The 70166-nt window shown below is 48.6% G+C and overlaps 2 protein-coding genes across 2 annotated transcripts; both read left to right on the top strand.

Annotated features, from left to right (window-relative positions):
- The first annotated feature begins 11515 nt into the window (after positions 1-11515).
- NFATC4 (nuclear factor of activated T cells 4) lies at positions 11516-20622 on the top strand. Its single transcript, XM_090270194.1, has 10 exons — positions 11516-11741; positions 12811-13906; positions 15314-15476; positions 16051-16250; positions 16564-16736; positions 17221-17361; positions 18252-18307; positions 18584-18710; positions 18903-19484; positions 20202-20622. The coding sequence occupies exons 1-10, from the start codon at positions 11642-11644 to the stop codon at positions 20267-20269; spliced, it is 2706 nt and encodes a 901-aa protein (XP_090126320.1). The 5' UTR covers positions 11516-11641; the 3' UTR covers positions 20270-20622.
- A 20695-nt stretch (positions 20623-41317) lies between these two features.
- On the top strand, positions 41318-66134 carry NYNRIN (NYN domain and retroviral integrase containing). The gene is made up of 8 exons (XM_090270225.1): positions 41318-41532; positions 52583-53229; positions 53348-54886; positions 55779-55909; positions 56038-56134; positions 57673-57774; positions 57989-58090; positions 61443-66134. Exons 1-8 carry the CDS (start codon positions 41335-41337, stop codon positions 64384-64386), a joined length of 5760 nt encoding a protein of 1919 aa, XP_090126351.1. The 5' UTR covers positions 41318-41334; the 3' UTR covers positions 64387-66134.
- Positions 66135-70166: the final 4032 nt, after the last annotated feature.

Raw genomic sequence — 70166 nt, 5'->3', positions numbered from 1 at the left:
AGGGGTCTTATGTTTCACTTTGAGTGAGTTAATGAGTGTGTACGATCTGTGGAAATAGAAGCCGAGAGCAGAAATTATGATTGAGAAGTTTGGTAGTGAAGGGAGGGAAAGAGGAATGGATTTTAGATTAAGCAAGATGAAGGATTAAGGAATTATTTTCTTCTCTTTTCCCTCTCCTCCCCTTCCCTTCTCCCCTGCCTTTCCCTTCCCTTCCCTAAGATGGATGACAGGAGGCTGTGTAGATGAGGGAGTGGCAGTATAAAGGGAAAGGTCACAGACCTAAAACAGGAAGTTAGGAGCATAGTGGATAAAGATGGAGTCAGGGGCACAGGTAGAAGGATAAATCTTGCTCAGAGTTAAGAATGTCTTTTTATGAAAAGAAAATGAGAAATAAGAGTCCTGCCCCAGTGGCTCAGTCAGCTGGAGCATCAGCCTGAGCACCAAAAGATTGTTGGTTCAATTCCTGGTCAGGGCATATACCTAGCCTGTTTGGGAGGCAACTGATTGATATATCGATGTTTTTCTTTCTCTTCTTTTTTTTCTCTCTTAAAAAAAACAACAACAATAAAAACATGCTTGGTTTAGGGTTTACAAAGAAAGAAAGAAAGGAAGGAAGGAAGGAAGGAAGGAAGGAAGAAAACAGGAAATAGGCGAGGATACTGAATTACACTGAAGAGAGAGGAAGGGAAGTAGTTTTAATCTGCTCAAACAAGTAGGAAGGGGAGAAGTAATGTGTAAGAATGCAAATTTACAATCAGTTTGATAGACCTGAGCTGAAATTTCAGCTTCACCATTTCAGTTGTTTGTTTTGGGGGAAAATTCCTTAATTTCTGGTCAATTTTCATATGTATAAAATGGAGGAACTAATATCTACTTAACAAGGTCAGTGGGTGGACACTTAAAGATAGTAACAATTATTAAGTAAAGCAATTTTTCATGTGGGAAAGGTTAAGTGGGACTTGGGCATAGATCAACTCCTATGAAAAATGGGAAATAGGGATAATTATATTACCTATAGGATTTTTTTTCAGTTCTACATTTTACATTTAATTATTTTTATAGATTTTATTTTTCTGTTGAAATTCTCCATCTTATCATCTATTTTCTCAAACTTATTTATTGCAGTTATTTCAAAGTCCATCTCTTGTAAGTCCAATATCTGGATCAGCTGTGGGCCTGTTATTATTGAGTGTTTTTTTCTCTTGGTTTTCAGCCTGGTAATTTCTGACTGAATGACAGTTATTCTGTATGAAAAATTGTAGAGATAGTTTGTGTCTCTGGAAAATATTAGGCTTCTTCAGAGATCATTTACTATTATTTCTGGCAGGCAATTAGAATAGGGGGAAAATCACTTTAATCCAATGTGGGGTTGAGTCGATCTGAAGCTGAGTTTCAGTCTTAGTGTAGGCTGACCTACTTCCAGAATTGTCCTTTGTGCCAATTATCAATTAACCCTCAGCTCCAGACCCACCCTTCACTTCCTGCTTTACAATATCAGTGGAATTGGATTCTGTAAATATTTTTCGTTTGCCAGCTGGCACAATGTTAAGCATTGTCAGTAGAGGGTGCTGGAGAAACACTGGAGGAGGACGATGTCTCTCTCTACTTGTGATGTTCCTTTGGCCAGGCTCCAGAGGCACGTACTTCAGTGCAGGCGCCTTCAGTGCATGGCAGTCAGCAGTACGCAGCAGCCAACAGCTTCACTTGTCACCTCCTTGGGTAGCTTCTCAGTGAATTGCGAATGATGAGGCACCTCCCCATGAATGACTTCCCCTGGCACCTCCTTGGGCAACTTTGCAGGGAATTCTGAGGTACAGCATCTCAGCAACCCCTCTACCAGCTAGTGAGCCACAGCTAGGTCCTCTTAAACCAGGTCTGGATCTCAGCCCTGGGAGGGAGTTTGGGTAGGATTGGTAGTCTTTCTTGGATATTCAATTTCAGCCCTAGGAGGGGTGGCTCTTTTTCATATCTGCTTTTCCTATATTCTTTGGAATTGTCCTTTCTTCTCACTAACCAATTTCTCAGTAATTCAATACCCTACTATAGTTAATATTTCTTTATGTTAAACTTTCCTGGTTCAAATTCCTGTGTGATATCTGTCTCTTGATTAAACCCTGAACTGATACAGCTGCCATCATAGGATATAATTCTCCAGGGGTCCTGGGGGTATTTATCAGGGCCCTCCTTCTTGTCAGGTCTTTAACTCCAATTTTTGTTTTCTCAGTACCACAGGACTGCTGAAAGTTCTTTGCAGACTCTTACCTAATAATTGGGGACCATTATTCTGCCTACTACATCTTGTTTCTCAGAACCATGGATTCTGGTATTAGATAAACAATACCATTTATTAGTCACTAGGTCAAAGTATAAAGAGCGTATAACCTCGATATGTCTCTCTCTGGTGGTGAATTACATGATCATTCAATAAGCCATTACAGTAATCTATAAGTAGGATTGTTTGCAGCAAAACCTTATAGAATATGTGGGGCATGTGGAATTGGATATGGAGTAAAGATCATGCAAAAGAAAATGAGACTCCTTCCATAGTCTAGCAAGGCAAACTAGATGAAGTCTTGAGGAACCAGAAAGCTTCCAATGCCATTGGATAGTTGAGGATGGGAGAACAAAGAACTTGGAACACAGAATATCCACTTAAAAACCAAAGAAAATACAGCATGTTTCACATATCTTTCTCTCTGTAGATGTCAGATATAAACTAAATGCTTAAACTGATCTTGGACATTGTTGAACTGCAGATAAGTTTACAACTTCACCAGGATTCTGCAGTGAAAGTAAGAATAATGATCTGGGAAAATATCAGGGACTTGACAATCCAAATATGGATGTAAGAAAAGAACTAGAAGTCTTGGAGAAATCCAATCTCATAGTCCCCTTGGAAGCATTTCACTGTGTTCTCCTTCCAGAGGGGAGAATGAGACTCTGCTACACCCCACCCCCTCTGCCTCAACTTACACTCATATTCTGACCACGCCGGACCAGAAGGTGAGAAGCAATAACTTGTCAAAGTAAATAGGAATGATACCCAGAAGGAGCTGCGGGAATTTTCTCAGTCAAAATTTAGAGATTCTATGTGATTATGAAATTGAATGTATGTGGTGATGAATTTGACTGGATCAAGAATTCATCAAAAAATATAACATAATGCCTTGTACCAAATTAATTGCAATAAGGGTCTGCAACATAATTGCAAATGCTTAGCCTATGAAAAAACTCAGTATCTGCCATCTCTATGATTTTGTTCTTTACCTGATGATTCAGGAGAAGTATAGTTGTTGAGAGATGAGAAAAGTGTCCCTGGTTACAGTGACATCCTGGACAGCATCCTTAGAATAGGATAACCATAAGTCCCATAAAGCTATTTCTTTTTAACTATGAAAAGAACTTGATTTGTACTCTGTATCAGTGAGAATAATTACATGGTAAGTCAAGAGTATTCTATATTAGAAAAAAGAGACAATATGAGTAATTGAATTTATGGATAATCCCCAGATCTCATTTCTCTAGTTGGCAGAGGCTGCTTATTGACCCCAACAGTCTTTCTCCCCATCTTCCTTAGTAATAAAACCTGACATTTGTAGCTTTACATATGTGTACTTGGAATAAATACATCCCCCAGCCTCTCTTACAGCTAGATTTGGCCATATTACTAAATTCTGGCCACTTGGAAGTAAATATAAATGGTGTGGGGAGGGAGACAGTATGTGCTCTTCTGCTCTTGTTTTTCTGTTGCTGTTGGTTTAAATATGAATGTGATGGCTGGACCTTGAGCAGCCACTTTCCACTAAGTGGAATGCAAAGGATGGTGGGTCAGCACGATAGAAGAAGTTTGGGAGTCTGTGGTTGTGGAGCTGCTATGCCAGACCTTGAGCACCTACCTATAGAGTCTTTACATGAGAGAGGAGTAAACTTGTATTTCACTTAAACTATAGGGTTAAGGTTTTTAAATTTCTTTTTCTTTTTTTGCCAAGTGGGGATGGGGCTGTGAGCTGGGAGGTATGGCCACAGCCACTTCCTTCCTGGAATTCGGTCCCCACTTGGCTGACCAAGGTTCTCATGTACTAAGAGCTGAATTGTGTCCCCCCAAATTTCTATGCTGAAGCTGTGATCCCCACGGCCTCAGAGTGTGACTGGATTTGGAGACAGGGCTTATAAAGAGGGAATCAGTGCAAAATGAAGTCATTAGGGTGGAGCACTAATCCACGATGACCAGGGTCCCCCTGAAAACAGGAGATTGGGACACAGACACACACAGGGGGGCCGTGTGGAGACACAGGGAGAAGATGGCTGATGCTGCCCAGGAGAGAGGCCGCAGGAGGAGCCACCCTGCCCATACCTGATCTCAGTCCTCCAGTCTCCAGAACTGGGAGGGAATAAATGTCTGTGGTTAAGCCTGTGCACTTGGTCAGGGTGGCCCCGAGGAGATGGACACCGCAAGCGGGAGGCTTCCGGCTGGTCACCCTAGAGCAAGCCTGGCTAAAGAGGCACCCCCAAATCTTCCTCAGGTCCCGCCAGAGTTTTCTGAAGGAGAGACCAGCGCCATGGCATCTGAGAATCGAGGATAAGTGAGTTAGAGGACTATGAGGGGACGTGGACCCCTGCATGTCAGTCCCTAAGCCACCTCTGCCTGTGATGAGTTGTTTGAACCATATGCTTGCTGATATTTACCAATTTCTTCTTTAAGCTGCAGGTTTCATAGGTAACTATGAACAAACAGGCTTTGTGTTCACCAGCACAGACAAGTCATCAGGAATTTAGCTCAGTCTTCTGATTTTTCATTCCTTATTCTAGCAGTGAAGACACCAGCCACTTGTCCTTGCTAAGATGGAAGGGGATAAAAAATAGGGTTAAGATTTTTATGTCATACATAAGCCAAGCCTAATTCTAATGGATGCACCTAGTTATTTAAACACCATCTTGTATCAACAGTTCAATTGGTCAACAACTATCTTTTGTCAATCTTTGTATCCCAGAGCTTAGCATGGTGTATAGCACATAATAGACTTTTGGATAAATGTGAGAAATTGAATAGACAATGAACAATGGCCAGACCTATAGAACACTAGAACTCTGACCCATAATTGTAGCAACTAGCCTGGAAAACCAACCCATTATCCATAGTAACCAGCCCAGGAAGCCAGTCTACAGTCTGTAAGTCAGTCTTGTAGGAAGTCAGACCACTGTCTTCATCAACCAGCTAGGAAGCCATGCAGTAGGCTCTGTAACAACCATCCTAAAACAGCAGGTCTTGATTAATAAGTGACAGCCTCCCTAATTTTTGTGCCTGCTTTCAACTTAGGAGCAACCAGAGAAAGCCAAACAATGCACCCTTAACCAATCACATAGGACACCCTGCTTCTAGTTAACCCACCTACAGCTTCCCTATCCAATAAACATACCTAAAGCTTTCTTTTTTTCCACTATAAAGCTTTCTCATTCTTTGACCTGACTTCGTGTTTCTGCCAAAATGCAAATGATGGTGATTAACTCCCTTGCTGTAACAAGCTGTGAATAAAGAGCTTTTGCCTGTTCTCATTTGCATTGTCTTCATTTATTTCCATAAATGTTTGTAAAATATATAAAACTTAAGAAGTTAGAGACTAGTAGATAAAGAGGACAAAATTCTCCTCTGAGAATTGTATACTCCAGTGAGGTACACATGTTAAACAAATACGTACACAATTATATTACAATTGGGATGTGTTGTGAATGCTATGAAAATGCTATAAGATTGTAGCTGAGATCTGGAGATGAGTTAATCAGGCAAAGAGGGCTGGCTGTGTGTAAAGAGAGATCCAGGTAGAAGGAACAGCATCTGCAAAGCCCTGGAGATGGAAAGGACTTGGTACATATTGGGAACTGAACACATCCAGAACCATGAAGAGGCTGTGCCTCAGGTCTCAAGGGCAGGTTCCCCATAACTCCTCTGTTTCGTCCTTCCTAAAGCCTGAGTCTCCTTTTCTGTTAGTTCTGTGATCTCGCCTTTCAATATATCCCTCTTTTGCTTAAATTATATGGAGTCAATTTCTGTTGCTTCCAACCAAACATTTCTTTTTTTTATTGTTGTTCTATTACAGTTGTCCCAGTTTCACTCCATTACTCTTCCCTGCCCCCCACCCCGCCCAGTTAATCCCTGCCTTGTTGTTCTTGTCCACGGGTCTTTTGTACTTGTTCCTTGACGAATCCCTTTCCTTTCTTTCCACCCTTCTCCCCCTCCTCCCTCCCCTTTGGTCACTGTCAGTCTGTCCCTTGTTTTCATGCCTCTGATTCTGTTTTGCTCATTTGTTTGTTTTGTTCATTAGGTTCCTGTATTAGGTGAGATTATATGGTATTTGTCTTTTGCTGCCTGGCTTATTTCACTTAGCATAATACTCTCCAGTTCCATCCATGGTCTTGCAAAAAGTAGGAGTTCCTTCTTTCTTTCTGCTGTGCAGTATTTCATTGTGTAAACGTACCACAGTTGTTTGATAAACATCTCTTATTGATAGAATTGTTTTGTTACATGTCCACAATTATTGGGGTTTGTTAAACTCTTTTATTAGTATATAACCTTTCATATGTTTACGTCTTATCCCCCAATCAGATAATATGCACCTAAAAGGAGCCACTAACTTTGGGGGTGATTTGTTACAGAACATTTACTCAGGCTTGGGGTCCAGGATCTAGGTGATAAGATCTGCTCCCTGTGCCTCAGCTTGCTGTCATGATGATCCTGAGACTTGAGAATCTATGGGGAAAGGATAAGTGTGGGAGGTACATGAATTGCTGTGACCAGTGGGCAGAATGTGACCATCTAAAAATGGCCACATGTATATGTTTATCTCATTCTACATACTCTTCTTGCAGTGTAACTGACACTCCCTCCCTCTAGAGGTGAGGTCTATATTCTCACCCCTTGATTCTGGCTGGGGGTATGTGACTGCCTTCACCAAGGGCATATGATGACTTTCAAGGGTATGTCATTTAAAAAAAAGTAACTCCTGCCTGGAGGTCTCTCACCCTCAATGCTTGCTATGTTGTAAGGAAGCACAAGCTGTGTGGAGCAGTCACATGTAGGTGGTACAGCCAATTGCTGTAGCTAAAATCTCAGCCAACAGACAACATCAATTGCTAGACATATGATGATTCTAGCTCCCAGCCTCAAGTCCCCCACCAGTCATCGTGGGAGCAAATAAGAACCTTCCTTTCTGTACCCTGTCTGAATTTCTTACTCATAGAAACCATGAAGGACAATAAGTGATCACTGTGATTTGAAGCCACAAAGTTTTGGGAGTGAAACTAATACATTATGTAAAAAACTTGAAGTGTTTATTTGTGTTAAAAAATATTCTTTCAACAAAAGAGACATTTGAAAGCTATTAGCTGCAATCCTGGAGAAACAAAGACATATTGCAATATTTGGAATTTATTGTGAAATGGGATTTTTATGAATCTTGCCAATTTTATCCCTAGGTTTAAGAAATTTATCTAACTATTTATATACCTGTTTTGAGTATGAAGAAAAATTTCAAAATTAAAATTGATATTTAGCTAAGAAAGGAATGATACATACCACAAGGATGATGATTGAAAATATTATGCTAAGCGAAAAAGGCTAGACACAAAAGGTGACATATGTGATCTTATTTATATTGAATATATATATATATTTTTTACCAGTGTGATTTTATATATATGAGGATATGAGTTCAATAAAAAGTTTTATTCTTTGCATTTCTTTTCTGGCTATCATTACGTTTCATATCATTATTAATAATGAAAATAAATTTTTGTTATAGAGGAGAAGGACTTTAAAATGATATGTTTCAGTCATCAAACATGTAGGGTATGTCATTGGCATTAGATACTGTTACTGAGAGTCTAAATCAGAAAAAAATCAAGGCCTACACTGGAATGGCAATGAAAGGAATAGAAAGGAAGGATAGATGTGTAGATAGATAATGCATAAATAGCACAGATAACACTGTTGGTTCTCTGCAGTTATGGGGGCAAGGAATAAATGCCAAGTATGAAATATGTTTTCAGCCTGATAATAACTGGAAATTCTTGGGGACTTGGTTTATAGGTACAGGTACCCAATGCCTAGAACTGCCTCTGAACGAATTCCTTAATGCATATTTTTGTTTGAATAAATGAATGATTTATCTAGGACACATTTACTTGTTTCACATACTCTCCATCCATCTTTTTATTCCAGCTATTGCTGTGAAACCAACAGCTTCCAGGTGTCACCTGACAGTATCTGCTTCTATCTTTTGCCTTTCGCCAGGGGGCTTCCTTGCTGCAGCCTTGTGGGACATCTGCTATTTTCTGATACTTGTGTAAACCTGGAAGAGTAAGGGCACTAACACGTAAGGGGCAACTTCTGACCACTGGGAGTGGGAGCAAGTGGGCAAATATTCCCCTCTCTCTCTCTTGAATCACATTATATATGGCTCCACAAGGGTCCCCAGGGGTACGATGTTCCAGTCTCTGAGTGGCTCAATACCACACCCTTGGCCAGGATTTCTGTCTTTCCCTGTTTCACTCTTCTTGGTCTGTCACTTTTGTCCCTTGGGATTGCTTTCCACAATACACTATGTACATCTAGTTCTTGTCTCAGGCTCTGCTTTCTTGGGGGAGCCCAGACTAAGGTAGATTCCTATGTAAAATGGAATTAGCACTGGATAAAGACCCAGGAAGCCTGGGTTCCAGACGGAGCTCTGTCACTAACCTCAAATAGTGATGGGCACTTTCATCATCATTTTCTGAGGCACATGTGTTGACAGGTAAAGATCTCCATGCCATTTATTAACTGAACAATAACAACAACAACAACAAAAGCAAGGCAAGAAAAATGCTTGTAGTGTGGTCTCATATGCATAAAGAGAGCTTATGTGTATGCATATGTTGGTAAATGTATACAAAATGGACTATCACGGTTTACTATGTTTTTGTACAAGGAGACTGTATCTCGTGTAGTAGTAGTAATAGTAATAATAATAATAATAATAATAATAATAATAATAATAATAATAATAATAATAATAATAATAATAATTTAAAAAAGCGACCACCTCCAAGGCCATTGAATTATAGTGAAAGTGCAGAGCCCGAGGCTGAAGCGCTTCACGGACGCCGGGTGAAAGAGCCAAGCTGTGCTCAGGTGTGCGCGCCAGGGGGCAGCGGAGCCAAGACCAAGGCCATTGGGGCGAGAAACCTGGAACTGTCAGAGGGATGGCCGCTGGGTCATCCTTCGACTGGAAGTAGAAGTATAGGGTAACCTAAATTTACAACTACCTGCTGTTCTCCTGGCTGGACCTGGCCGAGGTCATAAATTCCATCCCTCTGCTGCAGCCCAGACAGACTGGAGGGTTTTCAGAGTGGAGGGTCCTCCCTCCATTTCTCGGAGAGAAACGTGGACCCTGGAACAATCTTCAGGCTCATTTGCACCACGTTCGCACTTCACGACTCTCCTCAGCTCCCCATCCTTCCCCAACCACCGCAGAGGGGAAATTGAGTCACTGAGAGGCGAGGCCAGAGTCGCCTGGGGAATGTGCGCCGACGCCAGCCCTCAGGGCCTTCCAGATGCTAGGAGGAGGGGGAGGTTCTCCAGGAAAATATACAAAGGGGGTGAGAGAGGGAGGCTGCTGGCTGTGCAGGAGCTGAGCCAGACACATGGAGAAACGCTGCCCAGGATCAAAGGAAATATGACATTTGAAAAGAATGTGCGCGTCTGCCCGTGGTGCGGAGGGGGGCCCGAGGGTGGCGTTGGGAGTGCGGGGGCCGCGTGGTGAAGGGCTGCAGGGGCTGGGTCCGGGTCGGGGTCTTTACCCTGCCCTCCTCGCCTCCGCCCCGCACCCCCCACCCACGCCCCTTAGGTGGTCGCCTGTCGCAGGTCTCAGGGTGTTGCCCGCTCTCCCTCCTGCCTTTATTTCCGAGTTGACGCTGGAAGGGAAATGTAACCTGAGAAGACCAACCAAAGGGGGGAAAAATCAAACCAGGCCGCCTCCCTGCTCGGCCTCAGAACATTCTTCTCTCCCCGCCGGTCCAGCCTCTTCTCCCCGCCCCACAAGCGTCGCGGCCCTGGGCTCGGAGCCGGGGCAGCTCCGCACGTCACTGGGGTCCCCGGGGGCTGGGGGGTCCCCAGGGCGGGCCAGAGGGAGGATGGGAGGAAAGGGATGGGAGCCGCCTCGACCGCAGCGGAGCTCGGGCCCGCCCTCCCCTCTTTCCCCGCCCGGCCGAGCCTGTTTCTCATTAGAGTAACGGGCGCGGTCCCCGCCCGGCTCCCGAGTGTTTGTAAATGTCTGACCTGAGGGCTGTCGCTTAACCCTTTAGATGCGGGGCTGGACGCCACGAAGGGGGCGGGGCGCAGCCCTGAGCAGGAAAGATTTAGGTTACTGTGTGCTAGAAAGGTCTGAAGTACACGACTGCGTGGGGGGAAATGGTAACAGCCTACCCCGTCCGCCCTCCGCGCTCGAATCTCGCATCTAAATATCTCACACAACATGGCCCTTTTTTGCCTGCCCTTCCTAGAAAATCCAGTCCGATTTTTCCTTCCTCCTCTCGCCCAGGTGACAGGTGTCCCCAAGACGGGGCCCACCGAGTCGCTGGGCTCCGGGCCCCTAGTAAACCTGGCCAGGATTTTCGGAAGAGTCGGAGCGCGATGCCAAAGGGTCAGGAGACTCCTTCCAGACTTCAGTTCTAGGGAGGAGGGAGCCGACATCCCTTGGAGGCTAATTAATGGCCTCTCCGGGTGCCGGGGACAAGGGCATCGGTAAAGCCCGGCCTGGATCATCGCCCATTTGGGGCCGTGGACCTATGAACTGCTCTCCAGGACCGCTAAATACTCATCTTTGGGGAGGGGGATGGGGTGGGGAGAGAGACGGCCGAAGGAAGGGCTGATTTGGGAGAGCAAAGGCTTCGCCAAGGCCCAGGCAGGTCGGCCTCAGGCGAGGGACTTCGAAGGAATAGTCTTTTTGCTGTTCAAGAGCAGCCTGGAGCCACACTGCACCGGAGTGCTCTCTTGGCCTGGTTGATGACTGCAGAACTCCTTCAGAACTCAAGAAAGAGTTTTCCGTGGACCCTCTGTACTGTAGGCCCCAAATGTGGCTGCTTTAAGGCGCTCGGACCCGGAGCCCCTGAACTTAAGCTAGGTTTGGGGGGGGGTGTAGTGGTGGTGGTGCTCCTCGCGGGAAATGATTGTCACAAGTGAGGGCCAATCGGCATCATTATAGTCTTACCACGCTTGAGGGACCGTTTTCCAATTCAGTTTTGTTCTCTCCCTCTTTTTCTTTCTTTCTTTCTTTTTTTTTTGAGGGGGAGGGACTGGAGAGAGGACAGAAGGAGAAAGAGAGGGTGGGGAAGGACGAGGGGCGCGTGGTTTTCCCATCTCATCCCTGGAGGAGGGGCTGGAGCATCCCGGGCAGCCAATCAGGGACAGGCTGGGGGGGGCCCCGCTTTGAAGAAGTTTGGGGAAAAAAGTTTGGAAAAGTTTCTATAATAACTAGGGGGCGGCCGGAGGGAGGCGGCAGCGGCGGAGGAGGGGGCGTCCTAAAGAAGGGGAGGGAGGGAGCCAAGGGTGAAGCCTCCTGAGCTCCCTCCTCCCACCCTGACCGGGACCTGGGGGTCTCCGGCCGGATCCATGGGGGCAGCAAGCTGCGAGGATGAGGAGCTGGAATTTAAGCTGGTGTTCGGGGAGGAAAAGGAGGCCCCCCCACTAAGCGCGGGGGGGCCGGGGGAAGGTTAGTGCTGGGCTGGGAAGGGGTCTTGGGGTCAATGAGGGAAGAGCCCGGGGATCCTGAGTCTGGGGACTTTAGGGCAGCGAGCCTTGGGTGGTGGTTGAAGGGGCCAGAAGTTGGGGGGAGTAGCGAGGCTTGGGGGTCTGCTGATGTCTGCCGGGGGCCGGGCACCACTTTCTCCTTTTTAGGTCGTGACTGGGGTGGGGATGGGGGTGCCGCCTCTAGGTCGGGCCGACTGTCACTGGCATGGGGGGCGAGTGGGAACAGCGGTCCTGAGCGCCCCTGGAGCGGCCGGGGGACGGGAAGGTGGGGCTCTGGTGCTAGCCCCTTGCGGACCGAGCCCTGAGCCCGCGGACCCGAAGCCCGGGGCCGAGGGCGCTCTCGGGCCTGGGAGGACACCCCTCCCCCTCCCCCGTCTGGCCGCAACAAGAGGCAGATGGCTGGGACTGAGCCGGGGGTGGCGGCCGCCGCTCGCACGGAATCCGTGTAGCGTGCGTCCCCCTTCCCCCACCGGGCCGGGCCTGGCTGGGCAAGCAGCACCCCCGCCCCCGAATTGGGGGGAGCGAGGGAGGAGCCACCTCCCCTCGTCACCACTGCCCTGGCGCCCCCCTCCCCTGGCCACTGTTGCGATAGCAACTGGAGCTCCTGCCAGCGCAGTTTGGGGGTTTGGGAACTGCTGCTAATTGGGTTCATGTGTGAGTCGCCCCCAGCCCAGCCCAGCGCCTCTTTAAACGCGCCTCCAGGCCCGGCTCCAGCCCCTCTCGACCTGCTGCCCTCACTTAAGACTTAACCAGTCTGGTACCCGAGGTCCGAGCGTCGGGGGCTCAGAGTGTGAGCTTTCCGTGCGGGGAAAAGGCTTGGCACTTCTGAATCTCTCTTCCACCCTCCAACTTTGCTCCTGTCTTTGTGACTCTGAAGCGCACTGTACAGAACCCTCTTTGCCGAGGAGGGGGTGGCTTACAGGGTTTAGGGGGCTGGCTACTCAAGGAACCTCGACATCTCATCTGCTTCTCTCTGTTTCCGTCTCCTGTGGCATCCCTCCCTCTGTTCCCCTCCCTTCCCATTTTGACAGAACTGGACTCTGAGGACACTCCGCCATGCTGCCGTCTGGCCCTGGGGGAGCCCCCTCCCTATGGCGCCGCCCCTATTGGCATTCCCCGGCCACCACCCCCTCGGCCTGGCATGCACTCGCCACCTCCCCGTCCAGCCCCCTCACCAGGCACGTGGGAGAGCCAGCCGGCCCGGTCGGTGAGGCTGGGGGGTGCGGGCGGGAGCTCCGGTGGGGCTGGGGGAGGCCGAGTCCTTGAGTGCCCAAGCATCCGCATCACTTCCATCTCTCCCACGCCTGATCCGCCAGCCACTCTGGAGGACAACCCTGATGCCTGGGGGGATGGCTCCCCCAGGGACTACCCCCCACCAGAAGGCTTTGGAGGCTACCGAGAGGCAGGGGGCCAGGGCGGGGGCCCCTTCTTCAGCCCGAGCCCTGGCAGCAGCAGCCTGTCCTCTTGGAGCTTCTTCTCGGATGCCTCTGACGAGGCAGCCTTGTATGCAGCCTGCGACGAGGTGGAGTCTGAGCTAAATGAAGCGGCCTCCCGCTTCGGCCTAGGCTCCCCGCTGCCCTCACCCCGGGCATCCCCTAGGCCATGGACCCCCGATGATCCCTGGAGTCTTTATGGTCCAAGCCCCGGAGGCCGGGGACCTGAAGATAGCTGGCTACTCCTCAGCGCTCCTGGGCCCACCCCAGCCTCCCCACGGCCTGCGTCTCCATGCGGCAAACGGCGCTATTCCAGCTCTGGAACCCCATCTTCAGCCTCTCCAGCTCTGTCCCGCCGGGGCAGCCTGGGAGAGGAGGGCCCTGAGCCACCTCCACCATCCCCATTGCCTCTGGCCCGGGATCCTGGCTCCCCTGGCCCCTTTGACTATGTGGGGGCTCCACCAGCCGAAAGCATCCCCCAGAAAACCCGGAGGACTTCCAGTGAGCAGGCAGTTGCCTTGCCTCGGTCTGAGGAGCATGCCTCATGCAATGGGAAGCTGCCTTCAGGAGCAGAGGAGGCTGCAGCTCCTCCAGGTGGTCCTCGGAAGGAGGTGGCTGGCATGGACTACCTGGCAGTGCCCTCCCCTCTGGCATGGTCCAAGGCCCGGATTGGGGGACACAGCCCCGTCTTCAGGTGAGGGTTGTGCCTGGCACCACTGCTATCTTCAGCAATTCCACTTCAGAGCAGGAGGTCAGGGATGGGTTTGAAGAAAGGTCCTAGTTTCTGTGCCCTTGGCATTTCAAATGAATCTGCAACCAGCTTGGTTGCTGTCATTTATCCAGTTTTAGGGAGAATTAAAACAACAACGGCATACATTCTACAAACCGATGATTTGCAAAAGATAATCGTTCCCTGTGGACAAATTAGAAAAAGCCCCCCACCCCCACCCCACTGCTTAGGCAAAGGGAGAGTTCCTCTAGGGTTCCGCCACCCCTAGCTCTGGTCTGGCACTATCTGGACATGGGCGGTGGACTGGATTTCAGACCTACAATGGGTGGCAAGAAGTCCCGTTCTCTAACTTTCAATTTTTAAGGCCTGACTTGCAGAAAGTATACCTGCTCTTTTGAATTACAATAGTATATATTTACAAGACAAAATTTCATATTAAAACAAGCTGTCCTTGCATTCTTCTACCCCTTTTACTCTCAAAAAATCCTGTCCATTTCAATATTAAATCTTGGCTCCATCCAGGAAAGTTTCCTGGGCAAAGAAACCATAACACCTGCTCCCCTGGGTTCCTATACAGCAGCGTTTCTCACCCTCAGCCCTATTGATATTTTAAGCAGGATAATCCTCTGTGGTGGGGGCTGTGCTGGGCATTGTAGGATGGTTCAGCAGCATCCCTGGCCTCTAGCCACAAGATGCTAGTAGCATCCGCTCCCCTAGTGTGACAACCAAAAAATGTCTCTAAGCATTGCCAAATATCGCCTGGGGGCAATTACCAGTTGAGGTCCCCTGGCCTAGGGTATCTAGGAGCTCAAAACAGGAAAGTTGCACATCTGTAACTCCCAGCTTCTGGATTGGGCCTGTCCAGCCCCAACTAGTGGAATGGGTGCTGACCTGGGAACAGGATCTGTACTCGGTCCTGGCTTCTGTCAGTCACTAGCTTGCTTGACCCACTGTGTTCTATCATCTGGGTCTCATTTTTTTTTTTTAATTTGAAAAACAAAGGGGTTTACCTCTGAGGCCTTTAAGGTCTGAAATGGTGTTTCTTTACTTGACTCTTCCTGTTCAGATCTAAGGATTCGGATGGGCTTTGGGTTCCTTTGTGTCAAGTGAACCCTTGCCACCTCAGACCCTGTGCTCAGATCTGGAAAGGAGTCTCAGGCCTGGTGCCATCTCCCACAACCTTATCCTGAGAGGCTCTGAGGGGCCTGTCCCCTATCACCTTGCTTCTGGGCTTTTGGACTGTTTTATTTCTGTTGTGATTTTTCCTATGCCAAATCCCCTCCTCCCTCACATCCCAGGGAGCTGAGACCCTGTGCTGCCCTGACCAGGGTCTGAGGCTGCAGATGACCAGTGCTCTTCTCTTCTGCCCAGGACCTCTGCCCTACCCCCACTGGACTGGCCTCTGCCCAGTCAGTATGAGCAGCTGGAGCTGAGGATTGAAGTGCAGCCTAGAGCCCACCACCGGGCCCACTATGAGACAGAGGGCAGCCGAGGTGCTGTCAAAGCTGCCCCTGGTGGTCACCCCGTAGTCAAGGTAAGGGCAGAGGCCAGGCCTGATAGCCTTTCTCCTCCCCAGCCCCACATCCCTGCAGATGGGATCCAGCTGTGCAGACCCATGGCACTGCCCTTTCCCACACTCCCTCTCAGCAGTGACCCTGCAGGCCGAATGGAGTTGGGGGAGGAAGAGTGCCCTTCAAGGACCCGGATATACTTTCTATTCCTCTATCCCTCCACCCCCACTTCCCTCATCCCATGGGACACCAGCCTTATGTCTACTCTGGAAAATGATGGCCTGCCAGATGTGGGGGAGGGCTTAGGCTGAGGCCAAAGTTCACTGGGAGTTAGGTTGTCTCCATTGAGTTGAACCAGTCTCTCTTGGGAGAGTTTCTCCTTTGCCCAGCTCAATTTGGGCCTTATTCCAAGAATAACACTGTGAACTCCAGGCCATGTTTTCTCCACAACTGGTGCCCAGTTCCCCCTGGGAATCCCTTCCTGGATATCCTTTGTCTTTCACCAACCCCAACCCCTGGTGGACTGAAAACTCTGGGATGGATGAAGGATGAGACAGTGAAGATATCAGCTGGGTTACCTGTATCTTCCTCTGCTAGCTCCTAGGCTATAGTGAGAAGCCACTGACTCTACAGATGTTCATCGGCACTGCAGATGAAAGGAACCTGCGGCCTCATGCCTTCTATCAGGTGCACCGTATCACTGGCAAGATGGTGGCCACAGCCAGCTATGAAGCTGTAGTCAGTGGTACCAAGGTGTTGGAGATGACTCTGCTTCCTGAGAACAACATGGCAGCCAAGTAGGTCCCCACTCAACTTCCCCTCAGTCTTCAGGCCTCGGGACCAGTCTTTTCCATGGGTCCTAAACTAGGCCTACTCTTCCTCTTCCCAGAAGAGATAGACATCATCCAGAGGAGCAGTTTTAGGCCTTCTTATCATCTAGAAGAGGACTTGGGGGCTGAGGAGCACTCAGGGTTAAAATAGTCCTCCTAGGCCCCCAGAGAAAGTCTTCAGGGCTTTGCATACATGGTGGGGGCTTCCCTTTTGGGTGGATGGGGGACATTACCATTCTGGCTTCAGCTTGGAAGGCTTGCCATCCATTATTTTCTTCAGCATTGACTGTGCTGGAATCCTGAAGCTTCGGAATTCAGACATTGAGCTGCGGAAGGGTGAGACGGACATCGGGCGCAAGAACACACGAGTGCGGCTGGTATTCCGGGTACACGTGCCCCAGGGCAGTGGGAAGGTCGTCTCTGTGCAGACAGCATCGGTGCCCATTGAGTGCTGTGAGCAAAGAGGCTCTATGCTATCTTTCTGTCTCTTGTAACCCACTTGTCTGTGTGTCTGTTTCTTCACCTCATCTCCTGGGCATAGTATCCTGTGTCCCGTCTGTCCTGGGTAGCCCTGTAAAGGAGTTAGTCCTTATTTCTATACTGAGGGTGGGTGGGGTGGGTAGCAGGAGGGTCCTAATCTGCCCCTGCTCCAGACTTTCTCTGGGTTGGACTAGAGTGTCCCTGTCCTTCCTCTGCCCTGGGTGATCCTGTACACTTGTTTGGATAACTCTGGCCCTCCCTGTTGGCTTTACTCTCTGCCTGGGTGGCTCCTTACATGGTGGTTGCCACTCCAGGGACTCCATGGGTTTACTTGTGTGTCTGCCACTGAGGAGGGCTCCTCCAGGGCCCTATGGCAGTTGTTCTAAGGAGGTGGGGGCAGAGGAGGCTGTCCTCTCCATACTCAGCCCAGCCAGGCCTTCCCTGCACTACTCTGCAGCCCAGCGCTCAGCCCAGGAGCTGCCCCAGGTGGAGGCCTACAGCCCCAGTGCCTGCTCAGTGAGAGGAGGAGAGGAGATAGTGCTGACTGGCTCCAACTTCCTGCCAGACTCCAAGGTGGTGTTCATCGAGAGAGGCCCCGGTGAGTACCCACTGGGAAGTGAAGAGCAGGCAGAAGAGTTGGAACAGGCAGGTGGAAGAACTGGCACTGTCTTTAAACCAGTTAGTTGAGCCCGAGTTTCCTTCTCTGTAAAATGGGGCAGATAGACTGTCCCTCCTCTTGGGCCTGAAAGCAATCTAAAATGCTCAGGATGGTGAAGAAGTGTAAGAAATAAACATTCTAGTTTTGAAAGAGAAGTTGGCTTTGAGATAATTGACCTCATGTGGGTAGGATCCATGAGAAGATGGGAGGAGGTAGCTTACATCCTTATAGCCGCACGCTGAGCCCCTCTTGAGTTATGAGCCCGGCAGCACAGTTATGAGTACGAGAGCCTATGACATACCGCAAGGCAGGGCTTCAGGGCTGGAGAAGACAAGACTGAGGGGGTCAGGTGCAAACACCAGCCTGAGGTCTTTGTCCTCCCCCAACCCTGACCACCAGGAGCCCTCACCCCTACACTCAAATATAGCAGATTTTGAGGTGCTAGATTATAAGACTTGAGGTCTCATTGCCTTCCTTCAAGCTAGCACCCTTTCCTACCCTCAGACTTCCTCCCACCACTGTCATGGGAGGAGAGGCTTGGAGCTGGGTGGGAGGGTTTAGGAGTTGATTGTGTCACCCACTCCCGCTGGTTCTGAGGCTGGCCTTGCTGTCTCTGTTGGTCTCAGTTTACTGCTCTAGATCTTGTTGACAGTTTTAAGCCCTGCCTTTTCTATTCAATTGAGTAAACATGCAGTGGGCTCTTCTGTAAGCCAGACCTTGTAGGGGCCTTCTGAGTCTGGCTATGGCTCTAGTAGGAGGGGAAATGGCAGGGGACTGGGCATGGGTAGGGGCCCTGGAGCTGAGCCGGAGCAATCTGTTCCCCTGCACAGATGGAAAGTTGCAATGGGAGGAGGAGGCCACTGTGAATCGGTTGCAGAGCAATGAGGTACCAGTGTCACTAGGGTGCCCACCCTGGGGTCAGGGCAGGGGAGAAGCCGGGAATTCCCAGCTGTGTCCTTGGCCATGGGAATGGACTCTGAAGCAACCTGTTCTTTTCTAGAGGAGGCATTCTGGCCACTCTGGAAGCAGGTTCTTCTCTAGGGAATGAACTTAGCTCCTGAGCAAATGGAAAAATCCAGGAGGTGGAGTTCGGGTCCCTGGAAGGGCTGGGCTGAAACTATGTCCCTGAGAGCTCCCTGCCTCATCCTCTGCTCCTTCCCAGGTGACACTGACCCTGACAGTCCCTGAGTACAGCAACAAGCGTGTGTCCCGTCCCGTCCAGGTCTACTTTTATGTCTCCAACGGGCGCAGGAAGCGCAGCCCTACCCAGAGTTTCAAGTTCCTGCCTGGTGCGCTCCAGGACAGCTCATGGTGGGGTGTGGGGATGTGGGGTGCTGCGGCAGGGCAGAGGGTTGCCATGCCCCCATTGTGAGGGGGCAGGGGATGGAGAAAACCTGGAAATGGGGAGGTGGGTGGAGAGTGTGCAGTGGGGAGTTTGCCAGCCTTCTCACAGTGTGTCCTCCTTCTTCCCATCTACCCAGTGATCTTCAAGGAGGAGCCCCTACCTGACTCATCTCTCCGGGGCTTCCCTTCAGCCTCAGCCCCCCCCTTTGGCACTGACATGGACTTCTCACCACCCAGGCCCCGCTACCCCTCCTATCCCCATGAAGACCCTGCTTATGAACCTCCTTACCTGTCAGAAGGCTTCAGCTATGGCACGCCCCCTCTGTACCCCCAAACAGGGCCCCCACCATCATATAGACCTGGCCTTCGAATGTTCCCTGAGACCGGGAGTACCACAGGTTGTGCTCGCCCACCTCCAGTCTCCTTCCTTCCCCGGCCCTTCCCTAGTGACCCCTATGGAGGACGAGGCTCCCCTTTTCCCCTGGGGTTGCCATTCCCTCCTCCAGCCCCTTTCCGGCCTCCACTGCCTTCCTCCCCACCTCTGGAAGGCCCCTTCTCTCCCCAGAGTGGTGTTCATCCCCCATCTGCTGAGGGGTACAATGAGGTAGGGCCAAGCTACGGCCCTGGGGAGGGGACTCCGGAGCAGGAGAAATCCAGGGGTGGCTACAGCAGCGGCTTCCGAGACAGTGTGCCTATCCAGGGTATCACGCTGGAGGAAGGTGGGTGTGGAACTGGGAGCTGCAAGTTTGGGTGTGCGTGAGAGATTGCTCTGCGTGTTTGCTGAGGGCGAGGGCTTGGCTTCCCAGAAACTGGGTATCCTTGATCCCTGGGGGCCAGTCAGAGGGTCTCAGGAGGCCGATTCTTGGTGCATGTAGCCACGTGAAGCCATTTAACTTAATTCTGAAGGGTGCATGGAGTTTCTGCCCCAACCCTTCTCCATGATCACAGAATCTCAGGCTAGATGTACTTTCAAGATCCTTCAATCTGGCTCCCCAGTTTGCAGATTCAGACACTGAATTTCAGAGAGGAGTGGTGGCTTGCTGAGGTCCCAGTCAAGCACTTTTCCCTTGCTTCAGCTTCCCCCTAAACGTGGCGCCTGTCATCAGGATTGCTGATGAAGAACCTTTATATTTTGCATCCTTTTCCTCCCACTGACTACACCCGTCGCTGGCCCTGCTGACAGCAATCGTCCTGATATTGCAGGCTGCTGAGCCAGCAGGAAAGGGCTGGGATGGGGGCCTGGGCACCCACATGCATAGAGTTGAGCAAGATTAGATTGGGAGCAGGTGTCAAGACACATTGGGGAAACTTGAGGCTCAGTGGAGGAGGAGCCTAGAGGCATTCTAGACTGAGGTCTGCCTTGTATAGATTGAGGGTCTCTGGGAAAAGAGGGGACCTGCCCCTAGCCCAGTCTCTCAACTGTCCCTCCTTTACAGTAAGTGAGATCATTGGTCGAGACCTGAGTGGCTTCCCTGCGCCTCCTGGAGAAGATCCTCCTGCTTGAACCGCTGCCTGGCAACCAGAGCCTCCGTGGCCCCTCCAGCCCTGCCCACCTTCCTTTCACTCTGGGGTGTTTGTTCCAGAAGCTTGGAGCCAATCTGGTTTTTCTTTCCCCAGCTTTTGCCTTCCCCTCCCGCTGCCCTCCCTCCCCTCCCCTAGCTGAGATGTGGCCCCCTGGGCCTGGTGCTGCCAGGGAGGGCTTGGGAGGGTGAGCATGGAGGATGGGGATGGGTGGAAGCAGAGGCTGGGTTCGAGGACTGACTGGAGTGAAGGCTGTGTCTAGACTATGTATGGGCCCTGGTGCTGGGAGGCTGGGGACAGTCGATGAGTAATAAACCGCTCGCTGATGAGTGCTGATTCAGGCTCCAGAACTCTTTGCAGAGAGAGAGGAGGTGCAGCTTGCCTTGGCCTGAGGTGGCTTAGAGGTTGGAAAGAGACGGGATGTGGCTGGGACACTGTGTCCTAAGGAGCTTCTCAGAGTAGGGGCCTAGGGAGGACTTGAAGGGGCCTCACAGGCTCCCTAACTGGGTCGAGGCTGGGGGCCAGAGATTCAGTAGGCCTCTTTTCCCTGGGATTCCAACCAATGTCTGCAGGGTCTTTGGGACAGGGCCCAGGAATGTGTATTTTCAATTTTCTTTCTTTTGCTACCACCCAGATGATTCTGATTCACAGCCAAGGTCAGGAGACACTAGTCTAGTTTTTCTCTCTCATTTACAAAGGAGGAATCTGAGACTGCAAGAGGGAAGGGGTTTGCCCGCGGTCACACGGCTAGTCAGGAACAGGTTGAATGCTGTACACCTGGGTTCTTGCTCCCAGCTCACCCTCAGACACCCTGACTCATCAGGCTCAAGGCCCTGAAGCTTATCTCCCCACAGTAGGGTTGGGAGTGAGGGAGTGCTGACATGGGTTTACCCACAGTCTGGATTCTTGGAGACTGTGAAAACATTCTGGAAAGATCTGTGCTTTGGAGGTAGACTGCAGGAAGCCAAGCAGCCTCTGTAGCAGCTCTGAGTGCCACCTGCCCTGAGGTCCAGCACATTGTATGAGCTCCTATCCTATTCTGTATGGATGCACACATATCACCACTGACAGGCCAGTGCTGAAAACCTGCTTTGTTCCCCATCTTGACAGCCTATGCAGCCAAGCCCCCAGTGGATTGGGGAAAGGCGGGCCTCGTTAGTCCTGCTCCATGGAGCCTGGCACCTAGTAGGCACTGAGTACCACTAGCCTGAGTTGGCTAGGCCTGGCTGCTGGGGGCCATCCCCAAAATGCATGCAAGGAGTTGGTACTTAGGAAACTGGCCTCAGCTCCATGCTGGTGGGGCCTCTCTATGTCTAATGGGTCCATACAGGTCTAGCAAGAACCCATGTGTGAGAGAAGCTGGCTCTGGAACGGAGAACAAGAGAACCAGGACAATCCTCAGTAAGAAGGAACTTCCTTTCTCTCCCTGAATACAAACTGCTGTGAACCAAACTGACATCCAGTGATCAGCTCATTGGGCCTTGGCTGCTTTTCAAATATACTCTCCGATAGGGGCCAGAGTCATTACCCTATAATTTCCACATCAGGAGAGACCCTGGGAAATGTGTTATATCCAGCATCCTTCACCTCCCCCCACTCCCACTCCCTACGCCAAGATCTCTAACAAGGGGTAGGTAGGTCAGTTTCTGTGAATGAAAAGCTGTAGTGAAGGGGACTGACTGCCTTCCAAGGTAGATGATTTCATTTTCTGCTGGGGTACTGCCATTCATTCATTGCCAGATATTGATCAAGTGGCTACTAAGTGCCAACTGATGGGTCCTGGAGGGCCTCTTAGCCTCATGAGACAACAGTAAGTCAATATCTCATTATAACTCAAGAGTTCAAGTCAGTATATGTTTCTTCTCAAATGTCAGATCTTGGGGGGCAGAGGCAATGAACAAATTTACTGGGTGCAGAAGGAGCTGAGAGCAGGGTACTCCATCCAGCTATGGAGGCTAGAAGGAACTTCAGAGGTGACTTCTACATTGAGACCTGAACCATAGCAGAATTGACCAGCCCAAGAACAGGGAAAGGCAGGCCAGGCAGAGCCACCAAAAGGGGCCAGGTCCTGGATGAGAGAGGGGCAAACAAGGAAGGTTGACTGGTGGAGAGCTTGCTGCGCTTGAAGGACCAAGAGAGGTTCTGCGTGATGGGGGTGGAAAAGGTTAAGTTCTGGAAGTGGGGGCCCTGAGGAGGGACTGGAGAGGAAAGCATGGGCTGGATTTTGAGGGGTCCTGTAGCCATGCCAGGGAACTTCAAGTTATCCAAGGAGGATGGGAGCTTTCTCACTAGACGGTAGGCCTTAAGCTGGGAGTGATACAATAGATTTGCCCTGAAGTTCCTGCTAGGCTGAGTGAACACCTGCTTCCCCGTGACTGCTCTTCAAGGTACTTGTGCTGCCCTCCCTTTACAGGCCTAACCCCTCTCCCCATTAGAATCCTAATGTGGGTTAGCCTCCCAGGATCCCTACAGACATCTAGCTCACTGAGGCAGGAGATGGGTTTTGGTCTGTGCTTGGAGAGGGTTCTGTGGTGCCTTGGAGTCTGCCACCAAACCTAAATTGCCATAAGCTGCAGAGAAGCAGTATCTTTCACACTTCCTGGAAATCCCAGATGTGGGAAGTGCATAGGAGTTTGGCTGCCTTTTAGGAGCTGGCTTTAGTAGCCTCAGTGTCTGATTGCTCAATTGGCCAACTATCCACAGAGTCCTCCAGGGCCCCTGGTCTGTACCAAACCCTGTGCTAGGTGTGAAGGACATGGGCATCATACTGGGGCCTTGCCCCGAGGAATAGACAACCCACTCACTAGTGGGAGAGACCTTCCTGCCTGGACATGGTGGTGGCGGTGGTGGTGGTGGTGGTGGTGGTGTGTGTGTGTGAGGGGGGCAAGGGCTGAGCTGCCGGAGAGGCAGAAATGATATGTTGCTATGGAAACCCTGGGACTGAGCCCAAGGGGGAGGGTCAAAGAATACTTTACAAAGGTGGGTGATTTTGAACTGGTTTTTTGAGGAGGAGAGGGCGTTTTCTGGGTAAACAAGATAGGGATGAGAGAGGGGGTCATGAAGTGTATGAGGTCAAGACCAAACAGTTGGGAAGGAATCAGAGTTGAGATGCTAAGCAGTGAGTAACAGGGAGTCATTCACTCAGTTGGTCAAAAGGTCTACAGGTGTGTTTGTGTGTGTGCATGCATGTGTGCATGTGTGATTTAAGCTTTAGAAGCTGTGTGGAGAGAAGTGACAGGGAGAACATAAAAAAAGGTTTTGCAGAAGTTCAGGCAAGAGAAGTCTGGGCTCAACCTACTACTTAGCTCAGCTAAGCAGGATGAGCTATTCCTAACAGGGAACAGGAAAGGTCCTGGGCTGGAGTCCTGGCTCAGCCAACCATCTTCGTGATCTCTGGCACATCCAACACACAACTGGGCCCTAGCTGCCGACTGTAAATGCTTATACTGAGCTCCTACTATGTGCCAGCCTTTGTGCTAGCTACAGGGCATACAACAGTGAATGAGACAAACAGGGTTTGTTCCCTCATGGAACTCAAGAATTAACAGGCAATTACAGACCAGTGTAATCGAGGGAAATGTTGGGGGCTTAGAGATCTCACAGAAAGGTCACTGAACTTGTTCTCTCCTGCTGCCTGTGTATTTCTTGTAGCAATGGCAGAAGACTATATTTTGAGAAAGTCTGTTGGATCCACCCCTTTGTGTGTGTGTGGGGGGGGGCGGGGGGCGGGGACAAGACATTCTCTGAAAGGAAGGGATTATTACCAATGTCCATGTATATTATCCTAGATGAAGAGCATCCAAGGTCAGGAAATGTGGATTTGTCACTGAGGTCTTGAATAGAGTTAGAAGGAGCATCTCCTATGCTTTTTTCTCTTGGGCCTGAACCCTGAGGAATCTAGTTAGGCCTGAGTATATATACAAGGGGCCTCCAGGGCAGTGAGGCAGGGTCCTGTAGGGCAGGAAGCCAGGGGCCCAGGTGGGGGAAGGGGGCAGCTCCATGACTAGGTGGCACTGCACTTTAATGTTCCTCTAATTCCTTTTAGCCCTTTTCCAATGTCTTAGTTTCCTAGGGCTGTCATAACAAAGCACCACAAACTAGGGGGCTTAAAATAATAGAAACCTATTTTCTCCTAGTTCGAGAGGCCAGAAGTCTGAAATCAAGTTGTTGGCAGAGTTGCTTCCTTCTGGAGGTTCAGAGGGAGACTGTTCCAGTGCCCTCTCCTAGCTTCGGATGGTTGCTAGCAATCTGTGGTGTTCCTTGGCTTGTAGAAGCATCACTTCAATCTCTGCCTCTGTCATTACATGGAATTCTTCCCTGTGTCTCCTCTGTGTCTCTGTGTCCAAATTTCCCTTATTAAGACACTAGTGATTGGATTTACGGCCCACTGTAAATCCTTAAGAAGAGAGGCCCCTTTCTTTCCAGTGGGACCTGGCTGAGCTTCAAGAGTTGCTTGGCTGTGCCCTGGGGTAGGTGGCGGCCCCTCCCCCCAGACTGCCGTGGAGTGAGCAGTGCCAAGGTTATCACCCAGGAGTGCTAGGAAGGTGATTGACACTAGGGGGCAGCAGTAACAAGGTGGAGGGCGGGGTGGAAAGGCGGGAGAAGAAAGGGTTGAAAAGCAATGCTCCTGCCCCTGTTCCTGTGTGAAATTCACATCCAGATCCGCTTCTGCATTTTCTCAGACCACCTCTGGAAGACTGGTCCTCCTTCTCAGAATCATCAGTCATTCGGCCCTTAGTAATCCTAGATTTGTCTTGCTAACTGTATTTTTAGGGAGATTTCCCTGTCTCCGCTACTAGATTGTAAGGTACTAAAAAGCAGAGACAATGTTTTTATTTCTAACTCCTTGCAGATACAGCGTTATAATGAAGAATAAAAGATGCCATTTTTTTGTGATGCATAAAAGGAGAGTGCTTTACGTGTTTTCACTCCAAGTTTGCTGCAACCCCAAACCAAAGTTCAGAGATATTTTTTAAGAACCACAGCAATGGAGGTAGGTAACACTCACCTCCTGGCGCTTCATGCCTTTTACATAGCTCACCTCATTTAAGCCTCTCCCAACAATCTTGAGAAGTTGCTCCTGTTACTGTCCCCATTTTATAGCTAAGAAAACTGAGGCACAGAGGGCTTAACTAATGACTAGAGTCACACAGCTTTCTGAGGACAGAGCTGAGATTTGAAGGCTGTCTCCTAACACCAGGTCCAGCAACCTTTTCCACTATGCTGCAGTCAATTCCTTATCACATGGGTAAAATCAGATTAAAAGTAAACATCAAGTAAAATACAGCATAGGGAATATAGCCAATAATATAGTAACTATGTTTGTTGTTAGATGGGTACTAGACTTATCTAGGTGATCACTTAGTAAGGTATACAAATGTCTCATTGCTATGTACACTTTAATATAATATTGTATGTTAACTCTGACTGAAAAAATAAATTTAAAAAAAGGGAAAAAGTAAACATCCAGGGCTGCCTTCAAATGAGGCAGCCGGACAACCTAGAGACCGAACTTCAGAGTTTTTTTTAATCCTCACCTGAGAACATTTTTTTTTTTTTTCATTGCTTTTTTAGAGAAAGAGGAAGGGAGAGAGGAAGGGAAAGAGAACAACATCTATGCACCAGGACTGGAGATAGTACATGTCCAGACCAGGGGTCGAACCTACAACCTAGGTATGTGCCCTGACTGGGAATTGAACCTGCAACCTCTTGGTTATGGGACAATGCTCCAACCAACTGAGCTACCCAACCAGGGCTGGATTTCAGACTTTTAATCAAAGGCCCTGGGATTCATGCTCCCATTTGGAAATTGCTTACTCCTTAAATAGTAAAGTGCGTGGGTTGGACTGGTCCAAACAGGGCCTGAGATCCTTTCCAGGTCTAACAACTCCAGGAGTTTATGTCACAAATAGCAGTGTGCAGAGGAGCCTGTAGAAGGTGACTCAGGGTTGCTAGATAAAATACAGGATGGTCAAGTCCCACTTCCCCAGTCCCTGGCTGAAAAGGTAGAGTGGAAAGGGGGTATATGGGCTGGGTGTATGTACATGTGGGGAGCAGAACTGAGCCCCTTTCTTCTCCATTCTTTAGGTTCTTTAAGGAGGTTGCCCAGCCTCAGAGAGAAGTCTTCTTCATTCCTTGTCCCCTGGAAGCAGAGGGCAGAGGAAGAAAATAGGCCAGGGCCGTGACCTGCCTGGTAACAGGCCGGCACCACACCCTGGCTGTGCAGACAAAGCTATAAGTACATAGATTCAACTAGGTGCTGAAATGCTTTATTACCCCTAATGTGAATGATTATGTAGAGCCACAAAATATTATTATTTTCTCTATACTGAAAATTCTAACACTTCCTACCTGAGCACCCCATTGGCTATTGACCATAGTCTCACCTGGTTTTGGAGTTTCCCAGTTTTGGGTAGATCTGGCTGCATTGTTCCCTGCTTCCATCAAGACTCCCTACTGTTGTTTCTTTGAGGTTGTAGTTGGACAAGGGAAGCTTCTCTTGCTCTCCCAAGATGTAACACACCACCACCAAAATTCTTGTGGGCTTAATTGTTCATTAGCCATGCAAAATTCCATTCTATTATTAGTGGCTTAAAATGATAATGATTTACTTTTCTTTATGATTCTGTGGTTTACCCTGGTGGTTCTTATGCCGGTCTCACCTGGGCAATGTACATGGTTGGTTGCATTCAGTGGGCATTTCAGCTAGTTGTTCCTAGATGGCCTCACTCTCATGTCTGAGACCTCAGCTGGGCCTGCTGGAAGGGCTGGGATGACTTGGCTTCTCTCTTGACCACATGGCCTCCCTCCACCTGGGTTCTCACCCTCCTTCAGGTGATACTAGGCTCATGATGGCAGAGAATTCCAAGAGGGTGAAAACCAAAGTCCCAAGGTCTCTTGAGGTTTTGGCTCAATGTTGCAAATGTCACTCACATTGCATCCTTATTGGTCAACACAAGCCACAAGGCCAGGCCAAACTCCACCTTCTGAGGGGAGGAGTGGCAAGGTCTTGTTGCAAAGGGTGTACATATAGACGGAGAGGAATTTGAGATTATCTTTTTCAATTTACCGCAGTTGCCAACTTAAAAACAATTCTATTTCAGACTTTTGGTCAAGATAGTGGCGTAGGTAGACATGGCTCACCTCTTTGCACAACCATAACAAAATTTCAACTAAAATATAGAACAGTCATCACTCAGAATCATCAGAAATCGAGTTGAACAAAAGTCTGACAACTATAGAATTAAAGAAACCACATCCATCCAGACTGGTAGGAGGGGTGCAGACACAGAATGGGCTGGTTACTCACCTACCTGTAGTGGATAAAAACTCAAGAGGAATACCTTGGAAGTGAGGAGTCCCAGCCCCACACCAGGTGCACCAGCGCAGGGTTCCAGAGCCAGGAAGATAAGTCCCTATGACTTCTGGTAGCAAAAACCAGCAGGATTGACTCAGTGGAAGAAACTGTTGGATCCCCAAGCAGTTCCTCTTAAAGAACCCACACAAGGACTCACCTACTCAGACTCACTCTCTCTGAGCTCTAGCACCGGGGTAGTAGCTTGAAAGGCACCAGTGACACACAGGCAGGAACTGAAATGTCTGGCATCAAGGCGAGCAGAGGCCATTGTCCCTTTTCTAAACCCTCCCCCTACAGAGCTGGCAAGCTGGTGCCATATCTGAGACTCCATCAACCTGGCTAATACTATTTGACCTGCCTTAGAGATCCCCAGAGACTATGCCCACCCAATTTATGGCCCACCCAAGCTGTTTTCCATATGAATGGCTGGTCTTGGCTCAGGCTTCACAACTTCCTAAATCCTCTCAAACAAGAACAGCCGGCCTCAGTGAGCTCCAGGCCCAGCACTAGCAGTAGCCAGCCTAGATTCACAGCTTGGCTTCACCTGGGGATCTCCAAGCCCAGCACAAGTAATAACTATCTCAGATTGCTTTATAGCTCAGGCAGGGTTGCCCCAGGCAAAACACAGGTAGGGCGTCCCCTTGGCCTGCACCACCCAGGAAACCCCAGCGCCAGCACACCCAGTGGACAGCTACAGACCACATCAGAGTGCTACCACCCTGCCCCTGCACAGCTGATTCTCCATGGAGGGCAGAGATTGGTGGTCAGTGGTCACAGCCAGTCCTTGCAGCTGACTGGCCTGGGTAAATCCCTCCCATTGACCTGCCAACAGCAACCAAGGCTTAACTACAAGAGGAGGGTGTACTCAGCCGACATGGAGGGCACACATCGAGTATCCAGCTTGGGTGATAGGGGAGGCTGTGCCTCTGGACCCCTATAAGACACCTACTACATTAGCCACATTACCAAGACATGGAGTCAAAGCAGCTCTACCTAATACATAGAGACAAACACAGGGAAGCTGACAAAATGAGGAGACAATGAAACATGGCCCAAATGAAAGAACCAATCAAAACTCCAGAAAAAGAGCTAAACAAAATGGAGATAAGCAATCTATCAGGTGCAGAGTTCAGAACACTGGTATAAGGATGCTCAGGGAACTTAGTGAGGACCTCAGCAGCATAAAAAAGGCACAGTCAAAATGAAGGATACACTAATTAAAATAAATAAAAATTTATAGGAAAACAACAGCAGAGTGGATGAAGCCAAGAATCAAATCAATTACTTGGAACATAAGGGAGGGAAAAACAACCAATAAGAGCAACAAGAAGGAAAAAGAATCCAAAAACAAAACAAAACAACCAACCAACCAAACAAACAAACAAAAAACCAAGGATAGTGTAAGAAGCCTCTGGGACAACTTTAAGAGGTCCAATGTTCACATCATAAGGGTGCCAGAAGGAGAAGAGAAAGAGCAAGACATTGAAAATCTATTTGCAAAAATAATGACAGAAAACTTCCCTAATTTGGTGAAGGAAATAAACATGCAAGTTCAGGAAGCACAGAGAGTCCCAAACAAGATGGATGCAAAGAGGCCTAGTCCAAGACACATCATAAGTAAATTATCAAAGGTTAAAGATAAAGAGAGAATCTTAGAAGCAGCAAAGGCAAAGAAGTTACTTACCTACAGGAGAGTTCCCATAAGACTGTCAGCTGATTTCTCAAAAGAAACTTTGCAGGCTAGAAGGGACTGGCAAGAATATACAAAGTCATGAAAAGCAGGGACCTACAGCCAAGATTGCTCTACCCAGCAAAGCTATCATTTAGAATCAAAAGGCAGATAAAGAGCTTCTCAGACAAGAAAGAACTAAAATAGTTTATCATCACCAAACCATTATTATATAAAATGTTAAAGGGATCTATTTTAGAAAAAGAAGATCACAACTATGAACAGTAAAATGGCAATAAATACATAGCTATCAACAACTGAATCTAAAAAACAAACTAAGCAAACAAGAAGAACAGAGACAGAATCGGGTCTGCTGCATGGGCAACAGCAGACCCTCCATATTACCCTGCCCAGGCTCTGTAGCTTCAGCGTCATCGCAAGATGTCGATTCAACACGGGAGGAGACAGATACTACCATGTCACTCCCGAGTTGGACTGCACAGCCATTCTCGGCGGTGCAGATGGACTCTTAAGAAGCTACACCATCGTCTCTCGAGACGGACGGCTGCCGACGAGAGACAGAATCATGGATACAGAGAGCATTCTGATGGTTGCTAGATGAGAGGGGGTGTGAGGGAATGGGTGAAGAGCTGAGGGGATTAATAAGTACATATAGGTAGTTAGAGAATAGTCACAGGGGTGTAAAGTACAGTATAGGGAACAGAGTAGCCAAAGAACTTATATGCATGACCCATGTGCATAAACAATGGTAGGGGGATTGCCTGAGGGAGTTGGGGGTGCTGAATGGAGGCAAGCAAAGGAGGAAAAATCAGGGTAACTGTAATAGCATTATAAATAAAGCATAATTTAAAAATTATATTTCACGCAAAAGATCAGGTTTACTATTTTTTTCTTGAAAAATGGGGAGATTTGGCAAAAAGCTGCTAGAGCTGAATTACTACTGGCCCATTGAGACTGGACATTGCATCTTCAGCTCATCAGAGTCCCCATCACTCTATGGCTTATCTCAGGCTCTGCTGACCTAGCAGATCTCATGCTTGACCACTGTTTGTGACTGCTGTCTTTTAGCATTTCTTGCGATAACCATGGAGGACAACATATGATGAGGTCAAATATGTCCTAGATATTACTCAACCACTTGCTCTTGTGGGGTGATATGAGGCACTATAAAGTGGCACAGAAGTAATTTTTTACTAAAAATAGTTTAAATGCTGAAGCTAATTGTATTAGTTCCCTTGAACTGCTGTAAAAAGTACCTCAAACTGGGTGGCTTAAAACAACAAAAATTTATTCTTTCACAGTCTGGAGGCCAGAAGTCCAATATCAAGATGTCAGCAGGCAGTGCTCTGTCTGCAGGAGGTAGGGAAGAATACTTTCTTGCCTCTTCCACCTTCTCAAGGCTCCTGGACATCCTTGACTTTTTACTCTCCTGCATCACTGCAGTCTCTGTCTCCATCTTCAGACAGTCTTCTTCTCTTCTGTGTCTCTCTATCTTCTCTTCTTATAAGGACACTGGTCATTATTAGATTCAGAGCCCGCTCTAATCCGATATGACCTCATCTTAATTAATTACATCCACAAAGACTCTATTTGCAAATAATGTCACATTTGAAGGTTCTAGGTGAACATGAGTTTTGGGGGGACATTATTCAACCCACTACACTAGTGAATGATTCTTTCAGATAAAATAGAGCATCTTGAAATTTGTGCCTCTAGAAATGTCACTGACACTCACTTGTGTTCTAATATACTTTGTTGAATGAGAGACCAGCAGCATTATAATGAGGAATTTTGCACAACTGTGGTCATACTCAGAGAGTGCATTTGGCATATGAATTCTCCAGGTTGGGAGGAGGAGGAACAAGAAGAGAAAGGTTGAGGGCAAAGATAGTGAATGCTACTTGGTCAGAGAAGAGGTTAGAGTAACCAAGAAAGGCTTCAAAAGGAAGTGGGAAGTAGTGTTTGATTGAGACATCAGACTGCAGCAGAGTTCAGATGGGTAAGAGGAAGTGAAAGAACAGCTTGGACAAAAATTCAGAGATTGCATGACACATTGATGCAAAGCAAATGATCAGTATGGTCTGAATGTTGTAAAGGTGAACAGTGAACAGTGGGGTGGGGAGTGTCAGACAGGGCTGAAAGGTCAGACATAGTCCTGTAAGCTGGTAGAACCACGGTGTTCAAATCATATCAATTGATTTTATATCTCATATCTTTGACTTCCTTTAAGACTTCCTTTGAACAATAACTAGAACAACACTAAGAACTAATGATTATAAATGTTTATTATACATCTAGTAAGCACTTTATATGCTTTATCTCCTTTAATACTCCCCAATCTCCCACCTCCTTGACTAGGTAGTATTACTTTTTAGAATATTTTATTTTTATTTATTTTTAGAGAGAAGGGAAGGAAGGGAGAAAGAGGAGAGAAACACTGATGTGAGAGAGAAACGTTGATTGGTTGCCTCCTGTGCGCCCCCAACTGGGGACCTGGCCTGCAACCCAGGCATGAGCCCTGACTGGGAATCGAACTGGTAACTTTTAAGTTCTCAGTCCAAGGCTTAGTCCACCAAGCCACACTAGCCAAGGTGACTAGGTAGTATTATTATCCTCTTTAAAGATGAGAAAGTTGGGATTCTTAGACCTGGGATATGGTCTCTGGGCTCTGAATATCAGAGTCTACATTTTTAATCACTATACTCAACTGCCATGACCAAATGGGTTCCATGGGTAATAATATTGTAAAACTACTGCTAGGGAGTTACTGAAAATGTCTGAGCAAACTTATGCCATCAAGAGAGTGGTATCCTTCAATTAACTGGGTGTCTGGTTTCAGAGTCGAATCAGGTCTGGAAGTGGAGGGACAGTCTGGTCATTTCAGTAGCCTGGGGAAGGGTGGTGTCTGTGGCTTCTGACCCAAATAAATCTCAGAAGATAAGGACACATTCATGGGTAAAATAAGGAAAAGCAGTGAGTAAATTGCTTGTGCAAAACATTAATCTAAGTGGTCAGTTCCCTCTTAGATATTGTATGCTCTCTATTGCCTAGAGCTATGAGTTTCAGTGTTAATACAGTGTTATAGCAAGAAACAAAAACAAAAACAAGAAAGCAAGAAAGAAGGCCCCTAATGAAGAATATTATAACAAGAGCACCACACTGGTGATGCTGGATGTTGATAGTGAGGGAGGCTCTGTGTGTGTGGAGGGAAGGGGCACATGGGAACTCTGTACTTTCCACTCAACTTTGCTAAAAACCCAAAACTGCTCTAAAAATAAAGTCTATATGTACAGAGGGGAAAAAGAAGAGGAAGGTAGTGGTTTCTGAGGTAAATATAGAAAATACAGGTAAATAAAGTTAATTATTTTTAACTGCAAGACTTACAGCATTCCTTTACCTTCATAACACTTAATACAATTATGAGGATATAATTATGCCATTATTTGTTCAGCTCTAGGCATAGGCTCCATGAAAGCAGGGACCATGATCACTGATGTATCTCCAGCATCTAGAACAGAGTTTGGCACATGGTAGGCACTCAATACTTACCCACTTAAAGAAAGAGAAATCAATCTTGCAAGTCTCGGAAGACTTGATGATTGATTGGATGAGAGAGGTGAGAGAGCAGGAGAAGGGCTAGAGCTTTGTAGTGGCTGTAATTAGTCATACTTGTTAGAGACGCCCCTTCTCAAAGTTCCCCCATGCCTACCCTGTTTTGCTTGACTTGTGATGGCCTCTGACCTCTGGAGCCCCCATTTGACCAGCTTTGCCCTCACCCCCTCTCAGTGGCTTCCAGGCAAATCTCTGCATATGCCCCAGCACACACTGTGCTCACTGTCCCCCCCCCGCCCCCCCAGACCTCTAGCCTCCCACAGATACTTAATCTAAGTGCTCTCACAGCTGGCCTCAAAGCCCCAGCTCAACCCCCGTAGAGCTCTGAAACGTTGCCCTTGGTTTTGTGCAACAATTTCCCAAAGTACATCGGTGTCTCATGGCAGTAAATATGGGGGAACTGTGGGAGCCACCAGTGTTCCCTGGTGTCCCTGGGAAGCCAGGGAGTAGATCTCCATGAGGCCTACCCCAGGCTTTTCCTAGGAAGGGCTGGAAATATTGCCAGGACAGAGGCAAGGTAGAAATCACCGTTTCTGGAATGATGTCAGGGGCAGAGGTTCTCTTTGCTAGCTTAAACCAAGATAAACCGTAATTCTGAAGTCCTAGGAATGATCCTTCAGAAATGAGATCAGGAGAGGTGTGGCTAGTCCCTTTATGTCAGTTGAAACGTTCTTAATAACAGAAGGAAGAATTTCCTCCTTAGGTATTGATATATTTATATAAGAACAGGTCTACCTTCCTCCTATTAATATTAAAAAATTATAAAGGCAGTACCTGCTTATTAAAAATATTTTTAAATGTTAAAAAATCTAAAGCACTAAGAAGCAGAAAGTGGAGGTCTTGTCCCACATTCCTTAACCATCTCTACCTACCCTTACTTTAAAATCATGCTGTTACTTGTTTTGCAGCCTGTGCCCTGCTCCCCCACTTTAAGGAATTGATAAATAATCTACTTCATTATTTTTATTGGCCACATAATTTTTAGCTGTGTAAGTGCACCATAATTCTGGAGAACAATTTAAGCATGTACAGCCTTTAATGTGGCAATTTTGTTTCTAGGAATTTGTCCTACAGATGCGCCAGCACCAGCGTGAAAGATGGTATCACCTGAATGTTTTCCAACAGTGAAACAATGGAATCAGCCTGTTAATTTGTAATATAATTGAAGAGAGACAGAGAGCAAACCACTTAGGTGTGAGAAACTCTGGTTTGGGGGACTCTGTAGGGGGAACAAAGGGCCATTATAAAATAGAGGACATGTGTTTCCTACTAACAAAAGTTTCCCTTTTGGAGGTTCAAACAGGGCAGTTAGTGTCAGGCTACCTGGACTTCTGAAGTCTAAGCCAACATGTGGGAAACTCCTTTTTTCTTTTTCCCCTGAAGACAGAGCTTAGCAAGATATTCTGCATTTTGCTTTTAATTTTTTGTACAAAACAGAAGAACCAAACTAAACTATACATCTAAAAAAACGTAAGTACCCCAAACACTCTAAAATTCAGAAAAAAATAGCATGGTGTTTTAAAATTATTACTAACTGCTTAATGTACAGCTTGTGTGACCACACCAGATGAGCTGGTACAGTAGGCAGGCAGTAGGACTAGTTCCTGAAAAAATTTCGGCTCAGGGATGGCAAGCAATAAGTGAAGTCTGTATGGAAGTTACTGCAAGTCACAGAAATCTATGCCACGAACTACAAGTCACTTGTCTGCAACCTACCTTCCCTTTAGCCAGATCCCCAAAATGCTCTTGGCTGCTCCAGTGTAGCCTGAGACAAGGGAAAGCGTGACAGGGAGAAGTCTGAAGGGAAAGGCACGGTGATCTTAACCAGTTGGGGTTAAATATCTCTTGCAAGTTTGATAGAAACACAGGACTGTGTGAACACATGGCCTTGGCAGAGCCTGTGTAAGGGTGGGCTCTAAAGCCTCAGCTTCTTCAGGGACAAGGTAAATGTGCCTCTGGGTAGGGGGTGTGGCTAGCACACTAGGACAGCCAGCGGTAGGATGGTCTCCACAGCACTCCTTCCCTTACACTTGGCTTTATGAAGTTCACCTTTGTATGTCTTGGATATAGTTTTATCTTTGGACAAATAGAAGAGCCCAATTCTACCCCCATTTTGTTAAATGCTAGTATTCCATTGTATGAACACCCACATTTAGATTATTTCAAGCTGCCATAACAAACAGTGCTGCAAAGCATAGCCTTGCTCATATTTTTTAAAGCACCTGTAAAAATATATTTGTATAAAACATTCTTACAGTGCTATTATTGGGTCTCAGAGTATATGCAGTCCAATTTTTGATGGATATTGCCATATGCTGTCCTTGAGGACAAGCCAGCAGGGTATGAGAGTGGTCAACCCTGTGTTAGCAAACATTGCTGATTCTTCTTACTCTGTAGGTGAAAAATGCTATCTTGCTGTAGTTTTAATTTGCATTTCTCTTTTTAATGGTGAAGAGTAGTATCTTTCCATATGTTTAATAACCATTTATATTTCCTTTCCTGTGGACTGTTTATATACTTTGTCCATTTTTCTATTGAGTTAATCTTTTTCTTACTGATTTGTAAAAACGTTTTTTTTTTTTAAAGATTTTATTTGCTTATTTTCAGAGAGAGGGGAAGGGAGGTAGAAAGAGAGGGAGAGAAACATCAATGTGTGGTTGTCTCTTGTGCACCCTCAACTGGGGACCTGGCTGCAACCCAGGCGTGTGCCCAGACTGGGAATTGAACCAGCGACCCTTTACTTCACAGGCTGGCGCTGAATCCACTGAGCTGCACCAGCCAGGGCATAAGAACTGTTTTAATATTAAGAAAATTGGCTCTTGGTCTGTGATATAATTGGCAAATATATTTTGCTAGCTTTTCATTTGTTGACTGTTTACAGTATTAATTTCCTCATGGGGAAAAATTCTGTATTTATGTAACTGAATGTGTTAAGCAATTTTTTTTACACCGTTGATAAGAAATTTACTTCTTTTTAAAAAACCCAGCTTTTTTTTTCCAAGAAAACACTAAATGGTGGATGATGCCAGTGCTGGGGTGGGGTGTGTGGTGGGGTAGGCCTCAGGGGCCCTGGAGGGGGAGGCGGTGGCAGCTTCTGTGGAGGATTTGGCAGTGGCATCTTGCACCGAGGTCTCTGCTGTGGTGGGAGTCGGGGTTGGGGTTGGCGTTGAAGCTGGGCTGAGGCCACGAAGCTCATGGAGGCATCGTCCAGAAAAATTTAAGAGGTTTATCTATAATTGTTGTAAAGTTGAACTGCTGAAACTTGTTCATTGAAACATTTTGACTTGCATTCATGCTTTCTGTCCCTGCATTTATATTTTAAAAAATTCACACACCAATGAAAAGGGAAGAACTTCCAATACCTGGTTTCTCTCTCCATTTCCATTTGCAATCATATACTTTGTTACCTTTTGACCCCATGGGAAAAATATATATAAAGTTCAGAACTAACAATAACAGGAAGAAGAGAAATTTTAAAAAACCCTGAAATGTTTTCCATCGTAGTAGATTCTTAAGCACATTTTCTCCATATGTGGTATGCTAGGTAGATATCTTTCGGCATAATTGTTATTACATGTTTGCCATGGATAGCACACAGGTTGGTGTTTTCAAAAAGACTAGCCATATAGGCCTCACATGCCTCCTGCAAAGCACCAGTAGTTGCACTCTGGACATGTAGATCAGTTCTGAAGTCTTGAGCAATTTCTCACACCAGATGCTGCAAGTGATGTTTGCAAATCATAAGTTCAGTGGGCTTCTGATAATGTCTAATTTCACGGATTGTAATGATGAGGTTTCTTCACCCCTCCGGAAGAGGGTGCACCTTGCAAGCAGCTTTTGTAGCCAGTTGCTTCCTCAGGGCTTTACTACCCCTCTGTTTGAGTGATGATACAGAGACCTCCTTACTCACTTACCCTCCTTCTCTGGCTGAAGCTCAGGGAGCTAGAGTCACTCTGGTGTTAGAGAGTGATGGTGGTGCAGTGACAGCTGCGAACACCTGTATTAAGCAATTTTTTAATGGCTTATGATGTAGTGCCATCCTTTGAAAGGCCTTTCTCTCCCAATGTAAGAATAAGAAATGTTCTCCCATGGTTTATTGTAATATTTTTATAATTTCATCTTTAATATTTAAAATTTTGATCCCTCAGGAATTTGTTTGGGTGTAGGGGGTGAGGTGTGGATATTTTATTTTTTTCTCAAAGAGCTGCCCATTGTCCCAAGATCATTTTTGGAAACATACACATTGACTGAAGGGCTTTTGTCAATATAATAAGTTCCAGGGTGTGGATGCTCTGCTTTTCTAGACTTTGGTCTGTTCCACTGAATAGTTTGTCCAGTCATGCACCAGTTGCTTATGGTAGTTTTATATGTTTTGATTTTGGACTTTCAGCTTCCAGAACTGGGAGAGAATGCATTTCTGTTGTTTTAAGCTACCTAGTTGTACTAACTTGTAAAGACACCAGTAGGAAACTGATGCAGTGACAGAGCTGGGATTTAAACGCAAACCTTTGACTGTAAGCCCTGTGTTCTCAATAGGAGCTCAGGGATAGTCAGTCCTGTTCCTGAGATAGGATGTTTGTGGAAGGAGGTTAAGGAGAAATTTGTATAGTGCCAATTTCCTTGGGCCTCATCAGCCTGTGGGTGTTAAGGGGACTCTTCTGTGTCCCTTTAGTTCTCCTCTTCACTCTTCTCCACCCGGTCCTGTATCATTGAGGCTGACTTCAGTGGCCTGCCTTGATCACATTTCCTTGCCCTTCAACTTATTATTGGTTTTTGGCCAATGCTAGGCACTAGCAGGAAATTGAAAGATGACCCTTTCCATGCTGGGCCACAGTTTCTCTGTGGCTGTGCCTTTTTATCTAAGGCCATAATTCCTGTCCTGTGCCCTTCTACAGCTCCAGCTCTGGCCCATTGGTTCCAGTGACCACTTCCTCCCTTTTCCCTCTCAGGCCTACAGCTTCCCCGACACTAGCCCTAGAGTACTGCACCCCTCTCTTATTTATTTTCCTTAATCCTGCCCACATCCCCATAATAGATCTATTCTTAAAAATCCCATCAGCCATCCCTTTGAGAGGACCATATGTTTCTTACCCAGATCCTGACCAACAGGGGGTGGCACCACTACCCCCAATCTCTAGAGTAACTCCAGTTTCCTTGTCTGGAACCACCAAAATCTTGACCATTCTATGTGTTTCTGGGAAGCCACTTCTTTGATGGGAGCCCTCCAGGAAGGCAAGCTGCTCAGGGACTCTGGCAAAGTCAGAGAGGGGGCTGTCTCCCTCTGGGTTACTCTACACAAAGATCCCAAGCAGGCTACCTGGGTCCCAAGGCTCACTACCTCCTTCCCCAGGAATGGCTAGGAATGGTCTGGGCTAGGTGAGGAGGTCTTCCAGTGATAGAACTGCCTGTCTTTCTGGAGCCTGGGAGGGATAAGATCTATTACTGTCAGGATCACAGTGCAGGCCAGTCCTTTGGTCACAATGAGCTTTCTCCCTGAGGCTGCTCATTCCTTATGCAAACAGGCTCCTGGCAGGGTGTGCTACTCCATTGACAGACATGCCTAGACATATCTAATTCTATTTAGATTTCATCTGGGTTCTTTCTATACAAGGTGGAAGGTAGATTTGGGGTCAGGGTGAGGAAGGCCTCCAACACAATCAAACAAGTTTTAACCTAATATTGTAGTCAAGGTATGGCTAAATGTATTCAAGCTGGGGAGAGACCTGGATCAAAAAATTGTTTAGCATTAGGGCGTTACCATCTGAAGGTTTTGCTCTCCCTCTGCCTGAGACATCACCTCAACCACAGAGGCCCCATTAGGGCATGCTCCATCACCACACCTTGTTTTATTTCCAGCAGCGTATGTATAGTATCATTCCTTGAAATCGCAGCTGTTTTCTTCTTTCTTCATTTATTCCGTGAAGGCAGGTTGATACTTGTCTTAGTCAATGCTCTGTATCTAGGACCTGGCTCATAGTAGGCACTCAATAAATATGTGTTGAGTTCGTTGAATGAGTGAATGAATTTGGCCCAATAAGTGAGTGAATGAATGAATGGATTAATTAATTAATTAATTTTTGGCCCAGTGAATGAATTTAGGTGAGGAAGCCTAGAGAAGTCAAGGGATTTAACTACCTGCTTAACAGCATCATCACTGGAAAAACTGAGACTAGGATTAGTATATCTAACTAACTCCAAGAGGAGAGGCAGGAAATGGTTTAGCAGGAAGGGTAAGGAGAGCCTGATCTAGGAGCCAGGCTGGTGGCATCTATGTGACAGTGAGATTCAAAAGGATAAGAAGGAGGGGAATCTCTGGGAACATACTGTGACATAGTGGCCAGAACTGAGGTGGCAGAGAAGAGACAAGATTTATGAAGAAAGAATGAAAACATATCGGATGTTTACTCCTTGCCAGGCAAGGTGCCAAGTACAGTACCTGTACCTGTGTAGTCTGATTTACAACCTGTGCTGGAGATATTATTATCCTTGTTTTTATGAGCTAAGGAAATAGAGGCATAAGAATTTAAATACATTACCCACTTTTTCCCATTTATCAAGTACCTGACTCCTAACTTGACCTATTCCCACCCTCCACATAGCCTCTTTGAACATAGGATTAAGCTGAGAGTTTTCCTTTAAGATGCTTGAGGTCCACAGTTAATTGGAAGAGAACAGCAAGAACTAAGTATTTATGAATGGGGAGCAGGGGTACTTGGCTGTCACCTGGCTTCAGAGGAGAAACTGAAGTACACAATAAGGCAGGAGCTTCTTTTGATATAGGAAGATCAGTCGGAGGTGATAAGAGTGGAGAGATACAAGTTCACCCTGAGAGTCTGCTTCAAGGTGCTGTAGAGGGGCAGGTTACAGATGAGACAAGTATCAAAACTGAGGTGATACAGATCACCTTTTTCCTCATCTGGATTCCAATCTAGGGAGAAGCAGCAGAAGCAGGTGTGGGACTGGACTGGTTGGGCCCAGTTCAGTCCAGACTAGGGGTAGTGGGAGCCCATCTTCCCTACCCCCGTTGGGCCACTTCCTTGCAGTGGGGCACGCCTGGCCCTTGTTGGCACTCACACAAAAACACGATGTTCCCTCAGTCCAGATGTTCCACAGCAGCTCTAATTTAAAGTCCACTGCTCTTTGTCCCCATAGGTAGACTTGTGCCCGTCAGACTGTGGCTCTTGGTTTGGGTTTGGAAAATAAAGGTCACTGAGGCTCAGACTCTCAGGTTGTGCCCTCCACAGAGCCAGGTTCTGTTCAGGCCACAGGGCTGCTAAAAGGTGTCCTTTGTGCTAGGGATGCCTCCAGGGCCCAGTGTTGGAGGTGGCCCCCAGCCCAGGGCTAGTCCCTGACCACTGATGCCAAGCAGCTGGCTGTGGGTCAAGGTCAGCCCTTGCTCAACTGGAACCCTCCGACTCCGAGGCTGTGTTACCCACCAGACCCTCACTCCCATCCTAGAACCTCAGGGCATAACTCAGACTTGCTAAAAAAGAAAGAAAAAAAGCTTTCATAAACAAGGCAGGTCTGAAAACTCTGGCAGGGAGGCCCCTCCAGCCCTGGGGGCTTCAGGAGGGCTTGGGCTGCCTGCCAGCTCCTGGCTGTCCCCAGGCCTTGGGGGAAGGGTGGGGAGGCGGTACTGTTACCATCTCCGGCGCGCCCGCCTGGTTTCCAGCTCAGAGTTTCCTGGGGCCCGGGCCTCCTGGGCTCCCCACCCTGCACTCCCTTAACCCATTCCTCGAAGGAGGGAGGGGACACAGGTCCCGGTTCTCCGGGAAGGCCTGGGAGGCGGCGGGGTAGGAGGGAGAAACTGAGAGAAAGACCCCGTCCCTGAAATCAAGCCCCCTCTCGCTCATCCGAGTGCCCCTCCTTTCCCTTCCTTTTCCTTCTACCGGGGGAAGGGGAATGTGGAAGGAAATTAACTTTGACCCCTAGATTCTGGCTCTGGGCCCAAAACTTGGGTGGAAGGCAGAGGTTTCCAGGACCCCGGCCGCCGCCCAACTTTCCCTCCCCCTTTTTCCGCGCCCCTTTAAGCTGTCCAGCAGTGGGAGAAGTTCATCCCGGAGGGGCTGGCTGAGTGGTGAAGGGGGAAGGCTGGGGGCGGAGGGAAGGGCGGCGGGAGCCCGAGCGGTCCCACCCCCAGCTGCAACCCCTGGCAGGAAGGGATTGTCGCGGGAGCCGCCGCCAAAAGGGACTGAGCTGGGGAGGGCGGGCACCCGAGCGGTGGCGGGTGGGTCAGCGGGCCCGCAGGACCCCGGCAGAGGCGGGGGGCGCGCAGCGGGGAGCGGGGGGCTTGGCCTGGGCTCCTCCGACGGGGAGCTGGGGGAGCCTCCCGTGCTGGAACCCCGGTGACACTTCGGGCTCCCTCCTTCCAGGGGCAGGCGGGGCAGCCATGCTCCTGGCCGGGGGCGACCCTCCCGCGCAGGAATGGGTCATGGTGCAGACCAAATCGAAGCCCCGGGTGCAGCGGCAGCGGCTGCAAGTGCAGCGCATCTTCAGGGTCAAGCTGAATGCCTTCCAGAGCCGTGTGGACAGCCCCTACTTCTGGCTGCAGCTCGAGGGGCCCAGGGAGAACATGGGCAAAGCCAAGGTAAACAGCTTCTCCCCGCCCCCACCCGTCCCTTCCTGCCAGAACCCTCTCCCGCTCCGCGGCCACCCGGGGAGACAAGGGTCCCTAGAGGTCTCCGGATCTGGACTCGGCAGTATGGCGGGCAGGTACTGGACCATCATCCCCTCTTTCCAGATCTGCTGCCTTGGTTCCTTCCCTCTGGTTTCTTCTTTCTTTCCTGCCCCTCCCCTCTCTCGCGTGCCACTTCTGTCCCCCTCAAGTGCCCTGAGAGAGGCTCCCCGGCGTGCGTACCCCCATGAGCCTTCCCTAGCCAGGGCCCCAGCATCCACAACTCCCCTGCTCCATCTGGGGAGCAACTTAAGGTTCTGCATTTCTATGGGCTCTGCGACACACCTCTTTGTTCTTCCCCAAGAGGATCTTTCTGTCCCTTTTTAAGTTTCCTTAAAGCCTGGGCTGTGCCTTGGAGTCTCGCAGAGTGCTGGGACTGGAGGGGCCTTAGAGATGCTAGTAAAGCAGTGCTGGCATTTTACAGATGAGTAATTGGTAACTGGAGAGGGTCAGGGGCCTGAGTGCTCAGGATCAGGTAGGTGGAAGTGGCGGGGACTGGGACAGGAGCCCAGAGCTTCATGCTCCACACTCTTGATGCCCTAGGCAGCCTGTTGCAGGGTTCAGGGGTGGGGGTACAGCTGCTCTGGAAGGCACCAGCCATGAGGTGTGGGTTGAAATTTGGGACGAGGGCTGTGGGCTTTCAGATGAAAGGACTTGCTCTATGGGGATGGACAGTGGGCAGGCCAGGAAGGACATAGTGCTCCTCTCTGTGTTCTCCCTGACTTTTCTCACAAGCTTCTCCTCCACTTGGGCCTCTCAAGTTCCCGTTGACCCCCAATTATGGCCAAGGTCTCCTTCTTCCCTAGGATTCCTTTATCTTATCTTTTCCTGGCAGGAATGCTACAGCCTCCCTCTCCCCCAGACCACCCCAGCTGGGTCTATACCAACGTCCTAATTGGTCAAGGCCGTGGGTGGGGGAGGCCCCAAATGCACTGGCCAGAGGGCAGACAGGCAGGCTGGAAAGTTCCTCCCTCAGCCCCTCTGTTGAGCTGCTGCATCAGCAGTTTTTCCAATTCTGACAGAGGTGCTGGGGGAGGGGTAGGGTGCCTGCCCTTCGAACAGATGTGCAGGAGCCCTGAGATGAAGACTTTTCAGTAGCTGGGATAGGGTGGCCTAATAAGAGGAGCTGTCGGGTAGTCTTGGTGCTTTCCTCGGTGCCCAGCTCCCCTGCTCCCTGCTTAAATCCTGGATCAGCTTCTCCAGGCCTGCCTGCTCCAACTCCAACTGCCTCCTCAAGGATCCGTCCTTCACACCCCAGGCCCTGCTAATGCAACCAGTGTAGTATCCCCCACCTTGTCTTCCACCGCGGAGAAGCACTTAGACGGAAATATAGCATTAGGGGGTTCTAAGAGGGACAGGAAAAGTAGGGAGTATAAGGCTTTGTTCCAGGAGTTAGGAGAGCTAGGCTCAATTTACTGTCACCAGGTTACACTGAGACAGAAGGGTATGGTGGGGAGAGTTTGAGACTGGGATTTGCTACCTTCTAACTGGGTGACCTGGGTCATATCACGTACCTTCTCTTGAGCCTATTTTCTCGTTTATAAAATAATGTAATAACACCCACATCATGGACGGGTTGTGAGAATCAGCCGAAACAATGCATGCTTACATACTTTTGCAAAATGTGTAGAGCTGTACAGTATAGATGTCAGTTATTGTTGTTAACTAGCTGTGTAACTTTGAGCAAGTCCTTTTCCCTCTCTTAGTCTCCGTCTCCTTGTTTATAAAGTGAGAAGCTTGGATTAAATGTTCTCTAAGGTCAGTATAAGGATGTCTTGTGGTTTCTGTGTGGAGGTACTGTGGCTGACCCCAATTACAGCTGTAAGGACACAGAATCATGCAATTTGACAATGGCTACTACATACAGGCCAAGTGGCAGAGACATCTCAGTGAGACTAGAGGTTGTAGGATGTGGATGGGTTGAGGTTAAGGATGGCTTGTTGGTGAGAGGAAAAGGGTCAAGAAGGATTTGGATCTGCAGAAGGGCTGGGTTGTGTTTCTACATCATATGTGGCTGTTTTTCCAAGAAAATCTCCGTCAAACTCTATAGAGTGTCTTTACATTGTTTTGTTGTGGTGGGATTTAAAAAATAAAGACATTGCTAGAATCGCGTTCCCAAGCAGCAAAAACAAACACTGGGAGGTCTGGCCACTGAGGTGAAATCAGCAAGTTGCCCATGGACAAGCCCTTTTGTCCTCCTGAGCAAAGATGTGAGGATGAGAGGAGAGGTGACATGTTTGCTTCTCCCTTTTTTGGAGACTCTTTTTGGAGATGGGGGGGAGTTGTTGGGGAGCCAGAGACTGGGTTCAGGGAGCTGGGGGACAGGGTGTGTTTTACTGACTTTTGGCTTGGCTGTCAGATGGAAGTTCATCTATCCCTGCTTCACACTGTGAGCATAGTACCATGGGAATTGGTAGTGGCCAGGGGTATGTTGGAGCTGGCCCTGTTAAAATTTCAGGAAATTTGCAAACCAGTGGTATCCCATTGATAATTTGAAATCAGCCATGGTGGGAGTCTTTACACCACGGAAATTGGCAAATGTATCCTAGACACGTGGCTTAGTTGGTTGGAATGTTGTCCCTTAAACTTAAAGGTTGCAGGTTCAATTCAGGTCAGGGTACCTGCCTAGTTTGAGGTTTGGCCCTGGTTGGGGCATATACGAGAACAGATGTTTCTCTGTCTTGCCCTCCCTCTCTTGCCCTCTCTCTAGAATCTATGGATGTGTCCTTGGATGAGGATTTAAAAAAAAAAAAAAGGAGGAGCGTGTTTCAAAAATATTTGAAAAAATAATAAATTAGCAAATGCTACAGATCAGGGCTATCCCCCAGTTGTGTTGTGGGCATGTTACCCTTCTTTTTTTTCACTGCTTCAGTCAATGAAAGAGAAACTTTATTGAGGCCCCAGGGTAACAGGGTTCAGGCAGAAGGCTGCACACCCTGCAGGATGAGGACGTGGTAGAGGGGCCTTACTAACCTTCCTGGGGCACAGGTTGTTGGTGTGGCCTCACTTCTTTTTTATTTTATTTTATTTTTTTATTTTTATTTTTTTAATATGCTTTATTGTTTATGCTATGACAGTTGTCCCAATTTCTTTTCCCTTTGTTCCCCTCCACCCAGTGACACCCCTCCCTCCAGTTGTCCCCCCACCCCCATAGTCCAGGCCCATTAGTTGTGCATATAGTCCTTCTCAACATCTTTCAATCTACTCCACTCCCTCCTACTATGCTTCTTAATTCCTGTACCATCTTCCTCCCTTTCCCCCCTTCCCCCTCCCCACTGACCTCCCCCGAAAATGATCCCCATACCTAAAATTCTTTTTCCACTCTCGATGCCTATTCAGTTTGCCTTTTGTTTCAATTCCCTAGCTTCTGTTGGTTGTTGATACAGTTTTCATTTTAATGTTCATAGTTTTGATCCTCTTTCTCCTAAACAAGTCCCTTTAACATCTCATATAACATTGGTTTGGATCTGATGAACTCCTTCAGTTTTACTTTGTCCTGGAAGTACTTTCTCTGCCCTTCTATTCTGAATGACAGCTTCGCTGGATAGAGTAATCGTGGTTGTAGGATTTTGCTTTTCATTACTTTGAATATTTCTTGCCAGTCCCTTCTTGCCTGCAGAGTTTCTTTTGAGAAATGAGCTGATAGTCTTATTGGGACCCCTTTGTATGTAATTCTCTTCTTCTCTCTTGCTGCTTTTACGATTCTCTCTTTATCCTTAATTTTTCACATTTTGACTATAATGTGTCTTGGTGTGATTCTCCCTGAGTCCAGTTTATTTGGAACTCTCTGTGCTTCCTAAACCTGTAAGTCTATTTCCTTCCTCAAGTTATGGAAGTTCTGCTTCATTATTTTTTCACATAATTTTTCAATTTCTAGTTCTTCTTCTTCACCTTCTGGAAGCCCTGTGATTCAGATGTTGGCCTGCTTATAGCTGTCCGATAAGTTTCTGATCCTCTCCTCATTTTCCTCACTTCTTGTTTCCCCTTTCTGCACTGGTTCACTGTTTGTTCCTTCCCTGTGTTCCGATTTGTTGATTTGATCCTTGGTTTTCTTGCCCTCACCATTAGTTTTGTATGTGTTTTTATTCATTTCAGCAGGACTAACCTTCATTCCTTCACCGTCTTGTTTAAGATCTGCTGTTAGGTCTGTAAGCATTTTTATAACCAAAGCTCTGAACTGAGCCTCAGAAAGATTTTCTATCTGCTGCTTTGTTAGATTAGATATTTGCTGTCTGGTCAGCTACATCACCGGGATCTCTATCATGATCTGTGCCATCATGACCATTTTGTGTTTACCTTTGTTTCCTGGGCAGGGCTGTCCCACCTCCTACGCTATAGGGGGTGGAGCCCCATGCACTCATCACAACTGGGCGACCCTTCTCACTGTGCTGTGGCATTTTCTGCGGGGGTGGGGGTCCAGGATGGATTCCTGCCACTCACTCTCTGCTGAGAGACTGGGAGCTTCCTCCTCCGTCCCCATCCCCTCTGGGCCTCACAGTCCAAGGCAATGGAGGTCTGCCTTCCTTGGCTTTGGAATCGCAAGCTGATGGGTCTGGTCTGCAGCTGGGGGTGCTCCCCAGGTGCTTCTTGCCTCCCCTTAAATACGGGTGTCTGTGCTTGCTGCTGTCCTACCTCCGTCGCTACTTCTGCCACGGACAGCACAGCTTGACCTCTCCTCTCTGGCTCAGCGCCTCCTACCTGTCCAGACGAGCACCACTTCTTTATAACTTCATATGCTGGACTTCCATTTATTTTCTGGAACTTCTGGTTATTTTTGGTTTTGTGGTAGATGTATTCCTTCTTAGTTGTGGAGGGAGATGGAGTGTGTCAGTCTAGGCCTCCATCTTGCCCGGAAGTCTCCTGTGTTTGTTTGCTCCCATGTCCCAGGGAGAACTTTCGCTCCTACTACGTTGTAAGGGTGGAGCCTTAGGTCTGGCCTCACTTCTTGCGACCTGTCAACAGCACGGGAGTGCAGGTGCGGCCTAACACTTGCGGCACATCATCTGGTGACAGTTGTACTTCTGTGTGAGCTGGCACAAGGAGGGCTCAATGATGCCATCCTGCAGGTGCAGCACCAAGTGCAGGGTGGACTCTTTCTGACTGTTGTAGTCTGAGAGCTTGTGGCCATCTCCAGCTCTTTGCTAGCAAAAACCAGACGCTGCTGGTCAGGCGGAATGCCCTCATTGTCCTGGATTTTAGCTTTGATATTCTCAGCGGTGTAACTGAGCTCAACCTCAAGGGTAATGATTCTGGCAGTCAGGGTCTCCCAAAGATCTACATCTAGTGTCTGCTGGGGAGGCCACTCCACTGCTGCCTCATTGAGAATAAAGAGCTTCTTGCCTTCCTTTATTTATTTAGTTGTTTGATTGTTTATCTTAATTAAAAAAATTAAAAACATTTATTTATTTATTTAGAGGGGAAGGGAAGGAAAAAGAGAGGGAGAGAAACTGCGATGTGAGAGAGAAACATTGATCAGTTAGTTGACTCTTGTACCTGCCAGACCTGGACCAAACCCAAAACCCAGGCATGTGCCCAGACCGGGAATTGAACCGGCGACCTTTTGTTTTGTGGGACGATGCCCAACTAACACAGTCAGACTGATCAGGGCCCTTCTCCTTTTTTCAAACTTAATTTTTCTTTTATCCAAGTAATTCATAATTTAAAAGTCCAATAATTTTTCAAAAGCTCACAACAGAATACACTGAATTCCTGCTTTGTCCTTTCTGACTTGATTCTCTCTTCAGTGCCCTTTCTTGTAGACAATGTTTGCTCTGACATTTGCATATTTCCACATCTCTGAAAAAGATCATAGATACTGTTCTTTTGATTAATCCATTTTAGATATTTTACTTCCTGTTGTAGTAGACGAGGATCTAACTTCTTTACATTGCCATCCCCTCTGTATTCCCAGTATAGCTATTTTTCAATTTTTTGTTAAATCTATATTTAGTATTTGCGTCATTATGCCTATGCGAATATCATTAACATCTAAGCATTAAAGTCTACTATGGTTGTGCTTTCTTACTTTTTTATTTCCCTGAGGTTTAGAACACCTTGTTTTTTAAATGCTTGTTTTTCTTTGTAGCTATTGCTAATCTTACAAGTTCAGTGGCCCTCGCTACAATTTTCTACAAGGTCAATCTATCAGTTCAAGGTGTTATTTCAGTTCCAGATTTTTTCTTGGAGGCTTCTGTCCTGTCTGGTCTGGCCTGCGTAGCTGTCATCCTGAGATTTCTGTTTGCTGTCATTTTTAGCATCTCTCTGCCTTTTGTTGTTGTTGCTGTTGTTGTTGTTAAATGTCTTATTTCTTGAACTGAATGTCTTTCACTGTCTTGGGTTGCTAGACCCCATCCATTAATAACTTCATGAAGTTAGAAAGATGGTGGACTGGTAAAGAGTATACTGATGACTGCTCTCAATGTGCTTGTCTCTTCAGTCCTCCCCTCCAGTCTGAACTCACTGTCCTCTTTGCCTGCTAACATTTGTCACCCCAGAACAGTGCCTGGCACATAGTCCATGCTCATTAATGATTTGTTAACTGATAAATAAATTCTGATAGTTCTCTTTATTATCTTCCTGGAGATTGCCTTTTCTTTCTTTGTTTCTTTCTCTTTCTTTCTTTGTTTCTTTGTTTCTTTGTTTCTTTCTTTCTTTCTTCCTTCCTTCCTTCCTTCCTTCCTTCCTTCCTTCCTTCCTTCCTTCCTTCCTTTCTTTCTTTCTTTCTTTCTTTCTTTCTTTCTTTCTTTCTTTCTTTCTTTCTTTCTCTCTTTCCTTTTCTTTCTCTTTATTTGCTCAAAAGACTCTCCAGTGGCTTCCTGAGAAAGGTTTCATTGGAGGTAAAATGTTGTGTATCTGAAGGTCACTTGATTGGCTAGCATAGAATTATAAATGGAAAATTATTTTCCTTCAGAAGTGTGAAGGCATTACTCCACAGACTTCTTGCCTTTTAGATGTTGGAGACAGTTCTGGGTCCCTCATTTCTTATATGGGTACTTCTTCTTTCTTGCCCTGGCTGGTTTAGCTCAGTGGATTGAGCGTCGGCCTGCGAGCTAAGTGTCGCTGGTTCGATCTTCCAGTCAGGGTACATCAGAGAAGGAAAACTCTGACTCCAAAAAACCTCCTCTGCCTTGCGGCATACCTCTTCAGGGGAAAGGCTAAGGGAGTAAACCCCGACAGAAAATCCGGAGCCGGAGTCCCTAAGGCGGTTTGACGTTGTAGTCAACACCGGCAACTCCTGCGGCGCACCTGAAGCCAAGCTGTATTGACTCCGTCTTTCCCTTGGACCCTTCAGCTGCGAAGAGAGGGGGGGTCTGCTGCATGGGCAACAGCAGACCCTCCATATTACCCTGCCCAGGCTCTGTAGCTTCAGCGTCATCGCAAGATGTCGATTCAACACGGGAGGAGACAGATACTACCATGTCACTCCCGAGTCGGACTGCACAGCCATTCTCGGCGGTGCAGATAGACTCTTAAGAAGCTACACCATCGTCTCTCGAGACGGACGGCTGCCAACGACGACTTCTTTTTCTCTTTGAAAGTTTGTAGTTTCCCCCACTGTTTTGAGGTTTCCCAGTGAGACCCCTTTGTGTGGGTCTGTCTTCATCCATTGTTAGTTACTATTGTATTCAGTGGGCCCTTCCATCTGGACACTCATGTTCTTCAGATCTGGGGCATTTTCTGGAAATATTTCGTGGATGATTTTCTCTCCTGTGGTTTCTGTGTTCTCTCTTCCTGGAACTCCTATTTAGACATTGCACTTTCTGGACTGACTGGTCCACTTTTCTTATTTTTTTCTCCTATTTTCCAACTCTGACTTTTTGCTTTGCTTTCTGGAGATTTCCTTAACTTTATCTTCCAACCCTTTTCTTGGGTCTTTTCATTTCAGCCATCATATTTTTAATGTCTAAAGGTTATTTACGTTCTCTCTGAATTCTCTTTAAAAATACTTTCCTATTCTTGTTCATGTGTATAATGTTCTCTGTTATCTCTCTGTGGAGAGTAATGATAGTAAACTTTTTGAAGTTTTCTTCCCCTTGTCTACTCTCTCTTTCTTCAGCTTGCTCCCCTTCCTATATGTTTTTTCTATATTTATTTCACATTCGAAATTTTCCTCATATGTTGGTAATCTTTGCATGATTAAGAGTGAAGAACAAAAAGTCAGTTGGGCGCTGAGGCTAAGGCTTACTGACTTTTAGCTTGGCTCTACAGAGATATGGAGGAACTGTCTGTAAGGGAACCCGTTTGGTGGTCTTTGCTCTTGGGCTGGCTGGATTTCTAGAATGTATTTCTCTCTTCTTTGTGCTAGAGGGTCAGAATCTGGCTACTGAATCTCTAAATGGGAAGAATGAGTTTCTCTGCACTCAGGTTTCATTGCAGACATCACTATTTGGCCCTCCTCCCTTCCTCCATGTTTTTTGGTATGGTACCTATACCTTCGAGTATGCTGATAAACCTCTAATCCTAGGACCTGTTTTCAGCTCTCTAGAGAACAAATCTCCAGTGGGTAGGGAGGTACTGGCCTAGCCTCTGTGTATCTCTAGGAGGGGCTGTTCAAATAACTTTACTTCAGTTCACCTTTTTCCATGTTCCCCTTCACTCCCAATTCCAGAGCTTCTTGTCATTGCCATTTTCTGAGACTTTTGTGTATTCTGCAGTGTAATTTTGGGTGGTTTTGGAAAGTAGACAATGAATGGTAACTGACTTATGAGAACGAAGAATCCTAAGTCAGGTGTTAAATAATAAAGCACTTTGATTGACTATAGAGCAGTGTTAAACTATTTATTTAATTTATAAGTTGACAAATGACCTGTAGGACATTGGGTAATATATTTTTACAAACACACTACTCTTTTTCTGTGCTTATTTTGTTCCTGTCTCTTCTCTACTTTTTCCCTTCTTGGAGGAAAAATTTCTGGGTGAACTTTGTGCAGAAAAATTGCTCCAGGTATTTTCTGGATGTAAATACCTGTTGTTTACTTTCTCTTCCCTCTTTCCTTCTTCCTTCCTTCCTTCCTTCCTTCCTTCCTTCATTCCTTCTTTCCTTTCTTCTTCCTTCCTTCCTTCTTTCCTTCCTTCCTTCTTCCTTTCTTTTTCTTTCCTTGAAAGTATAGACAGCATTGTAGTTAAGACCCCAGACTTTGGAATCAGAGTGGCTAAGAGTCCCAGCCTACTATCTATGTGACCTAGGACATGTGTCCATCCTTGCTCATCTAAAATGGGGATGATAGTAATTTTCTTATAGGACCGAAAGAAGAGTAAATGAGATAATGTGTGGCACATAGCAAGTGTTCAAACATTATTCAGATTTATTCTTTTGAAAACTATTCCAGTTCCTATATATCTTTTAGTTTAAAATTTTTGAACAGTTAATGGTACAATAAATATTTTAAGCTCTTTGCACAAAGGGAAAGAAACCATCTTCTTCCCCAGTACATCTCTTCATGTTTGCATATTGTTTTCATGTGGTCAGACTGGGGATGCATGGGGTGGGGAGTTTGTTAAGTTGTGCGAGAGTCATCCCATACCTGGTCAGAATCACCCTTGGGTCCACCTGAGGTTCTGGGTGGGACAAGTTGGCTTGGGATGTCTGCTTTGAGCAGGTTTTGGACTTACTAGAAAGCGGTTAGACCCGGGCCAAAGTGCCTGGGTGCATTTCGGGCCCTTTGGGGAAGGGGTTGGCAGTCTATGGCCTGGGCCAGATGGAAGAGGTAGACATGGGCTGGAGCAAGGAAGGATGGTCTGGGTATTGAACAGAGGTCCTGGAGTGGTCTTCAGGATGGCTGCTGGAGATCGAAAATGGGGCATTTGTTTTCTAATGGAACTGTCAGGAGAGAGCAGATAGAAGATGACTGTTATCAACATGGAGATATGGAGCGACGTGAGGGCGAATGCAGTCACTGCGGGCTGGCTGATGAAGAGGGGGTGCTCATGCTCCCTTGGAGCTCATGGGATTGTGGGACTCAGTCATGTAGTGAAGGAAGCCAACCTCTCCCATCCCAGGGACTGCTAAAGCCTGAGTGTGTGAGCCCTGTAAGCAAGAGGACTTGGTCTGCCCGGAAAGCCAGAGGCCTCTCTTCTGGTTCAGCCATTGTGTGTATCTGTGAGGTTCTCTCCTGGATGCTGGCCCAGAGACTTATCTCCTCCTTGCCTCCTCTGTCCCCTCTGGGCAACAGAGTTACCATGGTTATGGGTACAGATTGTGCTGGAGACTTTCTGAAGGTGGATTAAGCCAGAATTCCACAGGATTACCCTGTTGTCAATGTGTGTAGTCAGCCTGAGGAAATGGAAAAAGCCTTGGTTTCAGGGTCAGACAGATGTGGGTTGTGGTCTTGGCCCAGTCACCCTCTAGCTTGAACAAGCTCATAGCCCTTCTGAGCCTGCAAAATGGGACTAGGCTATGCCAGGCACTTGGCCAAGCACTTCCTTTGTATTAACTCACTGAAGCTTCATAATAGTCTCATTAGGCAGAACTATTATCCCCATTTTCCTGATGAGGAAATGGAGGCTCAGAGAGGATAAATAACTCTAGGTCATCTAAGTTCCTGGCATGTGGAGGGCGCAATCCCCCTCTGCCTGGCTATTTCACAATTCTTGAATGTCAGAGTAGGAGTACGTCGTTTAACCTGTCATACAGGTGAAGAAGCAGAGGCCTGAAAGATGGCAAATTTCTCACAAATAACCTAATTTACTGAGGTCAAATTGGAAGTAAAACCATGTCCCTTCTCCAAACCTGGGTCCTCCTTTCTCTCCGGAGCTCCCCCATTCTGTCAGTTTCCTGGAAGGAAATTGCATGAGGAGGCAGGACCAGGGAGAGAGGGGGTGGCCGTGGGGGAGTCATTGGCTTCTGGGAGACAGGGGAGGGCACCTGCTTGGTGAAGGGTGAGCCTCCGGGTTGGGCAGTATGAGCCAGTGGCCACCGTCTGAAGGAATGTCTTCCTTCGCGTTCTCCCCACTGTCGCTTCAGGAGTATCTGAAGGGCCTGTGCAACCCAGAGCTGTGGAAGGAGGTTCGCTACCCGCCAGCCCTGCACTGCGCCTTCCTTGGGGCCCAGGGCCTTTTCCTCGACTGCCTCTGCTGGAGTACCCTGGCCTACCTGGTGCCTGGCCCCCCCGGCTCCCTCATGGTGGGCGGGCTGACCGAGTCTTTCATCATGACCCAGAACTGGCTGGAGGAGCTGGTGGGGCGGCTGCGCTGGGGCTCTGCCCCTCTGTTTACTCCCGGGGGGATCTGGGAGGCTGAGGTGACCCGGGCCTTTGGGGCTTTGGTCTGGATCCGTGGTGACCAGCATGCAGGGGAACTGCTGCAGCTGCCGCCAGCAGTCCAGGAGCTGCTGCTGAGCCTGGTGCGGGATGCTGCGGGCAGGGAGGACATCATCGAGTGGCTCAGCCGTGTCGGCACCTCCAATGCCCGCTCCGACCCGGAGGTCCTCATCTGCCTTCCCCACCAGCAGAAGGAAGGCTCATCTGTGGCATCCCCGGGAGATGGTCCTGGGCCCTTGCTGGAGATGAGGACCCTCCAGAATGGGAGCACAGAAAATTTAAAGAGATTAACCAGCCTGGGAGCCACACCAGGAGAGAATGCACAGCAGGAGACAGCGAACCAGCTGGTACGGTAAGTTCTGGAGAGTCAGTCTGGCATCTCTGCCCCTACCCCTGCTTCCCCGCCCCAAGGAAATAGTTTGGGACCTGTTGGCCTCCTCACCTTTCCAACAAACTTGGGTTTCCTCCAGGGTCAGTTCCAACCACCAAAGTGGTACGGACAGTGCTCGCAAGGAGGGGCCAGTGCCAGCCGCCAGCAGCCAGGATTCTGTGAACCACCCACAAGCCTTGTCGCAGCAGAGGCAGGTCCAGAGGGTGGAAGACAAACTCCCCTTCCAGCCTCCAGTGTCAGCCCTAGGTGTGTGCCCGTCTTGGAAGGCCTGGGCCCCGGGGCCAGCCTTTGGGCCCTTGTGGCCAGGGGCTATTGCTGCAACCTTCTGGAGGATCAATGAACTGCACTCTCTCCACCTGGCCTGGCTCCTGTCCCAGGCATGCTTCAGTTTCCCTTTCTGGCAGAGGCCTCTGGGCCCCATTCAGTTCAAACTGCCAGGGCAGAGTCCTTTGCCCTTAAATCTGGAGTGGAGGCAGAAGGAACTCGTTCCTTTGCCCAGTGTGGAAAGCCCAGATGGGGGGCCAGGAGGAGAGGCAGCCCTACAGAATTGCTCAAGGGCAGAGACCCCTCCCAAAGTCATGAGTTTATTGGTGGTCTCAGGAAGCTCAGGTATAAAGGACAAAGCTAGCCCAGGACTTCCACAGGTAGGGCTACCTTTGACCTCTACACCCCAACTCCAAGCAGCAAGTGACCCGGGAAATCAGGAAAGGGTACCATGGAGTTGTAAGGGGCCAGAAGAAGGACCCGTTCCTGTGCTGCTCACAGGGCAAGGGGTGCCTACAGCTCAAGGGGGAACCATGGGTCAAGGGGGACTGATGGCTCAGTCAGTACCTGATGCTCAAATAATGCCTGATACTCTCGAAGTGCCCGTGGCTGCAGCAGTGCCTACAGCACAAGCCGTACCCGCAAACCAAGTGCTGCCTGCGGCCCCTAAAGTGCCTACAGCCCAAGTGATGCCGGCAGTGCACTCCGAACCTGCAGTCCCCAAAGTGCCTTCGGCTTCAACAAGGCTGGAAGCCCACGGGGGGCCCACAGCTCAAAAGGCAGTCACAGGTCAACTGGCATCAGCAGCTCAAGTGGTGCCTGCAGTTCAGAAAATACCTGCAGCCAAAAAGTCACCTGTGGGTCCCAAAACACCCAAAGCTCAAAGTGGGCCTGCAGCTAAAACAGGGTCCACAGGTCCCAAAGCACCTGCGGCCCCCAAAGTGCCTGCAGTCTCCAAAGCCTCCAGAGGTCAAAAAATGCCTGCAGCTCAGAAGGCGCTCACAGATCCAGGGCCAGCCCTGGATGCAGCCAAGCTCCTGAGAGAGGTCCAGCCTTCATCAAGGGGCAATGCTTCCTTCCCGAAGGGCAAGGGAGATGCCCGGAGGCAGGGTCTCCAGTCCAGCAGCACCTCGGCTCCAAGTAGTAAGCACCACTCTCAAGGGGGTGGGCTCCTGGGCGCTTGGGAGGGCGCCTCTAGGCAGCCACCCCAACAACCACAGGCGAACAGCACAGTGACCAGCTTTCAAAGGTACCACGAGGCCCTGAATACACCCTTCGAGCTGAACCTGTCGGGAGAACCTGGGAACCAGGGGTTGCGGCGAGTGGTCATTGATGGCAGCAGCGTGGCCATGGTGTGAGTAGCATGGTGTAGGCTGGGCATGCTGGGGAGCTGGGGCAGGGCATCTTTGGGGAGACAGTGCGGGCATTCCTTTTTGACCTCTGTATATGGATGACATGGGGTTCAATTGGGGAAAAGATGGAAGAGAAGTAGCCCATGTTGAGTGGCTACTGCGTGCCAGGCAGTATGCGTGGAGTTGCCACAGCAGCTCTGCACATGTATGTTTCTGTGTTCCCACTTTGACAAAGCAGGAACAAGCTCAGGGAGGTGATGAATCTTGCCCAAGATCCCAGAGCCAGTAAGGGTTCCAGCTGGCCTTTGGGTTCAGGTTGCCCAGTGCTGAGGCCGATGCTCTCCACTGCAACCTGCGTCATATAACATGGCATCAGTCAACACCAGGCCAGCTTCATTCAAATGTTTAGCCTTAACTGTAGACCTCCTCTGTGAAGTTTTTTCTGACCAACCCTTAGAGGTTGCCCTCTGCACAGCACTTGCTGTGTGTGTGTTAACATAAATATATGGAATACCACTCAATGTGCCAACATACATAGTAGAGTTATCTGTGCTCAGCACACTCCCAGCACACAGTAGGTGGCCTACGAATGTTTGCTTCTAGCTCTAACCTGAGCTCTGTGGGTGTAGAGGTTGCCTTCTTCCCCCTCTTGCCCTGGAGGCCCCTACACACATGTGCACACATGTATATATGCATATGCACACAGTAGGTGAGCACACCCAGTAGGTGCTCATGGAATGTTTAATGATGGAGGGAATGAAGAAAGGCATTGTCAGTGCCTATGGTGCTGATGCCGGTGCCCTGCCATTGCCTGCTGTGCTGCCCAGGCTCTGAGGGAGAGGGTGAGGCAGGGCCATTCCTAGGGTGCTCCCTCACTTCCCACCACCCCGTCAGGCACGGCCTTCAGCACTTCTTCTCCTGCCGTGGCATTGCAATGGCAGTGCAGTATTTCTGGAACCGGGGACACCGAGAGGTCACTGTGTTTGTACCCACCTGGCAACTAAAGAAGAACCGGAGGGTGAGAGGTAAGTTGTCCCTCTCCCCAGCCCCTCCAGCAGCCCCCAGCTTCTACTTCCCTGCCTCTCTGTCCTTGCCGTGGCCTTTTCCACTTAGCCCTTCCTCTGATGATCTGTCTTCTGCCTTTCCCCTCCAGAGAGCCACTTTCTGACGAAGCTCCATTCCCTCAAGATGCTTTCAATCACCCCCTCCCAGCTTGAGAATGGCAAGAAGATCACCACCTATGATTACAGGTGTGCCAGTCCCCAGGCCTTTCTGTGGGGCTCGGAATGGGGCTGGGGTGTCAGGTGCCTCATCTGCTCTCAAGAGATGGGAGCAAACATGTCCGAGCAGGTCATTTCAGAGAGGATGGCACGCGCCCCTCTATAGACAGAGAGAGGGACCCAGTGAGGAGAGGGCTCCAGTGTCGGCTCTACCCCAGGCCAAGGGACATTCCTGATTTTGGGACTCTGCAGCTCCATTCCCCTTAGTTATCAGATTTTTTTCCCCCATGACCTACGAACTGAGACCACTGCCCTGGATGGGATTAGCCCAGGTGACTCCTGGTGCGTTGACTGAGTGGCTCCCCAAGCAGCTGATTTTGAATTGAAGTTCATGTCTCAAGGAGCTGCTTCAATCTTTCCCTTCCCCAGCCCTGGCACTGGGAGGAGGTATGTGTATGGCTCCATGTGGTTGGTGCTCTGGCTGGGCTCTGAATACAGTTAGACCGGCCCCATCTCCTAGCTGACGCCTGAATGCCTCCCTACCTGTCCATCCTAAGCACCCAGTCCCCAACACGGCTGCACACAACCAGTGTGCACAAGGGGGAGTCTGATGTGCCTCTGCGGGAGCAGGGAAGGCCCTGCTATAGCCCCTGGTCCTGGGCTGGAGTCCATGCCGAGCAGACACAGGTCTTAGCTTTACCAAAGCACTTCCCAAGCGGGGCAGGGAGAAATTCTGTTTCTCCCCACTTTTCCCAAAACCTGGCACCTACTCAGCATTCAGGCCTGGGAAGGGCTGGACAGAGCAGCTCAGGCATCTCTCCTTCAAGAACGAGCCCCCTGGGTGAGGCATTTAAGGTGCCTGTAGGTTCAGGCCTGGGTTAGAGGCAAGATGGCTTTTCTGCAGAAGGCGCCCCTCTGCTGGGCACTAGTGGAATAGCATGTTTGGGGCTGCCCAAATGGCTATCTTCAGGGAATGCCTAGAAGTAGGTGGCCTTCGCTTTCTTTCCTGGTAAAAGCGGTTAAGGAGAAGTGATCCTTGGGAAATGGGTTTGTTTATTCAGGTGTGTGTTTTTATGTGTGTACTAGATGAATGTTGTGTGTTGGTGAAGAATAATCATGGAAAATTGGTGTGTGTGTGTTGTGTGGCAGACACTGAAATAGATACTTCAGTATGTTGTCATTCAGTTTGATCCTCACAGCAATATGTGGGAGAAGTTTTATGGTTTACAGATGTGGAAACAGAAGCAGTAAAATGCACGTATGGATGTGAATGCATATGTGGGTTTGTGTGGGTGTCTGTGTATGTGTGTGAATGCCTTATGTATAAAATTAGGGTCTGTGTCTGTATATACAGTTGGGAGGCATCCATCTCAGTTCACTCTCCCAAGGGCTAGCGTTGGTCCCAAATAGCTGCATAGATGAGGGGATGGGCTCTTGAACCCTGGCTTCCCCACTACCAAGGGCAGTCTTTGTCCAACACAAAGTGAAGTTGCAAGTTCATTTTCCCAGAGGCCTGGGGAAGGGGGGATTGGTTACTGGGTCATTAGTGACTCCCCCTCTCCTTGCAGGTTCATGATAAAGCTGGTAGAGGAGACAGATGGCATCATTGTCACCAATGAGCAACTCCACATCCTGATGAATAATTCCAAGAAACTTATGGTCAAGGATCGGTGAGGGGTCATTGAGCTCTTCCTTCCCTTTGAATGTCAGGCAGCCTCTGGCAATAGGGTGCTGGGGCAGGGTGAGGGTCCTTGGGACAGTGCCCATTAACACTTGCTGAGAGGAGATGTGGGTCTCTGGCTCCGGGGAGATGCCCATGCAGCAATGGGGTGTGGGCGAGTCAAGGGATCCCCTGCGACAGTCCCTCCTCTCTTCTGGATCCAGTCTGCTGCCCTTCACCTTTGCGGGAAATCTTTTCATGGTGCCTGATGACCCCCTGGGCCGTGATGGTCCCACGCTGGACGAGTTTCTGAGGAAGCCAAACAGGTAATGGGCCTCCCCTGACTCCCAGCCCCTCCTGGGGCTGATTAGAAACTTCCACTAAGTGCTAGCTAGCATTTATCTAGTGCTTAATAGTGAGCAGAGGGATTTGACTTTTTCACTCCTCCCACTTATTTATGCATCCATAAACCACTTCCAGTATAGTTTTGCAGTTTTACAGGTTTGTACATAAGATTTCATACTATATGCATCCTTCCACAAGTGGCATTTGTAGTCAATTTTTAAAAAGAGTATATTTTATTGATTATGTTGTTACAATAGTCCCAATTTCTTTCCCCTTTCCTACCCTCTTCCCAGTACCCCACTTCCCTCCAGCAATCCCACCCCCCTTAGTTCATGTCCGTGGGTCATGCCTATAAGTTCTTTGGCTTCACCCTTTCCTATATTATTCTAAACATCCCCTTGTCTATTTTGTACCAGCCAATTATGCTTCTTAGTCCCTGTACCATTTCCCCATTTCTCCCCCTCCCCCCTCCCAGCTGATAACCCTTCAAATGATTCCCACACCTATGATTCTGTTCCTATTCCAGTTTGCTTAGTTGGATTTTGTTTTTATTTTTTAGATTCAGTTGTTGATAGTTGTGAGTTTGTTGTTATTTTAGTGTTCATAGTTTTGATCTTCTTTTTCTTAAGTAAGTCCCTTTGACATTTCCTATAATAATGACTTGGTGATGATGAACTCCTTTAGCTTTACCTTGTCTGGGAAGCACTTCATCTGCTCTTCCATTCCAAATGATAGCCTTGCTGGTTAGAGTAATCCTGGTTGTAGGTTGCCTCTCATCACATTGAACACTGCTTGCCAGTCCCTTCCTGTCTGCAAAGTGTCCTCTGAGAAATCAGCTGATAGTCCTATAGGCACCCCCCTGTAGGCAACTCTCTGCCTCTCTCTTGCTGCCCCCAGGACTCTGTCTTTATCTTTCACCTTCGGCATCTCAGTCATGATGCGTCCTGGTGTGGTCCCCTCTGGGTCCAGCTCGCCCGGGACCCTCCATGCTTCCTAGACCTGTATGTCCATCCCTTTGCAAAATTTGGGAAGTTTCTTCCATTATTTTCAACTCTTGCTTCCTCATTCTGCACTGGTTGACTGTTTTTTTCTTCCTTATGTTCCAAATCACTGATTTGAACCCCAGTTTCCTTCCCTTCACCATTGGTTTTGTGTGGATTTTCCTTCGTTTCACTTAGCATAGCCTTCACTTCTTCTCTTATGCGTTTGCCGTACTCAAGCATATCTATCAAGCCTGTGAGCATCTTTATCACCAGTGTTTTCAATTCTACATCTGTTAGGTTGTCTGTCTCCTCATCTGTTAGGTTGGTTATCTCCTCCTTGCTTAGTTCTCCCACTGGAACCTTGATCTGTTTCCCCTTTTGGGCCATACTTCTCTGTCTCCTCATTCTGTCAGGGTCGTGTGTTTGTTTGCCTCCGAGTTGCAGGTAAAGCTGTTGTTCCTTTTACATTGTAAGGGGCAGAGCCTTATGGACTCATCAGTACAGGGCGACCTGTCTCACCACGTTATGGTGCTCTGTGGGGGAGGGGTCCGAGAGGGAATAATGCTGCCTGCCCAGCACTTGCCCCTTTTCCAGGCACCTCTCCCACTTCTGCACTGGACTGGCATCCCTCTAGTTGCTGCCCTGCCATTGTTCCCAGAGTGGGTGGGTCTGCGGACACTCTAGGACCGTGGGGGCCCTTTAAACAAGCGGACTCTGCTGAGACCGGCAGTCTCCCACCTCCACCCCAACCCCCACTGGTCTGCACAGTCAGAAGCAATGAGGCTTGATTTTCCCCGATGCTGGGACCGTGAGCTTCGAGGTCCGGTGAGGAGCTGGAAATGCTCTCCAGGTGTCCCTCCTGACTTTTTAAAATGTGCGATGGCAGTTTCCACTGGTCCGCTGCTTCTGTCGCCACTGCTGCCACCGCACTGCGTCCTCTCTGCCCCAGCTTTGCCCCTCCTACCTGTCTGGATGAGTATTCCTTCTTTATATCTTTGTTTGCTGGACTTCATGTAGTTTGATTTTCTGGAACTTCTGGTTGATTCTAGTTTTGAGGTAGTTTTATTCCTCCTTAGTTGTGGAGGGAGATGCAGCGTATCTGTCTACACTTCCATCTTGGCCGGAAGTCCCTGTACTCAGTTTTTATTGTTTTTTCCAGCTGTTAATTCACATGGCTTCCTTTAATGACTGTGTGGCATTCCATTACAGGAGTACCTGACAGTTACCAGGTTTCCTGTGGAGGGCGGCTGGTGGTTTCCCAGTGTTATGCTGTTGGAACCAGGGCTGCAGCCTTGTTCTTGTTCCATTGTGTACAGAGCAACTGTGTCTAGAGTCTATGCCAAATAGAATTTTTTCCACATTTATTATCCCATTCGGTCCTTACAACTTGAGTTGAACGTACGTGACCACTATCCTCATTTTACAGATAAGGAATCTAAGACTCAAGTACTTTCCCAAGGTCTTTGCTGGTACCAGAAGGACTGGTTTGCAGCAACTCAGATCCGCTGGCCTTCACCCCTTCCAAGCCACCTTGCTGCCCATCTCCCAGTTCCCTGAGCCCAACAGGGGACTCTGGTAGATTTTCTGGGTAGGGCACTGCTTCCTGGGCCAGTTCCCTCGAGACTCACTTTCCCAGTTTGGAAAAAATGTGATGTGGTTGAAGTTTGTCTGCTGTGTTCTCCTGAATCCCTAGTTAGGCCTCCTTCCCTCTCTTGACCTTTCCCTGGCTCACTCATCCTGGAGTCAGGTTGGAAGCAGCAGTCATCTAATTCTCATCAAACCACAGACTTAAAACTGCCCGAAAATGACACTTGGTTGCTCTGGCTAGTGCAGCTTGGTTGGAGCGTCATGTCATCCCTGCAGCTGAAAGGCTGCGGGTTCGATTCCCAGTCAGGGCACGTAGTGGGGTTGCAGGTTTGGTCCCTGGTCTAGGCACATGTGATCCCCTATCTGGGTGTGTATGGGAGGCAACCAGTTGATGCTTCTCTCTTGCATCAGTGTGTCTCTTCCTTCCTCTCTCTAAAAAGCAATGAGAGAATGTCCTTTGGTGAGGATAAAAAAAAAGAAAAAAACAGAAAATGTCATTTGGCCAATGAGGTTTTGACTGGCTAAGCCTTCAGAGTACATTGGAATCTCATATTGAGGCTGGGCACATGGTGGAGGTAGAGGGAGTACCTGTGGGCAGGGTCCAGACTGAGGCTTTGCCCTGTCACAGGCTGGCACTCTGACAACCTGAGCAATGGGGTGGGGCTCTGCAGGGTTGCCACAGGTTCGGGTTTTCACTTTGGTTGACCTCTCAGGTTGAGCTGTCCCTCTCCCTACTCTATTGGGCCCTCCTGTTTTGGTACAGGTTGGACACCGATGTTGGCAACTTCCTGAAGGTGTGGAAGGCTCTTCCTACCAGCTCAACCAGCATCTCTGAGCTGAGTGACACTGCTGATCCAAGGTCCCTAGAGAGTCCTCCGAAAGTGGAAGAAGTCAAGGAAGAGAAGGAGGAGGGGCAGAACGAGGAGCCCAGGGAGGGCAGGAGCGAAGAGCCCAGGGAGAGGCAGAGTGAGGCGCCCCGGGAGGGGTGGGATGAGGACCCCAAGGAGAAGCAGGAAGAGGAACCCAGGGAGAGGCAGGGCGAACAGAGGCCAGCCGAGGAAGAGGACCTGGACTCCTCGCTGGCGTCGGTGTTTAGGACTGAGTGCCCTTCCCTTTCAGAGGAAATCCTCCAGTGCCTCAGCCTCCATGACCCCACTGATGCAGCCCTTGACATTGATCTCCTTCCAGTGGTGGCTTCCCCATCCCTAGGCATCCCCTGGGACGGGAAGGCTCCCTGCCAACAGGTTCTTGCCCACTTGGCCCAGATGACCATCCCCAGCAACTTCACCGCGCTCTCCTTCTTTGTGGGATTCATGGACTCCCACCGGGATGTCATCTCCGACTACGAAGCCCTCGTGGGCCCGCTACACAGCCTCCTCAAGCAGAAGCCAGACTGGCAGTGGGACCAGGAGCACGAGAAGGCCTTCCTGGCCCTGAAGCGAGCCTTGGTGTCTGCCCTCTGCCTGTCGGCCCCCAACTCCCAGCTGCCCTTCCGCCTGGAGGTGATGGTGAGCCAAGTGGCCCTGACGGCCACTGTCTATCAGGAGCACTCAGGAAGGAAGCACCCCATTGCCTATACCTCGAAACCCCTCCTCCCTGATGAGGAGAGTGAGGGCCCCCAGTCGGGGGGAGACAGCCCCTATGCTGTGGCCTGGGCCCTCAAGCATTTTTCCCGCTGCATTGGAGACACCCCAGTGGTCCTGGACCTTTCCTACGCCGCCCGCACCACTGTGGGCCCTGAGGCATGGGAGGGCCGCAGAGTTTCGAAAGCATGGTTGATCCGATGGTCCCTCTTGGTACAGGACAAAGGCAAGAGGGACCTGGAACTGGCCCTTCTCCAGGGCCTGCTGGGGAAAAACCGACTGCTGACACCTTCCTCCTCCATGCCTCGTTTCTTCCAGGCTCTGCCACCTTTTTCTGACCTGTCCACTTTTGTCTGCATCCACATGTCAGGCTATTGCTTTTACCGTGAGGACGAGTGGTGTGCTGGCTTTGGTCTCTACGTCCTGTCTCCCACCAGCCCACCTGTCTCCCTTTCCTTCTCTTGCTCGCCATATACACCAACCTATGCCCACCTGGCTGCCGTGGCCTGCGGCCTGGAGCGCTTCAGCCAGTCCCACCTCCCTGTGGTTTTCCTCACGCACTGCAACTGGGTCTTCAGCCTCCTCTGGGAGCTCCTGCCCCTGTGGAGGGCCCGGGGCTTCCTGTCCTCTGATGGGGCCCCGCTACCTCACCCGAGCCTGCTCTCCTACATCATATCCCTCACCTCTGGCCTTTCATCCCTTCCATTCATCTACCGAACCTCCTACCGTGGCTCCCTGTTTGCTGTGACGGTGGACACCTTGGCCAAGCAAGGTGCGCAGGGGGGCGGGCAGTTTTGGAATTTGCCAACGGACGTGCCAGCCCCAGTAGTGTCTCCCCATACCATAGGCAGGAGGCCCAACTTGCTGGCATTGCAGCTGAGTGACAGCACCCTGGCAGATACCATTGCCAAGCTGCAGACTGGGCAGAAATTGTCTGGCTCCTCACCCTTCAGTTCTGCCTTTAACTCACTCAGCCTGGACAAGGAGAGTGGCCTGCTTCTGTTCAAGGGAGATAAGAAACCCAAGGTGTGGGTAGTCCCGAGGCAACTCCGGAGGGATCTGATTTTCTCTGTGCATGATCTCCCCGTGGGGTCCCACCAGAGGCCTGAGGAGACCTACAAGAAGTTGCGGTTGCTGGGGTGGTGGCCTGGGATGCAGGAGCATGTTAGAGATTATTGCAGGAGTTGCTTGTTCTGCGTCCCCCGAAATCTAGGCAGTGAGATGAAGGTTATCGAGTCCTTGTGGCCCCTCAGGTCGACTGCCCCCTGGTCAAACCTGCAGATTGAGGTGGTGGGTCCAATTACCGTAAGTGAGGAGGGCCACAAGCATGTTCTGATTGTGGCCGATCCCAACACCAGGTGGGTGGAAGCATTCCCGCTGAAACCCTACACGCACATGGCTGTGGCCCAAGTGCTGCTTCAGCATGTGTTTGCAAGGTGGGGCGTTCCCATGAGGCTGGAGGCCGCCCAGGGCCCCCAGTTTGCCCGGCATGTTCTGGTGAGCTGTGGGCTGGCCCTGGGAGCCCAGGTTGCCTCACTGAGTAGAGACCTCCAGTTCCCCTGCCTGACGAGCTCAGGGGCCTACTGGGAATTCAAGAGGGCCCTCAAGGAGTTTATCTTCTTGCACGGCAAGAAGTGGGCAGCTTCCCTGCCCTTGCTGCACCTGGCCTTCAGGGCCTCCTCCCTCCAGGCCACACCATTCCAGATTCTGACGGGGGGCCAGGAGAGGTTGATGGAACCCCTGTGGTGGGAGATGAGTAGTGCAAATATCGAAGGGCTCAAGATGGATGTCTTCCTGCTACAGCTGATGGGAGAGCTGCTGGAGCTCCACTGGAGGGTGGCTGACAAGGCCAGTGAAAAGGCAGAGAACAGGCGCTTCAAGCGGGAGAGCCAGGAGAAAGAGTGGAACGTGGGCGACCAGGTCCTCTTGCTGTCCCTCCCCAGGAATGGCAGCAGTGCCAAATGGGTGGGTCCCTTCTATATTGGGGACCGGCTGAGCCTGTCTCTCTACAGGGTCTGGGGCTTCCCGACCCCCGAGAAGCTTGGGTGCATCTATCCTAGCAGTCTGATGAAGTCCTTTGCCAAGAGTGGCACCCCCCTGTCCTTCAAGATCTTAGAGCAATGAATTGAAGCAGTAGGGGAGGCCACACCCCCAGGGTCCTGGACTGCTGCTGCTAGGCCTGCCCCTACTCCCAACAGTACTCCTTTCAACAGCCCCCCCGGGGGGGGCCTCCATTGTGCCTTTTGTGAAGTTATTTCATAAAGCTTTGCTGAATTGCCTTGAACTGGGGACCAGCGTCCCTATGGGAGAATCTGCTGTCAGATGTGGGCCTCTGGCACTTTCACCAGGGGGAGTGCAAAGTTCCCTTACTGAGGTAGGCCAGGCTCAGTGTTTCCCCAAATATCCCCTTCACCCTGTCATACGTGTGTAGGTGTACACACAAAAACACGCACCCCCCACCCCCTCCAGAATCTGACTTCTGGCTACCTAATCAAGAAGCAGTGTGGCTCAGGACCTCAGGAGTGGAACCATATTCCCCTCTCAAACAGGAACCTCAAATGTAGACCCCTCTCCCCCGATCTTCGTTTGGAGACATGCAGGCTGTGGAGAGGCAGCCTGTTCCTGGTCTCATGGTCAGCTTTTTTAGGCCAGGCTAGGCTTGCCCAGCTGTCAAGGAAGGGCTGGCAGTCCTTGGCCCCTAGACTTGGGGCTGGGGTGGGAGGGTGGCCAGCCATGGATGAGCCTGTCAGCACGGAAAGGCAAGGGGGAGACTGAGTCAGCCTACCTCATTTGACTCCAGCCAATGGAGACAACCCTGACCCCTGCTGTGATGGTATCAACCCCATGGGAATCAAGGATCTCGATGCCAAGTGCGGCATCTCTACCTGATGAGCTGCTTCAACTAGACCAAGGGGCCCAGGCCTCTTTGAAGAGGGGAGAGTGTCTGAAATGAGCAGCGTGGCCGATGACGAGGTGCTGGTGTGGCTCTACCTCCCAATCCCACTCCAAAGCCACAGCCCTCTCCTCCTGCCTCCACTGTACATTGTACCCCCAGCTTCCCATATAGTGTGTGACTGCTGTGGTTGGGCCTTCCACCCCCACCCCCATTTCCTGGACCTTTCTATGTAGAGCAAAATCTGGGCTCTGTCAGAGAACTACAACCGTCATGCTTACAGCGAGAGTGAGGTCTCATAAGTGTGCGTGCTTACACTCACCCTCTAAGCTGCTGCTGCCGCTGACAAAATGAACTCCAGTGAAGACCAGCACCATATCCCTCTGGCTGGGCCTCTGAGGAGTTTCATTTCTCCAAAGCTGAGCCAGTCTCCTGGCCTAGCTCAGGTTGCCAACACACTTGGCATTGCAAAGAACCGGAGTAGAACCTGCCATAGAGTAGAATTTGATTGTTTTATAGCCAAAGAAATGCCCAGAGAGGGGAAGTGTCTTGCCCAAAGTCACACAGCTAGTTTGTGGCTGAGCTGGGACCAGGATTAAGTTCCTGACTCGGTTCACCATAGACAGGGTTCTGGTGACAGGTTCAAGTGAGAGAATCCCTCAAAATCCTGTACTCATATTCCTTCCAACTCCTCATCTTCCATATCTTATAGACGAACTATTAGATGTTGCCCTTAAACCATTTCCAGGTGTTCTGTCCAGGAAAGAATGATTGGGTGAGATGAGAAATTGAAAGGTGAGCTGTGGGAGTTTTAGCAGATACCTTCTTTTCTTTTCCTCCCCACTTTTCTTCCCCTTCCCTCTATGGTATGGCCAACCTCATTCTCCCGCCCGAGTGCTGTACCCATTCCCCCTGTGAACCACATTTATGATCTTATACTTTTTTATTTCTCATTTGGTTTATCAATAAAAAGGTCAATATGGAGCCAATGTCCAGTTCTTAACTTCAGTTCAATTATGGGAGTGAAGAGGGTGGGTGGCAGTGATGGGGCATGGCTGCTGCATGTTTTTCCCAGGCCAACTTGCAGATTTGAAGGCCTGGATGGCACCTTTTCAGGTTCACTGGATCCAAGTTCTTATTTTATAGATGGGACCTGCATTCAGGTAAGTGACCTGAAGGCCCCATGGCTGGTTCATGGCAGGGCCAGCAGAAAAGCTCAGGCTGTGGTTTCCCAGCTAGGGCTCTTTCCAGTTAACCTCCTGAAGGGGGCAGGGTGGGAAGATGAACGAAGGCTGGCGTAAGGACATGGCATCAATGCTGAACCAGTACAGTTGTACTGGAAATGCATTAGAACTGGGTTTGAGTACTGACTCTGTATCTGCTACCTATGTGCCCTGCCTCCTGAGGTCTCGGTTTCTGCGTCTATCAAATGCATGGTAACAATTCCTAAATTATGGATGGTACAAGGACTATATGAAATAATCTGTGCAAAGAGGTTTCTGTGGTGCTGCGTATGGAGCAAGCATTCATCACTGTTATGGGCTGTGTATTTGTGTTCCCCCAAATCCGTATGTTGAAACCCTAACCCCGAGTGGGATGGTATTAGGGAATGGGGGCTTGGGAAGTAATTAGGTTTAGAAGAGGTCAGAGGGTGGAGTCCCCATGACGGGATTAGTGTCCTTATTAGAAGCCAGAGAGAGAGAAAAAAACAAAACCTAGAGCTTGTTCTTAGTATCAACCTTGTGGAGATACAATGAAAAGATGGCTATCTGCAAGCGAGGAAGGGAGCTCTCCCTAGACACTTTATTTTCTGGCACCTTGGTCTGGAATGTCCAGCTTCCAGAACTGTGAGAAATAAATTTCTGTTGTTTAAGCTACCCAGTCTATGGTGTTTTGGCTACAATGGCCTGAACTGACTAAGAGGATCACATGGTAGCTAACATAGCTCTCCTTCCTGCCTGTAGAACTGCTGTTACTGCTCCTCAGGCTCAGAGATCCTCCTAACCCTGGCCAAGCTTCCCAGCTTCAGGCCTCTGATTCTTGCTGCCTTTCTTACCTGTCCAAACTGAATGGCAGTGTACATATGTGCTGAGAACTCCCAGTTCATGTGTACACTGCCATTCAGTATTTATAGAGCACCAACTATGTGCCAGGTCCCAACTAGGTATTGGGTGGATAGTAGGTTATGTGAGTGAAATGGGTCTGTGCCCCTTTGGGGCCCATGGTCCTGTGAAGGAGATAGCTCAGTTAGCAAATACAGTTCAGAGTGGTAAGGCAAGAGCGTGGCATAGCCTGTGGTACAGGGGCCTGAGGTCTCAGTTCACACATAATTCAGGCAGGTCTGGTCTTCCCTGACTCCCTTCCTCAAGAATAATGTACAGGTTCTTGGTACAGATCAGTGAATGAAAGGCTCAGAAGTCCTAAGTGGAAGACTGATCAGAATGGTGACCCAGCAAAATCTCTTCATTTTTATTCAAGATAACTTTAAGCAATAATCAGACTTTGCCCACGTCGGCGTCTTGAGCCCTCTGATAGTGAGATGTCACTTCTTCACTGTTGGACAATTTACAAGGTCTGAGCAGAGACTGGAGATCCCTCCTGTTTTTGAAGGAGTGTATATAAAAGGTTTATCCACAGCTCAGTACTGAAGACTACCAGGCACTGCTTCTCTCATTTACATCCATCTCTATTTTCCCTTCTCTTTGGGGGCACTGGCTGGTGGGTTTCCCAAGTCTTAACAGAAATTACAAAGTTGCCAGTATGCAGACAGTCCCATGACATAAACAAACTATAAAGAACTTCCCACACTGTATCCCGTTCCCACGTTAAAACATGAACTATCTGGTGAGATTAGGACTCCCCCCACCCCGCCAGCCAAGCTTTGCTATACCACATTTTCCTAGCAACCATTTACTAGTACTGTGTTCATGGGTAAAGGTGAACATATCTGAAAGAAAGAAGCATTTAACAGATAAATGGCCACAGTAAAACAAAATAAAAATCCTGCCTACTTTTTAAAGATTGTCCATGAATCCTTGGGACATGTACAAGTTTAAACTTGTTTACTAATTCATACAGTAACAGTAACATATATATTGAGTACTTTCTCTGTGCCAGGCACTGTTCTAAGTGCTTTCCCACCCCGTCAGGTACATACAATTATTCTCTCCATTTATGAGTGAAGAAAATGAAGCACAGAGAAGGGAACTGACTTGCTCAAGGTCCTGTGCAGCTGCTAAGTGAGCAGCTCCTGTGCCCGCCATCTTAACCACTATGCTCACTGCCTCTCATGCAAGTATATTAACTGTGTTCCTAGAGTTACTTTTCCCCTATAATCATGGCTTCGCCATCTTTCATGACTATGTTATATAGTGTCAGTTAAGATTTCTCCATTTCAGCTTGGCCCAGATTAATGTGATATTTAAACTAAAACAGGTTCTGATTTACCTTAGTTGGGTCCAAGAATGATTCCTTTGGCCCTGGTAAGTTTTGACTTGAATGCAATACCCTCTTTTTCTAAGAAGTGCCATTTCCCCTCAGCTAATAAAGGGTGCTATTTCATAGGTTTCCACATTCTTGTAGATGGTGAAAAATGAGGTGGAGATCGCAGCAGCTGGATTGCAAAGGACCTCAAGAGTCAATGTTAAGAAGTATGGATTTCATTCTGAGACCCACTCCCCTCCTGGAGGTTCCCCTGAAGAGCTCTAGGCAGTGAAGTTCATTTAGATAGATCACTGCGGCAATGTCAGTGCATAGAATGGACTAAGGGAGGCAAAACTGGAGGCCAGGGGCCCAGCTAGGAAGCTTTTGTAGAACTCAGAGATTGGTGGTTTGAGCCAGGGTGGATGGAAAACAATGGATGGCATCCATACCTGTGAGTAATTCTATATGGGGGTTATGGGAGAGGGAAGGATTGAGAATAAGAGCTGGTTTTTGTTTGGGGCAACAGGGAAGTTCCATTTGGAGATACAGGGAACAAGGAAGGGAGAACAGATTTAGGGAGGAAAGACTCTAATTTCAGTAGGTTGACTTCAAGGTGGGACATACAATGTATAAGTCTGAGATTTAGGAGAGAAATTCTGGATAGAGATAAACAATGCAGTAGTCATCCGTAGAGAAACACTGACTAGCTGAAAAATGTCACTTGAACTTAACTTTTTGTAGGATGTGATTAAAATGATCAATCACATTAAAGTAAATGCCCTTAACTCACATCTGAGTGTACTAATAACCAAATTAACATGAGACAGATTAGGAGAAAACCAAATTGAAGTTTAATAACATGCATGCCTCCTGTATACATGGAAGAGACCCAGGAACACTGAATTAACTTGCCACAATGGTAGAAGCCATTACCTTGTCATAACACCATCAGCCAAAGACAGATGTTGGCCAGGGAGAGTCAGTTATGGGAGGTTACCAGGAAAAGCACAGTAAATAAGGGTAAGGTTGTTGTGCAGAGTTCAGTCCAGGGCCTTCTCCACTGATAGTGAAGGCAGGCCTAGTACAGTGAGATGAACAGCCTTCAAGATGGAGATTTCCCTTACAAAGGTAAATGTCCTTTACAGAGGGTAACTTATTCTTGGTTTTTGGAGCTTCTCCCAAGTCTGCTGGTTCTTAAAATTAACCAGCCTAAAATAAACAACATTCCAAATAGGCATATTTTGGGGTTGCAAATTCTGCTCTCCTTCAGCCATAAGAAACTGAATTCTGAATGAGCTTGGAAGTAGATTCTCACACTTCAGTAAGAAAGGCAGTCCTGCCTGCACTTTGCGTTTGGCATTATGAAACTCTGAGCAGAGAATTTCATCATACCCTGCTGGACTTCTGACCTACAGGAACTGTGAAATAAATGGGTATTGTGTAAAACCACTATTCTAGCCAATGAGATGCAATCAGAAATGTTAGGTGCTCTTTCAGAAAATTGTCCTTAAAGAAAACTTTCTTTTTCACTCTTTCCTGGGGTTGTAAGGCTTAGGTAGTGGTTTAGCTCAAGGAGCCATCCTGTCAG

This window comes from Furipterus horrens, unplaced genomic scaffold, assembly GCF_987537825.1.
Source record: "Furipterus horrens unplaced genomic scaffold, mFurHor1.1.pri manual_scaffold_3, whole genome shotgun sequence".
Lineage (NCBI taxonomy): Eukaryota > Metazoa > Chordata > Mammalia > Chiroptera > Furipteridae > Furipterus > Furipterus horrens.
The sequence above is the reverse complement of the archived record's forward strand: the minus strand, read 5'-3'. Positions and strand labels throughout refer to the sequence as shown.

Bases quoted from the DNA above. Each gene is read 5' to 3' on its own strand.
- NFATC4 (XM_090270194.1), top strand. From the start codon at position 11,642: ATGGGGGCAGCAAGCTGCGAGGATGAGGAGCTGGAATTTAAGCTGGTG. The intron at 11,742-12,810 runs GTTAGTGCTGGG...CCATTTTGACAG, and splicing joins CGCGGGGGGGCCGGGGGAAG to AACTGGACTCTGAGGACACT. The intron at 18,308-18,583 runs GTACCAGTGTCA...GCTCCTTCCCAG, and splicing joins ATCGGTTGCAGAGCAATGAG to GTGACACTGACCCTGACAGT.
- NYNRIN (XM_090270225.1), top strand. From the start codon at position 41,335: ATGCTCCTGGCCGGGGGCGACCCTCCCGCGCAGGAATGGGTCATGGTG. The intron at 57,775-57,988 runs GTGAGGGGTCAT...TTCTGGATCCAG, and splicing joins AAACTTATGGTCAAGGATCG to TCTGCTGCCCTTCACCTTTG. The intron at 58,091-61,442 runs GTAATGGGCCTC...GTTTTGGTACAG, and splicing joins TTTCTGAGGAAGCCAAACAG to GTTGGACACCGATGTTGGCA.